Here is a 72,089-nt window from a genome sequence, read left to right on the forward strand (position 1 = left end):
GTATACATAGAAGTGGCGGCTCGGTGGGATTCGTCGGCAGATATGGAGAGTGAGTCGGAGAGACTGAAAGAATGCAGGCTTCGTCGTCGGAACGAAACCAAGAGGAGGCAGCGAGCCGAGGAGACGGAGGAAGAACGAGCCGCACGCCTCGAGAAGCGTCGTAAGTACGAAGCGGCCAGGCGAGTGGATTCAGATGAGAATAGCAGCCAAAACGTGTTCAAGTCACTGGACGACAACCCCTTATCCTCCCGCCTCACTGACCATCGGCCGTCTTTTTGGCAATTGAGAAACGACAAGATGAAGACTTTCAAAATAAATGCGTTACAGTTTAAAAATGTCTAGTCTTTAATGTAACCATAACTTAACGAGAGGTAACAACCAAACCTAAACACTAAGACGTACGAAGCTAAACGATAAAGATGTAACCGTAGATAGAACCAAGCTAACAATAAGATTAACCGTACCTCTCGCTGCGTACACCCAGGCATAACTCAGTTAAGCCACAGCCAATTTTTTTGAATCCCAGGTAAGGCGTGCCGTACGTCACCCTATACTGGTAATCAGGGCCTGCACTATCCTGAGCGTTATCTTGCTCCTTAAGGCCGTGTCTGCGGTTCGCGATCCTCTGTATTAGTTGGACGACCTGCGCAATGGCTTGTTGAGCTGGCTGATGGTAGCCATTCCCGCGCCGTCCTTTTGCAAAGTGAGCCCCAGGACTCGAAGCGTGTCCACCTTGGATATTCTTACGCCCTTCAGCGTCAGTTCGGGGTCCTGCGTCTCCAGTGGAGGACGCCCTCTCGTCCTCCACCTCAACTCAAGCAGCTTGGACTTCTCCGGGGCGCACGCGACGTCGCACTCACGCAGGTAGCCCTCGGTCTTATCGACCGCCTTCTGCAGCGCGTCTTGCTGCTCTCTCGGGGAAAGGCCCGGCTTGGCCCAGATGGTTATATCGTCCGCGTATAACGCATGCACGATGCCCTTGATTTCCCTCGGAGCAGCGGCAAGCCCCTCATCGCAAGGTTGAATAACAGCGCGGAGATTACGGAGCCCTGATGGGTACCTTTCTGGGGGACTCTGAGCTTGCCGTTATCACGGGCCAGTCCCACCGTGGCCGTCCCGTCCGTCAGGAAGTCCTGGACATAGTTGTAAGTTTTCTGGCCGCAGTCTGTCTTGTCCAGGCTGTAGAGGACAACACAGTGGGAGACGTTGTCGAACGCTCTCTTGACATCCAGGGCCAGGATCGCGCTCTTTTATTTCATGCTCAGGTTGTTTATCACGCATTCCTTTAGTTGTAGGAGAACGTCCTGTGTCGACAGATAGGGTCGAAAGCCGTACATGGTGCTTGTCATGAATCCCTCTTCCTTCTGATACGGGGAAAGTCGGTTGTTAACTATGTGTTCGAATAGCCTGCCTGCGCACGACGTGAGGGAGATCGGGTGCAGGTTTTGTAGATTGGTTGTTTGTTAGGCTGCAGAATCATGGTCACGTCCACATGTTTACACGCGGCAGGAATCTTGCCGCTTTCTCAGCATTCCTTTACGTACTTTGGGAGTTGTTTCGTGGCCTCGGCGTCCAGGTTACGGATCATCTTATTATTTAGTCTGTCTCTCCTGGGCGTCGTGTTCCTAGTCAATTTCCCCAGCGCGGCTAGGATTTCCACCTCGGTGAAAGGGTGGTGCAGCTCCGGGTTGGGTTGACCCGTGTGCTCTGGAAGAGTGACCGGGGGCTGTTGTTGTTGAGTGCCCAGGTATTTTTCGGTGACGGCTTCCAGGACGTCTTGCTCCGTCCCCTGGAAGTTGTGAATCAACCGCTGGATGTGTTGTCCCGTGACGGCCTACGATTCCGTTTTGGCTATACTCGCGGACAACTTTCTGTGGCAATGAAGGGAAAGCTACGGAGACAAAGCGCTCACAAGTGAGAGCGCTTCTGAAAAGAGTCCCGTGTTCAAATTTACGTTAGTATAGACTGGAGAAGAGAAAACATAAACACCTTATTAGAAACAGTTAAATAATACAGAACACACCACTGAGTGTAAAAGATTGCTTATTTTGCAGTTTTCCCCTTCTGCGTCTCGGCAAGCGCGAAACCGTCGCACGTGGAAGCTGCGTCGATTCAGCGTCTGTTCCGAGCAACCAAAAGCACTGTCAGACGCTGCCGGACTACTTGGCGCGGTAACACATGTGCAGCAGCCACGCGGCCGTAGCTTTCCCTTAATTGCCACAGAAAGTTGTCCGCGAGTATAGCAGCATCTTTAGGATCGCCCACGTCCGGCGATTGCTCAAGGTGCCCTGGAGCCGGTCGCACACCAAGTTCCGGTTTTGTGTGGCCAGGTCCTCGGCGTACTCCTCCGCTTGCCTCGTGACGGCGGCGATGCGGAGCCTGAGTTAGCGATTTCTTTTCTGCCGCTTCCATCTCCTGAGCAGGCCCCGCCTTGCCTCCCACACGTTTTTCAAGGTTTCAACCTGGAATTGATACGAGCAAAAGATAGTTTTCCTGCCCTCACGTGACGCGGACCGATGTATCTGTGATGTCTTTAATATTACACAAGAAATTTGATACACTACGACCCGATGCGTGCGCGCGCAGGCGTATTGTGATTTGTTTTCGATTGCCCACAGTGTCCAATTCATTGAAAGCAGATTTAATTTCATTTCGTTGCACGGGAAGCTGCCTTGCGCCTACGTTCATCTCGTGCTTTGAGGTTGAAGGACCACTGAGGCAGCAATAACTTGAGATCTCGCAACGCGTCCCAGGTCTGGGTGACAGGTGTTGCCCTTCCAAACGTTGTTTAAATTTGTTCTGTTCTGTTATGTTCTGTACAGCCTGCAACCAAGCTCTAACGAAGCGCCCATGCAGATTCCTTTATTTCAACGACCTGAAACTTAGACGCTGTCACGTTTTTACAGCAAAGCTATGCGACTATATATATATATAACTTACAAAAACGTTATGTATGCCTGTTCTCAGAATCTTCTTGAAAAAAAGATGCTCACTTACGAAGTTTATATCTTGAGAAAATGTGGGATATTTCGGGGTGATATGCGGATAAATTTTGGAGCCTCTGGGTTATTTAGGCAGTGAATAAGAATAGCTAAAACTTCGTTTTCGGCCGGCTTAAAAGCGGTGTATATGAAACGCTTACAAAGGTTCCCGCTTTCTTGGAAGGACCAATGACGGCAGCAAGTTCATACTTGGAGAAAACAAGGGCCATGCTATGTGCGTTGTTTGAAGAGCGTAGCATAATTATGTACCTTGAAAATAATTACTGAACACATATTCTCTCACAATTGTCATGCGGTGTACGAGGTGTGTAGTTCGTTTTCCCGGTATTTTCGGTGAACTATGCCAGACACGTTGATTATTTTAATTACATTTCGTTGAAGTAGGAATCTCGTTGTGAGTTACGTACAACAAATACAATAGGTTAAATACAATCTGCGTACGTTAATTACAGTCTTTGTAGAAGATAACTTGCGTAAGATTTCCAGAGTGGCATAGTGCCGTTATTCACAATGTTTCCCAGAGTCCTAAGAGAACTATATATGACACCGATCGAGTTCAAATTCGGTAAAAATGAAGGAGGAGGGGGTATTTTAAGCGTAATGTGTGGCAAAACTTTAACGTTACTGGCTTACTTAGCATTGCAAATAATTACTGAACCTTCGTTTTATTGGTACTTTCGTGCTTTATACGAGGTTAGATCGCAGTTGGTTTCCCCCGTGTCCTCGATGAATTAAACGCGCCATCTGTTTATATTTGGTAAAAATACGGGGAACGTTATGGGTAATGTGTAGGCAAAGTTCAGTATGTCTGCGTTTATTGCGGCCTTTGCATTAACTTCCGAATTCAAGTACTGCGGAACGTTATAAAAAGGTATGCTTTACGTGGGGCTCAAAATTAGGCCCACTGCTGGCATAATTACAGATACTACCGGGATCAAACTTAGCAAAAGTGGGGCAGCCATGCACTATAGCAAAACAGTATACAGGAAGTTAAATATCTGTGCATCATATGCAGTTTTGGCAAAATATATGTTACCGTAGTGTTTGGAGATTCCATACGATCTTTATTAGCAATGTTACTCAATGTCCCCGTCTCCCGGTATGCCCACGAAGACACCCAGACGCGTCATATACCTTTGTCGAGGACGGACGCTGCCAGGGAACTTCATCTGCTTCCACGCAAAAAGTCACAAGCTTTCTGGAGTTCGAGTTCCTTCATTGTCGATTGCATAAGCTGGACCCCTTGCTACGGATACAACTGCCATCTAGTCTTTCGCGCGGCGAAACAGCCTTGCTGTGCCGCTTGAGGCTGGGAGTGGCGCTCGCGAAAGCTTATACATAGTATGGGAATGGCCGAGAGCCCGATGTGCAACTCCTGTAGGTGCGAGGAAACTATCGAGCACCTATTGTGCATCTGTACTTGCTACGACGTACAACGCATCTCTCTACCGGACAACTTTAAACCGACTGCGCTCGAGACCGTTTCTGAGCCAAAGATACCCGGACCGCGGCTACACCCGTCACTGGCACAAAATGCAATTCGTGCACTAGTGCAGTACCATGGAGTACATCGGTTTAAAGGGTCCCTGAAACGGTTCGGACAAATTTTGTAGACGTGTAGGATACAGCTACAGTAAAACATTCGCGTCACAATTTAAGAGAAGCGTCTCACATTAAGAGAGCTACGGACGATTACAAGTTGCCCTCCTTTCTAGCCATGCATTTCCTCCTCAACTCGTTCGCCGAGTGATCGGGGCTAAGCTCCGCCTTCGCTGGCTCTACGTCATGTTGTGACGTACGTTGTCGTCTACTTCCGGTTGTTTTGGAGCCAGCGCGCGAAGATTCTCCAACCTCTCCGCTAGTCACCCGGCCGTCGAACCCCTGCGAGAGCGATCAAGCAGCGTGCGTTGTGAGCGTTCTGTCGCAGCGCCGAGCGTGTCCGGTATTCCAGTAACAACAGGCGGGCTGGGTGTTTTGACGGATAGCCTGAGACGTAAACTAAAGCCGCTCCATACCGCTGTGATGAAGGAGCTTCGTAGACGTACGTGAGCGGCCTGATCGGCATGCATGGTCCAGCCAGCTGGTGGCGCAGAGCTTAAACAGCCAAATACAGATCTAATATCCCTGTAACCAAGTGTAAAACATTTGAAACATATAAAAAGACGTGTTCAAGATTACGCTCCTGCCAAAAATTTCAGCCACCAGCAAAGTAGAAAAAAAAAATAGCAGTGGCTTAGCTCGGCTATGCCAGGATACACGTAGCGTGAGCTAAGTCGGCCACATCGTTCAGAACCGGTAGACCTGGTGGCATGGGCGGGTAAAGATACTCATTGGTAACGCTAAAGAGTGGAATCTTGTGCTCAACGAGAAAGTTCTTGCACGTTGTACAAACCAGCGCCACGGTTTCACCCCATTCAGGCGGCGCCGCTAAACTCAACGTTTCAAGCATGGCAATACTTACCGACGTCAAGCCTTTCATGTGCCACAGTCTTTCACACACGTCGCACACATATTCAAACGAATTGTTTACGAAGTCCGTCTCGAAGGTCCGAGTCACACTGGCGCTTTCGCTAAGTTTCACCGTATAGTCAGTCAATCGGCGAGCCTTGACGTCATCGACGGCGTCTTGTTGTTGCTACTGGTGAGATGGCCGCGCACGTTGCTGAGCCTCCTGGCGACGCCGCTTTGCTCCGGTGTCTGCGCAGCACGTTTAGCCTTCTTCTGTTCGTTCCTCCTACGCTCAACCGCTAATTGCCAGGTAACTGCTTCGGGATCCGATGAGTTAAGCTCCGCCCTACTGCGCCGCTGAGCAGCAATTTCGCTCTCCTTCTCCATGGCTATACCACACTGGCAAACGCCCAGCGCAAACCATCAAACGCCCAGCGCAAACGCCGTGCAAAAGCCCGGAGCGCCAGCTGTGCGCGCGCCGGCGCCAGTGCGTCTACCACGGCTACGACGTCACTCCTCTGGAATGCGCAGACCGGCGGCGGTGAGTCGCGCGCGGCGGCGGCGGAGTGCGCGAGAGGTGCTGGCTCCGGTGCGCAAGCCGTGTGACATCACTGATCCTTGCGCATGCGCAGCACGGCTCTTGATGTGCCGCGCGAAACGGGCTTGGCTAGGCCAGTGTAGCTAACGCTACAAAACTTGGTTACTGCTATATTAGCTGTGTGTTGTGCTTTGTGCCGCCAGGTGGCTGCACCGTGCAAGCAGTTCACGTTTGCCCCTCCGTTCATCACCTAAAATGTGGTAAAACGGCCAGTACACTTACGCTTGCGTTCACCTGAATACCGGACAAGCTAAATTCTATTGTGGCAATCCTTCGACGTGAAGTGACGGCCGCAAACGCGTAGATGGTGGCGCCGTTTGAATATTTATTTATTCAAAAAAAAAAAAACCCTAAGGGACCTAGCTCTTACGAGGGTATTACATAGGGGGGCGGGTACATTAGAAAAAGAAGCGGAAAAAAAGAAATACAACTGTGGAACATATATAAAAGCTGGTATTAATACATCATTATAGCAGGAACATTATGTATAACACAAATTTGAAAGCGTTGACATTTTGTGATTAGAAAACATATAAACATAGTAACAGTCCATGGTTGATGCAGCATTATATTCACACTGATGCTAAATGTATTGCTGCGTACATAACGAAAACAGGTATTGCTATCAGTCTAAGTAAACTTTTCTCGTAAGAAAGCCTGAAAAGATGATAAATTAGATTCAGTCGCTATGTATGACGCTAGGTTATTCCATTCAATGATTGTGCGTGGTATAAATGATTTAGCGTAAAGAGATGAGCGGCAAGTTATGCGTGCTACTTTGTTATCATGGTCACGGCGCGGGAAGACAACGTGAGGTGAAGAAAAGAAGTCATTATGAAGCGTGCGATGATAGTACAGTTTATGAAATAGGGTTAGCCGAGCAAAGTGACGTCGACGTGATAGTGGTTCCAACTCGGCTCGTTGCTATAATGCTGTGACACTCGTGAAGCGGGAGTAATCGGAGTAGATGAAGCGAGCAGCACTGGTTTTGCAAGGATTCAATGTTGTTGATGATATATGTTTGATCAGGATCCCATATTGCAGAAGCATATTCAATATTGGCGGATGAGTGTTATGTAAGCTAGCTTTTTTAGGTGGGATGGGCATGCTTGAGGTTACGCTTGAGTCCGTCAGTCCGATGCGCTGCAGCGACTCCACTCGTCTGCTGCCTTGCAGCGGAGCACGATGTCGCAGCGTGACATGTCGCCGATCGCTACGTTTGCAGCCCACAACGCAAGGGCGAACCATGGTGCTTGCGTAAAGAGAGAACGAGACCAACACTTACCGCGCAGCTCTCGTCAACACGGAGCACGTTGTAACACAAGCAGACGACACTTGCTGTGGGCCGGAAGTGCTTTTTGTGTAGTGATGCATGTCCTTGTACATTCTCTCTGTTACTTTCTTTTTATAGGAACAAATTAACTAACATCTAAACTATTACGAACAACATTTCTTCAACATAATGTTGGAAAAATTATCGATGACGCGCCCTGGGCAGCCAATCGGATAGCTGCCCCAGTGACGTATTCTGGGCAAATCACGTCATCTGGGCAAACAAATCAGCCGCTTGGCGTGCTGCAATCGGTAGCGATGTACATTTTAAAACCTTATAATAAATTACACGCTTTACGTGGAGCGCTTAGATGCATCAATTAATGATCAGAAGGACCTACTCTAACGACTCAGTACGTTTGTACACAATCGTCAAAATCGTTTCAGGGTCCCTTAAGGGACCCTGAAACGAAAAGAACCCCAGGTGGTCAAAATTAATCCAGAACCCTTCCACTACGGCGAGCCTCATAATCAGAACTGGTTTTGGCACGTAAAACCCCAGAAAGAAGAAAAAAGTGCCATTAAAGTTTTTCTAGTTTTCGGCAGTCCCATTACCTGTCTTGAAGACAACAGTCTGCGTTCATTGCATGTCCTCACTAAGATGCTCCGCTTGTTTCTCCGGGGTTGTAACTGAGGGAAGGTGTTTGGAGCCCGGCGAAAACGAAAATCGCACGACATCATCGTCCAGCGGATCGGGCAGCTCTCTGCCTCTAAACATCAGCTTTTGGCGATACCGATCTTTTGCTTCTGTGCTAAGCGCCTTAAAGTAGTCGCTCGTCATCTCGACCATATTCACGATGTAGAATCAGCTCATCACAGATTCCACCAAGCAGTGCAAACATCGACACGCTGGCCTCACGTCGCGTATGCCCTGCAAACAACATAGCCGGAAGTACTTCTAGCTCTCCTGCCGGAAGTTCCGATGGGGCAACCAATCAGCGGCAAGCGAGGTTTGTTTGTAAACACTGAAACCGTCTATAGTGTCCCTGTTCATTATCCCACATGCCCTCAGTGCTCCCTCTCTCCCTCTTTTTATTGCCCTTTCTCTTACGCCCAGTGTAGGGTAGCAAACCGGATGCTCGCTTTGTTTTTCCTCTCCTTGCTTTCTGTACTCAATGTCCCGATCGTCCTGTACTCGGTACTAAGTTTATATTTTGTGGCGATGGGAAGCATAGTCAGTGTAGTATGTAGTGATATTTTAAGCGTGGCAAATAATTACTGAAGCCTGAGTTGTTTTTCCGGTATTCCAGTGAATGCCACATCAAGCTTGCCTAGTTAACAAGCACTTTCGCCGAAGTAACAGCATAGCCAAACTATGGTTTTTCATGTTCACATTGTTGCTTTTATGGTATTTATTATTTTTACCACATTGTAGAATATGTAAATAGTTTCCTTCGTCCTATTCCGTCCTCTCTTCCTATACTCTGGCCCTGTACTTTCCCCTCTACCCCACTTACACTTCTGACCGTCGTTCATGTGTCAGATGTCGCTAGACAGTTACATCGCTTTCCGGCATGTTATTTCCCTTACTTTCCTTCTCTTCCTATTGTTTAAAGTAAACAATAAATTACTATACCAAGCGTACAGTTGGTGGGAAAAAGAGGAAGATCGTGTGTGTAGGGCCAGGCAAAGTAAGAAGTGTGCTGGTTAATTGCGGTTCTTGCAATAAATTCTGTATTCAAGCGCTCCGGACAGTACGTTATAATTGTGTTTTGCGAATGGAGCAGAATTTACGCCACTGCCTTGAGAGAACAATACCGGTGTTTCAGCGAACACTTTCACAAATGTTTAAAGGCTGCCTGTGGCAGGTAGCACAATTCTTGTTCATGAGCGGTCTACTCGAAGAGGCGGACATTACTTGCACAAGAAATTGAAATGCATAAACGACTAATTAACAAAAAATCCCTAATTACGTTAATTAATTACCCTATGGTCCGTATTGCAATTTACAAATTCTAGCCATGGAGTTCGCAAGGCAGATCCACTTGGAACGAATTCTCAGGATGACACCAGTTTCGAGATATTAATTCCTGAACTTTGCAGGGATGACTTTGTAGTGTTAAAGGGCACCGGCGTTCCAGTTACTTTTGTGCTTCAGTGCATAAAACAGTGTTTTGTTAAGAAAGTAAGTGGATTTTCATCCCTTATACGAGGTTCGTACTCGGCGTTTTTGTTCTTTTCGGTGAACTCAATGAGTCACCTTGTTCATGTTTCTTGTTAGGTTATGGATGGTCGTGAATAGGCGTTTTACTCACCGGCGACAAAACGTCACTATGAGACCATGACGTCACCACCCCTCGCTCGGGCGGGTGATTTGAATGGCGCTAGAGGTATGCGGACACTTCAGACCCAATTTTCTCATAAAATAAGTCTCTTTTTGCCGCGAAACAACCGTGTCGAGGTTTCTGTGATCGTATTTTAACATTCCACGTTGACTTAATATTTGCCTTTAGTGTCCCTTTAAGATTTCTCAGGAAACCTTATCAATTCCTCACTGGCACCACTTGCGTCAACTAAATCTTACTTACATATATAGCCCCTGACATGTATCTCTCATAGTGAAGTGGTGAATTGTGGGTATGTGATTGAAGAGAACTGCCATAGTTCGTTCATGCATGAATAAGCTTTTAAAAAGGAGTTTCAGCTATATTCCTGTCAAATCAAAGTTAGGGCCCGTCTAAGTTTTTAACAGCGGTGCTGTTTAAGCCGGCCGTTAGTCCGTGATTCGGGAACAGAAAATGTGGGCCGATCCTGGCTGTAGTGCAGAAAAAGTCAAAGTGCTATGGCGCATACCCCTGTGAACTAGTCACAGTGTACTTGAGAGGTAATCTAGTAACAGTTGGTTGTCAACGGCATAAAATCAATGTTTTTTCTAAAAGTCAAATAGAACTGGTCAAGTAGCATTTTCTTTCGTCTTATAATACAATACAATGACGTTTTTTATAACAAGTGGTTGAATACTAGTGACATAATTTAAATGAGTGCCTCTGTCATCGCTTGAATGTCCCGGGGGAGTCTCTAGTCGTGTCCCTGCACTTACATCAATTTCTCTATTACTAAGGCTCTCTACACGATAATATTCATGCCTTAGAGATACTCGAGCACTAATCCATCCCTTAACCTTGACTTAGTATTTGCCTTTAGTGTCCCTTTAAGCCTAGCCCAAATACATTGCCAATACCTTGCGATAGCCAATCAATAATCAACAAATCATTCTTAAATTCCAGGAAATGCTAGGCGTGACTTGGTAGTGCTTAGCCTAGCCCAAATACGTGGCCAATACCTTGCGATAGCCAATCCATCAATAAATTCCGGAAAATGCTGGGGATAACGTGGTAGTGCTTAGCCTAGCCCAAAAGCCAGGACTAGCTAGGTGTCCATCAGCTCCGCTGTCTCTTTAGCATTGCGCATCAAGTGCAAGCTACACTAGTTTTCTCCCCCCTTTCCTTTGTCGTTCAAGTTGGTCCCAACGAGTCCGACTGAGAGACCAGTTGGGTCCACTTTTGTTGCAACAACTAATTGGACCTGCTGGATTTTTCAAATGGGTGTCCCAAAACAGGAGGAGTATGTTGTAGGCATATCTAGCCTTGTAAGGCATACCAGCTGTTTGATTTCGTTAAATAATGCATACGCCTGCCAGAACCAGAGGACAAGTCCGAATGATCCGATTTTTTTAATTAACGAAGTTGTACTAGTTGGTGTTCGGTTGCACGAGAGCACACGCCCTTTGCATTGATGGTGGAAGTCTCACCATCAATCGCCGCCGAGGAAAATGAGCAAGAGAAAGCTCTTCATTTTGAAATCAAGCCCCACAATCGGTTCCGCCAATATATCACCTCTCTGGCCTAGGCAATCGTTTCAATAAAAGGACGTGTCCACATCACAGCAACTTCAGCGACATACGTCCCTTTCCAACCACTGTTGGTCATGTCTATGGTCTTGTGATTCTGTCTTCTCTGGTCTAAGTGGGTCCTTAAATTATATATAGTGGGCTGTCCATGTTATCCCTGTGGGTCCGTGAATTATATGTTATCCCTAGTTGCATTGAAGTGATGTCGACCGATCGGTATTCCCACTAGCTTTAGCAGGATTTTTGCAGCAATAAATATGCTTTTGCAGGCAGCGTTTTTTTTTTCTGTTTTCAAGTTGGCTTCTTTTTCAGATTAGGAACTAGGGGTGTTTGAATAGCAAAACTTCCATATGAATTACGAATATTCTAGAAATACAACATTTGAATACCGAATATATATATTTTCTAAACAATCTGAAATATAAAGTTTGTGTTGAGTCCATCTGTTATAAAAACTATTTACATTATTTGGTACATGCAGGTTTACAAATGGACATCCAGTCAACTCAGGAGCTTGTAAATAAAAGTGCAGTGATTCAGTTCTTGCAACATTTGAACTACCCAGAGCCTTTGAGTACGAACTGCATAATAGGCATGATTTACTTTTCTCATTATACCTGCTTAAAAATGATGAGAACCTCTGCTGGTCATCACATCTTTATTCTGCAGAAACAGGGGGGGGGGGGGGGAAATCCATCACGTGCCAGCGCAATGATTTGAGACTAGCACCACAGCCATACAAGTTATGACAAGTGCAATCTCAAGACACAACCCAGTGCAGACGTGAAGGCATCCTTTCTTGCTTTGAGCAATGCTTAACTCCTGCTTGCATTTCACATATATGAGATGGCTGCAACAGAAAAACAACAAGCGGCGCAATATTTCTTTTATTTACAAATGGTTCCCTCAGAAACAAAACAGCAGGGATAATACAAAACACTGTGCAAGAATGGTGCACGACTTGTGTAAATATTTTTCCTACAAAAAGCTCCAGCATCATGGCACCAGCCAGAACCCTCTATATAAAAAGCACATTGGCACACACACTCTGAACACCTTAAAAAATAGCGCCTCCGATTACACGCAGGCATACAAAGTTCAATGGACGGATGGGAGAGTGAGGCACAACTCCTGTGGAAATTGTTTGATCAATATTTTTTTCTGTGAAACAATAAAAAATCTACCCTTCTCAATAAAAAGAAGTCACCTACTACGTTTTACTTCTCAAAGTAGGTATATTCTAAAAGCTTCAGGAAAACACAGGCAACACACAAGCACTAAGTTTTTTGAAAAGGCAAAGGTGGAATGACATGAACATTAAATACCAGTCACAACGAACAAGGGTGGAACAATCAGGCTGAGATTCATATAATAAAATCACATAATTCATTCCAGTAAGATGAAATACAAATTAAAAATGCAGCAAAAGTGTGTGAGGGCATCTTGACAAGGCATCAGATGGCACACTACTTAGAGATTCACATCAAGAATGAAACGTCATACCGGAATCTAGTCTACAAGGTTCAAAGTGCAAGACTTTTAGCTATACTGAAGAACAGAGAACAAGTTATGTCCACTGAAACAGCTTGTAGTTGGAATGTAAAGAATGGAATGTAGGGATGCTAGCCAAGTAGTGAAGGGCACTACCTTTTCTGCCAGTAAACATGAAGGCATCCTTCTGTAATAAATCAAATCTGCATGTCATTATACTTTGATGGATGGAATGCTGGCCAGAAAATTCAGTTGTGCATGCCGATTACAACTGCATATTAAGCATTTTTACAGACTCTTAGACTACTCAACAGCAAAGCAGTGTTAAACTCGCACAGCTTCATGAGGATGCTATTTTGAAAGCATTTCTGATCACATGACACAAAAAAATATGGCCAACTAGTCACATGTCTGCTTCTATTTTCTGTGTATCATGTCAGATTGCAATATTCATTCACATGGAACATTGTTGTAGATGTAGGTTAAGCAACGCACAAACAACTAAACGAATTTATTTCATGTGCTGCATTACTAGACCATTGCCATTTCTTTACAGGCAGAAGTATGAAGATTGCCTGAGAACTTGTAGCATTGTATTGTCTTTGAAGACTTTACTCATTAACCGACTACCTGAACACTACTGCTCCCAGAAGCAATTAGACTTCGAAGCTAGAAAGTCGATGCACAACGTGGCAAACTGCTCCCTAGTTTCACAAAAAACGTTTGTTTCAAGTAAACACCAGCCACAGAGGCACGATACTGCTTGTTAAAAGTGCTCAGATGAAAGAATTGCAGCCTGGAAAAATGTAATGAGTTCCCTTTAGACATACTTCGTATATGTCTCCATGACATACCATACAAACATGACAAATCAATGTTCGGTCATTTGTGTAAAATGTCTGACACACAATAAATGCCTTTGACTTATGATGCCTTAACATAAAGTCAGATCACAAAACAGGATCCAGTCTCGCCTGCATCACTGTTCCTGAAGACGAGTGCCCCCTTTTGGAATGATGCTAGCCTCAAGTTATTAAATGATCACTGTAGCTTTCCAACTTGAAAACATGTCACATTAATTATTATTTTATAGTTACAGTGGTGCATTGGTTATGTTGACACAATTAAGCTCCGTCTCATATAACGTGTCTAAAAAGGTTTCTGCAGGCCTCTTGCAAGTCTCAAAAACATCACTCTTCTTCAGCTCGTTCCTATAACTGACAGAATTTAGGAGATTAACAGCAGATAACTATGCTCCATTCATAGCAATCATCAGGGAAGAACCACCAAGTTTATTAGCTTGCTGTAAAAAGTGCCACAAATAAGCACACTAAATATGCACCCCAAATTTCTCTGCTCTTCCACTGCTAAAGTCCATACTAATTGAAAGGTGGATTCTGCAAATTTGCTTGAGGCAAGTTTACATGGGACTACGTTTTACTGTGGTTCTCACATGCGCAACAGCTTCACACAACACCTCAGGTTATCCAAGTGGCGCTAAACTTGTACATTACTCAGTGTTGCACATTTTGGATGGTTTAAGCATTCCATAATTGTTTCAATGACGACAGATTGAATATCCTATTGCTCCTGAGATAGACGTGCATATCTTTAGCTGCTTAAACCAAAGGCTAGGTTTTAGAAAGACTTGTTAAGAGTGAAATATTTCAGAGTAGGCCGTTATTCAATCCAGTAGCAAAAAGTGGTACATCTCCCTAGCCCTTCATAAGGTGCAAGTTGGGCGCTGTCGTTAACTACTGCGAACAAGACAAGATGAAGTTATGTGGCCCAACTTACTCCCCTACTACATATGCCTGCTGTGTTATGTAAATGAAATAACACAGATGGTGAGAGGATTGCACTGAGCTGAAGAATCGAGGAATCCAGTTGGAGATTGCCTGGATTAGTTCAGCTACAGGGGCACAAGGTAGAGGCCTTGGAGACAACTGATCAGATGTCTTCATTGGCTGTCTCAAAGGATGTCGGTAGAGAGGTAAAGAATGCAACTTCACCATCTTGCCAGGCTCTGTTCTCTTTCCACTCACATGATTCTATGCGAGCAAAGTCATGGAATGCACTGACTTCAGGCACGGGTCTGGGGTGGCACACCCATGGTGTGCGTTGGATTCATGCCGAAAGCTTGTTGCTGGTGCTCTTGTTCGTCCAGTTTGCGTGCCATGCGTCGACTGTCCACTGCAAACAGCACTGCGGCAACGTAGGTGCAGAAAGCCCCGATTACACCCAGGGCAAAGGACCACGACAGGAAGTTGTGGTCAGGGTCTGGCATCCAGTCACGGCCATCACCACGGGCGCCAAACGTTATGACTGCTATCGTGTTGCATACCGCTGTAAAAGAAATGAGTCACAAGGTTAGCTTTGTGGCCCCACCAGCTACGCTACGCTCACGGCGCGCACGCTCCGATATCGCGCGCGCGCCAAACGACCACCGTGGGTTCGAGCACTCCGAGCCGCGATGCGTACATGTAGGGCGCCGCGCCCACTCCGTGTGCCAATGCGCCGCTGCGCGCGCTCGCGCCCAGCCGGTCTCATGCCGCTAGGGGAAGGCAAGCCAGCGCGTGCAGCAAGGGAGACTCTAGGCGAAGCTCTCGAGAAGGAACAGACAACATTTATTAAGCTGGGGTTCAATACAACATAAGTTTAAACAACACATCTGAATCTATGCTTAATCACAACACAAAACATAGCCAAATGGTTGTCGATGGCCACTAACTGCGCACCGCGACGGAGAAAACAAAGAACCCAACAGAGAGGGAGGCCACCTATCCTTCAGCCAGCGCGTGCCATCGCGCACCCCACAGCAAAGAAAATGGAAACAGAAAGAAACAGAAGAACAGACGGGAGCACGATCGCAAGGTGCTGTCTCAGGACATCGAGACGACGGAAGAGTGCCCGCGCCCGCTGAGGCTGGGACCCCGACAAGCCGAAGTAATCATCGGTCGACGGCGGACAAAGGGGGCCGCCGCCGGCAGATAGAAACACGTACGCACCTTCCGACGCCTGGATGAGGTCTCCTCGGGCCCCGTCTTGCGCCCGCTTCTCCGGAGCGCACGCAAGCAGGGCCCGAATCCCGCCAAAAAGTCGGCCAATGGGGGAAGCCCGTTGACCTTGCCGTGGGCGGGATGACAGCCGAGTGACAGTGTTTTATGACCCGCTGCCACCCCGTCCAGGCAGAGAGGCAAGGGACATGGAGCTCTCGGTAAGGCAACGCAATGGAACGGCATCGCCAAAACCACTGCAAGCGCCCGAAACCCCACAACCTTCAATGCTAGGCACGGTAATATCCAGTTTTACTCGTAAACTATCGTTTGATGTGAAGCGCCTGCATGGCCACAAAGCCAGAAAATGCTTGCGTTTAGGGTCGGTGCATCCATTCATGAGCAACCACTCTGTATGGATTACACAAGAGTTTTCCACTGTTCAAAACTGTCGGCCTAGTCTCCCGAGCTGGTCAACAAAGTCCCCGTCAGATACGGCATATTTAAGATTAGCAGCTGAACACTATTCCTGCTCTTGTGCAGCTTGTATGAGTGTTCTCTGCTGTCTCTCGAGAACGCATGCCCTTGTGTATGGGTGTGCAAATAGTGATTTTTGGGACCGAATCGAATAGTGCCAGAAGTGAATCGAATATCGAATAGTTTTTGAATAATGAATAGTCATTATCACAATTAATATAAAATGATGTTCACATCCTACTATTTTTCAAGTTAGCAAGTTTCTGCCATTACATAGTTCGTTATGAAGCGCTGTTTATTAAAAGCACAAATGGAGCCTTAGCAGTAAACAAGTAGTTTCTTCGCATGCACAGGGCTCTCGAGAGTGTGCAAATGTTCGCTGTATAGCCTGTAAAGTATGGTACCTAATTGACGTAGCCTGCTCCACTACACAAGTTATCTTTTACGTCTATACTATGCCGGCTGTGGTGAAAATTTACCATAGTTTGGTCCAATTTTACGCTTATTTGGGCCCAGTTGACCTACTGAAAGATTCAAAAAGTATTTAAAAAATATTTGCATTTAAAAATAGTGACTATTTGCTTCGTTATTAGAAAGTTTCAAATATTTGCACACTTTATAATTGAGTTTCTTTTTATTGCATTTTGCCTAGTGTGGTGTGGCTGGGTCGCCATGCCACCCATGAGAACTCTCTTTGAAAGCATCTTGTAGCATCTAGTTTGTGCCAAAATCTTCTTCATCCATGATCACCATAGTTTTTCTCCTTAGTGCGTTTGCTTTCCATGCCAGTCATTTTTTGCCGGCTGCACCCCACTTCAGGATTTCGAGAGCTGACATTCTGATTTGCAACTGCACTTGTCTGCCTGGGGTTCATGCTAGGCGCTTGCCTTGGAGTTCATCCCAGTCCCCCTACTGCTGCTACCTAGTATGTAGCTAGTAGAATGGCATGTGGGTGATATTTCAGTTGGTAGCTACTAGCTCCCAAATGATCAGCAAATTGCCGTTCTTGTACCCATAATGGTGGTGCTACCACATTATTGCTGCCTCTAGTACTAAGGGTCTAGTGCCTCGCAACCCATGGTCTAGTCCTGTAGTTCTGCAGAGAATGTACACTTTCACCTTTATTGCCTTGAATGCAGCGATTATTTAGGCAAAATAGCACTTTTGCTATGCATTCATTTTAGTAACAACCGTTGTCAATAAAGCTCAGTTGGCAACAGGCATGACTCTCGCTGTGAGTGCAGACTGGTTTTGTCTTGAAAAAGGCAGCTTTGCTTCTAAATCATGTGAAAATTCTCAAGCACAGACTCCCTGTGCCCTTCACTTAATGTACCAGTCTTTTTGCTACAATGTGTATTTGTGACTTGGTTCATTGTGTGAACCCTGCCTAAATGGTGCAGGGAAATGTTTTGATGGACGGCAGCAAACAAAGTTTTTGATAGCTGGCACTTGTCATTACGGGCAGCTCTCAGCATTACATATCTTAACAGCAGTGGTTTAGTTCACTGTTCACAAAGTGAAAGGTACAGAGCCAATCTTTACAACTTTTCAGTAATGCTGTGAGGAATGTTGATCTTGTTGACAGGAACAGCAGTAAAAAAAACACACACACACAGGAGGTAGTGGGAGAGTCCAGGGGCTGTATTTTGTGACCATCCATTTCATCTCATTCACCATTATTTCCTCCCCTCATCATTTGCTTGGAGGCACTGTTCTTGCCAAAACAGTGCTTGGTAACAGTGCTTGCATGTTTTTAACACAATGCATGGAAGCGCTTGTCTTTCATTTCCCTTCCTCTGTGGATTGTCTTTTTGTTGCGCTAATTTTCCTCATCAATATTGCATGGAAGTGAACATTCCACATGCCACATCAATTTTTGCATCATTTGCTTGGCTCTTCAAGCAAATCTGAGTCAACACTTAACTTGAATGGCTTCACAGTACTGGTATCTTGTATTCTGCTATTTAAAAAGTGGAAAATTGCATTGCTGTCACTATAATCTTCAAGGTCATACAAATACACTCAGTTTTTCATTGTTGCTGGGGCCCTCTTGGGCATGGCAGCAACTGAGCACATGGGAAATGTTGCATTCACCATGTACAACACAAATCAAATGCGTGGTTTCGTTTAGCTACCCACGATAAACAATGTTATACCCCACCACAGATGCATTTCGTGATAATCAGAATGTGACTCGATGTGTGTGACCTAAATGAAAGACACGATTCTAGCCACTCAAGAATGTTACCTGATGCCAGAAGCAAGGCAATGACGACCTTGAGCAACTGAAGAGTTCTTGCTGAAGGCAGGCAAATGTGCATGGCCAGCAGCAGGACACAGGCGAGCAGCAGCAACGTGAAGCCAATGGTGAAGAACACTTGAACTGCCACGAAGAATGCTGCACAGAAAAGAAAGAGGCACAGCTTCGACAAAAATGCTTTTTTTTAACATAAAATCCACTTTAACCATATTGTGTTCAATAATATAGCACAATAGAGGATATGCAAGATCCTGCAAGCAGACTTTCCCACACATCAAGTTGCCCTGACCAACTATAGGACATATTCAAAAGCTAGGATGAAGCAAGGAAAGGGTGGCAGCAGGGATGGTGTCACCAGCACTGCCTCATTTTCAGTTCTTGAACGTCTGCACTCTCTGTTAGGCATGACAAGATTTGGGGAGAGGCACGCAGCACTTGAAGTATTGCATATGCTCTAATGGCCACATAATTGGATGGTAACAAGAGTGCAGCAAAACTGCAGGAAGGGTTTGCGAAGGCAGCACAGAACGTTTATTCTGAGAGACCTCCAAATTTATCATTAATGAGTTATCACAAGTTGCATTTGTGTCCATGACTACAATGCAACAAAACTCTTCTGTCTTCTTGTTGCACCTGCGCTTTTACTAACATTGTATCTCCGACCTTTTTTATAGAGCTTTCCACAAAGCCTCGTCCCGACTATGCATTGAATTCTGACAGTCTTTACATTACAGTTTTCACCCAAAGTCACTTGCTAGTGTTAGTAGCAGGCTTGCACGTAATGGATTACTTGTAATGAAATAATTTTGTTGCTTGTTTGTAATGATCGATTACTGTTTACTCGATATAGCTCATAGTAATTCAACTACCTTTTTTAGTAACCAATTACATGTAACCAGTACGCAAAGCAGCTTCAAGAACTTGACTTTAGTGACAACTACAGCAGAACTCAATGGTAATGGTGCGCGAAGCATGCTGATAAGCAACATGCTGAGCCGTTTGCCCACTGTCACTGCCAGTTATTCAACACAGTAGGTCACGGAATTAGCAGGACTTTTGCAAGTTTCTACGCTGACGAAAACTCCCGGGCACAAACGTGCAACAGGTGTGGTGTAATGATGGGATGTCTTTCCATGTGTTACGCTCGCATTCTTATTTAGAAAAAGTACAACTATTCATGCAAAGCGTAGTTATAGTCGGAAAGTGCAAGGCAAACACAAACTATCGGCAGAACGATATACGACGAATAGTACATTTAAGTGTGTAATCGCGCATGTTGGCTTCCATTCGCCGACGTTCCACCACAGGAGCGTATAGCAACTCCAACTATACTAAACATCAGTCGAGAATCAACCAAGAACCAATCCCTACTCGTCGGTCCTTTTGCTAACGGTTACGGTACGCATACAAAAGTTGTGACCATCGTACTGCTTGCTTGCGCTTGTAGGCTCGGTCGGTCTGAAAGGAATCGACGTGCGTCAGTAGAATGTCGTCAACTGATATTATTACATCAGTACGGATGAGTTGGCGAATTCCGTTCTTCCCATTAGCGGGAAAGCAACGCCTTCGGTTATTCACACGACACGTGACCCCTTTGAAGAAGGCGGGGCAAGCGCGGCAGACGCGGCGAGGAAACGCGCGATACGGCACAGCGGCGCACGGTGTCAACACAACTCACGGATCTCGATGAAGTCGCGCAGCGTGTTGTACTCGTACGCGAAAATCCAGCGGCAGCCGACGTAGTACTTCTCCATGTTCAGGTCCCTGGGGTCGGCGAAGCTGCGGAAGCATGTCTCCCAGAGGCCGAGCTGCAGGAGTTGCGCGCTGTACACGCGCGGGTCTGAGGCGAGCCAGTAAGGCGTCGTGAAGGCGATGAAGACGAGCAGAAGGCTGATGGCCGCGAACAGGTAGGCAGCCTTGCGGCCCAGAGACAGCTCCGAGCGGCCCATGGTGACCACCGGCAACCGACCGTCGAAGCGCACACTTCTTTCAAATCGGCCGCAAACGCGCCGAACGTCACCGATGCCGCCGACGTACCAACATGGCGCCGGGAGCCGCTCTCTCAACGGGCGTAGCCGCGCCGCAACCGAAACACACACAGGTGCGCCGTTGATCGCTTGGTTGTGCCGGGCGGGCATTCCAGTCCTCGCCGCAGTTGCCAAGAGAGAGAGGGAGCGGATCCTCTCACCTGCGCAATTCCTCCTCACCGCGCGCGCGCGCGTCTCGAAGGGCAGTTTAGTAAAACGCAAAACCGAAAGGTCGCTGGTTCTGCCGCCGCCATGTGTTGTGGCGTACGCGATGCATGAATCACACGTGCGACATTCGTGCCGCCTCGCGCAGGAATCTCTCGCGTGCTTGGGGTCTTCGTTGTTCGAAGTACGACGTATGGTGTACTCGCGGATATATTCCGAGGGTGCCCAAATGAACGAACTATCATTCCGCATGTATACATTTTCACTGGCGTCGTAATGCAAGGCCGCTGATTAATTTCTACGCTAGTGTATACATCAAAGTTTCAGTGAGAGAACGCTTTTTGTGATTCTACTTGCTACGACGGCAAAACACGCTGAGGAATGGAGGTTGTGATCCACTCTTGTGGGCCGGTGTACGGTTTAATTCCAATGTTATTCCTTTTGCCTCTTCGCCAGCGAATCGAGCGGCGATCCGCCAAGCCTGCCTTGACATGATAAGCATTCTATTAGAATACAGCGAAAGGAACTCTCACATTATACCGGCCGTGATTGTTGAGACAGCGACGAGTTTGAACAGCACACCGATCGCCCTGACCGTAAGTTCACATTCTGTACGGCAGAGCAGCAGAGATGCGAAGACACCACTCAACATTCCACTGACTACAAAAGCAGAGTTGTACTTCGAAACACGTAACAGTGACCGCTCCGTGGTAGTGACTCAAACGGCGTGATTATGCAAGCGCACGTCCGTCGTCAGCATTCAGACGAAGCCAGCAACTGAGACGAAAATTCCGAGCGCTTCTGAGCTCTGTGGACAAGAAAGACAGGCACATCATTGCTGCAGGCAAAGCGTCACGCTACGTGCACTCATCCCCAGGGCCAACTACGAGGACGTAGGCTGAATGGGCGGTGACTGGACGCGGCCGAAGGCCACGGCGTGAGCTGCGCCAGTGATGTCATGCGGTTTGAGGGAAGAGGTGCGCGCTGCGTCGGCAACAACCGCGACGTCGCCGCGGGCGAGAATTTTGCGCAGAGGCGACGGTCGGTCAACGCGGCCACAGGAAACAACCAAAGAGTACTATATATAACTCGCGGACAACTTTCTGTGGCTATGAAGGGAAAGCTACGGGCGCGTGGCTGCTGCACATGTGTTAGCGCACCGAGTAGTCCGGCAGCGTTTGACAGAGCCTTTGGTTCCTCGGAACAGACGCTGGATCGACCAGCTTCCACGTGCGACGGTTTCGCGTTTGCGCAGACGCGGAAGGAAAAAGCGGCAAAACGAGTAAACTTTTACACTGCGTGGTGTGTTCTGTTTTATTTAACTGTTCCTAATAAGGTGTTTACGTTTCCTCTTCCCCAGCCTAAAGTAACGTGGATTAAAACGCGGGGCTCTTTTCAGAAGCACTCTCACTTGTGCGCGATTTGCCTCCGTAGCTTTCCCTTCGTAGCCGCAGAAAGTTGTCCGCGAGTTACAGGGACGAGAAAGGCCAGGTGAATAGTAGCATGAAACTGGGCTAACTGGTAGACCATTCTGAGGAAGCGTCGTCATCGTGGAATGTTGCATGCACGCGTATTATTTAACGCCAGCAAACAATGCACGGCGCTACACCCGATTTGTAATGCCCAATTTAGCCGGGGAGGAACGCAATAGTGAGAAAACGCGCGCAGCATAACCCAATACGGCGGCGCCCATGGAGCGAAACTGCTGCGATCTACACGGAGAATGTAGCCGGAGGAGGCGACGGAGGGAAGCAGACGAAGAATCCATCAATATCACAGGAGGGACGACGTGATTGATGGACGACGCAATAAATCCGGGAGGCTGGAAGTGGGACCAGTATGAGATGAGTGGGAGAAGCGTTTCTTCCTTTTTTTTTTTTTTCTGACAATGATGATAAAAAAATGTGGTTGATCCCTCTTATATAGGAATCGGTATAGAACACGAAAGTGAAACGTGTCTTCACAGAAGTAGTGTAATGTTTATTGCACATTGATATATAATGTCTATTGGTGTTTTGTGGCTAAAGCGCCCTTAGGCGTTGATGCACCCACGCTGACGCCTGGTGGCACGTCTCCTCCATCACGACTACCAACGTCGATGACCATGAGCAACCGTCGTGCATATGGAAGCTGCACTACGCTGCACACGCTAGCACAACGCGAAAGACGAAGCACGTAACTGACACACTAATACAACGCGCAAGACAAAGCACGTAACTGAATCGTCACCGAGTCAAATCAGCGCGTACAGCGCGTCGTAATTGCAGCCTCCGCGATCAACTTCAGAAACATTTTCAGAGCTAATTGCGGAGGCCACGCTCCGCTGTGCTGAGTACGGTGAACGCCACCTAGGTGGCGTTGGTAGTGCTTCTTGATGCCAGCGTCCCTTCGAATGCTGGCATCGAGGCGTCGTAGTGCTGAGACCACCGAAGCGTTCACTGTCGGTGCGCGTTAGTGTCATAATGCAGTACTTCTCTTTTCTGCTCGTAGGCGGCGGCACCGCCCCGAGCAAGAGCGCGGGTACACGGAGGAGTGTTAGATATATAAGGCGCGTCTGTGTAGCTCTCTGCAAATGCGTTTGTGGCGCAATGGGTTAAACGCTCGGCGATCTATCGTCGCGGACCGAGAGGTCGTGGGTTCGATTTCCAAATTTTGCATGTTTGTGGAACTTTTTCTTCTGGTTTATTTCTTTGTATTATGTTCGTCTATGTTCGTGTGACGTATTTCCGTCACGGAAATACGTCAGTGAAGTCTTGGTGGACCCCGGAATAAAACACTTTCGTGTTAAAAGTCTCAGTTTCGCCCGAAAGGCGAAGCATCGATTGCAATAGCAAATTAGTCGAGAGCTATACGAAGCAAGGATAGTAGTTTAATTGGCCGTATAAAGTTCTAAACATTCGCTTGCACCCTGTTACGGCGACCGCTGGGGAGCATGTGCAACCAAGTATAGGCCAGACCACCTCTGCTCATGCATCTCGCTTTTCTTGGCTCTGCATATCAGCCTATACAATCAGCGGGACCTTCGCTATCGCCAGTCAACGAAATGAAGGCGGCTGTTGGCGCACGCTTACCGCTCCAACCGTCACCAATGGTTGAGGATTTGACTCCCACCAACGGTCGTGGGTCCGCGTGCCATGAATAACTATATCCTAATTAACGGTGTCTTAATTAACTTTGCCTTAAGTTACACCAAAGGTCGTGGGTTCGAGTAACTCTATGTTAATTAAGGTAGAGTTAACTAAGGCACTCGAAAACACGACCTTTGTTGGTGGCTCCATGAATTTAGGTGCCGTAACACTGGACATCGGATTTTTCGGCCCATGAGCCATCTACGGTTTTCGCCCTAATAAATTGTTTTCAATTTGACTTGTGTTGTTCTCGTCTTTCGCGTTTTATAGCCTTAAAAACGACGAGCTTTCACTGAAGTACTTCGGTATCTTGCTTTTAAAAAACGCGTATCCTGGCATTGAGTGTTCTCGAAAAAGCGAGTAGTTCTAGGTTTCAATATTTTCGGCGGTATCAGATACTTATGTTCCCTGACCCACCGTAAACACGTAATCTTATATAGAACTGAATTAAAAAGAACTGAACCCGATTAATCTTCACAGCTGAATGGATAAGAGTCCCGCATACCACTAGCTAGATTGAGGCATCTCAGTCACATCTCTGGCGGGTGGAATCGCTCTAGTGGTTGAAACGATACTCTAGTTGCACAATCTAAATAACGTTTGCTCACAATCTCGGAAATAACTCCCCTTACACAGAATTAACTGTGTAAATTGCGTTTACGCAACGCGCAGGCTCCGTAACCATGATGCGACCGGGCCAACGTAAAGTCCCTATATAAGAAAAGTACCGCCATCCTTTGATAAACGCCGCTTCTCTCTCTCCTGTATCTTCGATTGGACGATGATAGCGCGCGCTTTTCACTTCTTTATATTTTCTTTTTTTCCGCCTCAGAGCCATGTCGAAAGTCCTCTGCGTAGCCGCAGTCGCCGGCGGCGGCAGCGGCGCGCGCCCGGCCTGAAAGCTTCAACGTGGACTTTCTAGGTGCGCCACCGTCGACTTCGCTTTCGCAAGCAAAAAGTAAAGAAAAAAGCAAGCGCTTTAGGAGAGGAGGCGGCGGAGGAAAGAGTAGATGGCGGTACTTTTCTTACATAGGGACTTTAGGCTGATGATGATGATGATGATGATCTATTGGCATCCCCTTTGAAACGGGGCGGCGACAAATAGTCACCTAGCCTGCTTGATTTAATCAGGTATACTATACATGTTCTTTATCTTGCATTTTTGTATACCTATCATTATTTTTCTTTTTCAAAAATTTACCTTGTACCGCTGCCTATGATTTTAAGAGATCAGGTCGCATCCATCTTTTCCCTACTTTTTTTCCACCAGTACTCTAATCGTCTCTTGCTGATCTCTACGGCTGATCTGTTTATGTTTCCTTCCACTTTAAACCCAAGCGCTTCTGGGAGTTGCACGTTACCTACGGTTCCCGCTGGGTGTCGGGAGCGCCACCTCGCGACGGCCAACGGCGTCGGGAGCGCCACCTCGCGAGCGGGAACCGAAAGGGGCCACGTTTTGCCGCTGCATCCCGGCGGAGTTTGCAAACTGGCAAAGCAATTCAGTAACGGTGGCTAGAACTGTCCTAACAATGGCCTCACAGCCAGCCATCCCGAAACAGGTGGCCGTGGTAAATGAGCGTGGGGGGCGTGTCCCCGCGATGAACGGCATGCAAGGTCGCAAGCGGGCGTGAGTGCGACGCTAGGCTAATGTGTGTGTGCCCCCCCCCCCCCACCCCCCGAACCCCCCCGAAGTTCGCCGCGACCCTTGTGGCGTGGCGCGGGTCACCGCGAACACCAGGAAGGTACAGGTGCTGTCGCAGCTTCAGTCCGTGGCAAAGAAAAACAGAAGAAAAAAAAGTACGGTAAAAACTAGGCAAGACGACAGGCGTAGTGCTGCGCATATCCTTTGCTGCGATTCCTGAAGGAGACACGTCACGGAGGCTCGGTGGATATCGCGTCCAGTAGAAGGTCGCGGGTTCGGTAACCGGCCGCGGCCGCCGCGTTGTGATGCGTACGAAAAGCAGAAACCCCCGTGTACCGTGCTTTGGGTTTACGCAAAGAAACCCAGATGGCCAACACTATGTAATCCGGACCCATCCAGTGCACGGTGCGTCTCAGAACCCCCGTGCTGCAGAGCAAGTTGAACCTCCGATCTATCGCCATCGATAGAAGGCATTAATTACGCTCTTATGTACAGCGCAAAGTGGAAGCACGCAACGCGAAGGCCACACACGCGCTCGGTATGCGATGCTACATTCAAGCGTTGCATCTGCCCGCAGAGCTGGGATTTTGACATCGTACGCTAGCGCCCGCAAGGTCACGCGGCAAAAGCGCCTTCGAGATGTCAGAATCATTGCATCTGCACTGCCTGCAGCTCGTAGTCCATTGTGAATGATGATTTGATGACGCTGTGTGGAAGTATGGCCAGCGTGACAAGTGACGAGTGATTTAATTTAAATTGGCTCGATTCCGATACTTCAGTAATTTGTCCTGACGAATGACGGTATGCTTCGTGAAGGTATTGCAAGGCGCATCGCCAATACGCCCTAATATTAGTTATACACGGCGTTGACACGACCGGAGGGAGGTTTCAAGATTAAGCACTCGATCGCATGGCTCTCGAAGATGCCACTTGGCGGTCCGGTATTCTGCGGACAGCAGCTATATATAGTCCCTGGCAGTCAATGAATCGTAAATGACAACTCGATCCAGATCTAACCGAACAAAAGACCACCAGAGGAACGCACGGTATAGTTTCGTGCACTAACTTGCCTAAACTGCATGGTGCCTAACATGGGCCGGCTTTAGTAACAACAATATGACTAGTATGTTTTACCGTGGTCTCATATGTTGTCGATGTTTTTACCCGTAGACGTATACACGTTTTTTCGCACTGCGTCAAGCATTCGTCGAGTCGTTTACCCGCACGTAGGGGGGTGCGAATAGTGATCTTTGAGACCGAATCGAATACGAATCAAATGGCACCAGAAGCAAATTGAATCGAATAATATTATAATACTTTTCAAATATAGAATAGCCGTAACCAAAATTAATATAAAACGATGTTCCCATTCCAGGTTTCTTAAGGTTAGCAAGTTTGTCATTACGTAGTACGCGATGATGTGTTCTTTATTGAAAGCACCAATGGAGCAAAAGGAGCAAATAAGTAGTTTCTTCGCATGCACAGGACTCTTCAGAGCGCGCGAATGATCCCTCTATACAGGGTATAAAGTATGGCTACCTAAGTGACGTAGCCTGCCTAAGTGACGTAGCCTGCTCCGCTACGCAAATTCTCATGCTTTATGTCTGTATAGTATGCCCGCGTTATTGGAGAAAAACTTACCGTGTTTTTCCTCCAATATAATGTTTATCTGGGCGCAGTTGACGTTTAGTAATATTCGAAAAGCATTAAAAAAATATCACAGTTTCGCCCTAAGGGCGAAGCAATGAATGCGATAGCAACCCAGCAATGTCATACGAAGTAAGGTGAGCGGCTTTGGTAGCAATATGAATTGTAGTAAACATGAGCTGATTAAGTAAGCAGGTGTGCTGCGGCGTAAGTAGACCGACATGAAGAGAGACTCGATGACCACGAGGAGGCGCCTGTGAAACGGTGGTGCTGATGAGAAGCGCTTCCCGTGGGCAGCGCGTGCGAAGGGACACACCTGTAGCGCTGCACTGCCGACCCGGGCAGCATTGCATGTGTAGCGTGCGTTGGAAAATGTGGCCCGACTATTACTAACTGAATGAACAAGCGTGGTGTGAGCGCGCACAAACAAACATGAATAGATCACACTGAATGACTGCAGACAACGACCGTCAAAACTCTGGCAGCAAGCGGATACGCTGCAACGGCGAAGGTACGTGCGGTCTATCGCTTCAACGGAAACTGAGCGGCGAATGCACAGCGCATACAAAGGTCAGAGCCGTGTGGAGATAAGAGACGGTGCGGGCGAGCGACGAGCGCGGTGGTTCGCAGAGTACAAGTGCCCCCCCCCCCCCCCCCGCTCTCTCCGGCGCTGGCTTCCCGCTTCCTTGCTTGCGCGTGGGAGATTGAGTGCGTTCGCTCGCCGTGATAGCGCGCGTCCCCGCACGCTTCCGCTCGGGCATACGGCACGCGGCGAAGATTTTATCTATAGGGAACCTCACGACGACGGCGACGCCGACGGCAGAATTCCGGTTGAAGTGTCCATATAATTGCTATCGCAATAAAATATTCGCATTTACGAATAGTGATCACTATTCGATTCGTTATTCGAAACACACGTTTACATGAGGGCGTTCGTGATCACCAGCAGTGCTCCTCGGTTGAGAGTGAACCGTTCGTGCATCCGTGAGTAATACCTGCGTTATTCAGAATAGAACTAAAGAATTTTTATAAACCATAATTTTATTGTACCCACCATCACGTACCCGCACTCCGCACCCGAGGAGAGGTTTCCTCCTCGCCGTCTTCGCGATAGAAGAGCAGACGCGAGAGCGGGCACCCACCAGAGCACGAAGTGCGTGCAACGAAGACGAGTTCCGTCGTGGTTCCGCATGCGAACAATCGCGGCGTCGACGACCGGCGACGCTCGGGCGAGCGCATCTCCGGCGTCGAGGGAAGGCGACCGCCTATAAGCCCCACGACCCGAACACATGACGCGCAGTATGCGTCCGCCCACAGCCATGGGTCCTTCGCTACTGGACACGGCGGAAAGGCGCACGAGCAGAGGCAGCCACGCTTTGCAAGCTCCTCTGCAGGCGATGCGCGCTTGCAGTGCGCGGACGAGGGGCACACTCCTTCGTGCATCAAACACATTCGACATTGCCGATATTTATCATCGAATTTCAATGGTAAATCCAGGCAATATCGAAACCGAGCGCCGCGGGAGCGCAGGAAAGGCGGACCCGCTACCGTATCAGACGGAAACGCCCCGTGACGACAAGCGCGAGGAAGGTTGAAACGGAACGTCTCGGCCAGTCGCGGCAGCTGCTGATACGCCACGCTTTGCCCGACAAGCACGTGCCTCTGTGTGTCGGTTCAGGATTTGCCGCGGCATGCTATCGCTCAAACTTCGCCCCGCGCTTCTTCACGGGGCGTGGCCGTCTGGCGCGCAGCGGGATGCGCTTGGTGCAGCCCGGATTTCGCCTTCGATTTCTATGATGAATATCTCGAGTTACGCGCGAATGTTTGGATTTCTATAAATGGTGCCGCCATAAATTGCGACGCCGTACAAGTTTTCCATATAAACAACTACCCTCGAATTAATAATAAAAATATAAAAAAAATCAGAGCAACTTAATCAGCGGCAAAATATTTCCGCCTCGCCGTAGAACTCGTATGCGAAGACAGCAGGTGTCTCACGGTCAAACCTTCTTTTTTATATAAATGAACAACTGTATTGCCTAGAAAAAAAAAACACACAAAAGCACCCTGCATATGAAACGAAGCTTTCCTGAAGCAGTAATTAAATGCCAAGCAACTGTTCAGCATCTGTACACCCTTTTCCAGCATAGCGATTACGTATATACATGCCAGGCAAGAGGGCCATCCAAGGCAAGAGACCCTCACCAAGCGACCGCGCATTACAGGGTCTTCGGGAACGGCCACGGAAATATCGACCCAATTCACCACGACACTGTCGGCCCGCTTCACTACTGCACTGTCTCCAGGACCGGTCTACATTATTCGGCGAGAAACCAAGCGAGCCCGAGAATACCAGGAAATATGGCGTAGGGCTAGAGCCAAGAAAATCTTAGAGCAGGTACAATCAAACTCTGAATCGTCGACCTTCACGGACGCTGTGCGCACGGATAGGAATCGTTATGTGGCCGTTGCGGTCTCTGAGCGAGGTACATTAATGTAGGCATGCTCTGTCGAGGCAGCCTCCCCGGCCATAGCTGACCAGGTATCCATCGCACTAGGGCTTTTGAACTCCCTCCATTATCGTACCTATTCTGATTCACGTTGGGCGGTTATCGCCTTTGCCTCTGGCAGGGCCTCCCCGCTTCATGCTAGGATTCTCAGAGGTAGGACCGTCACTCCACACGAGATTATTTGGTTCCCGGCCCATACGGGCTCCACGATCGGCGGCATTACCAACTCCAATGAATTGGCCCACGCCCGGGCGCGAAGACTTGTCTTCCGCGCGGGGCTTCACGGCCCTGGGTCGTTGGACCGCTCCGCCACGCCCGGGGCCAAGCCTCTGGATGGGGATGCGGCTGATCGAGAGTCGCGGGACATTCTAGCTACATTCAACGAAGTCACTTCGCGAGATCGCTTGGGTCGTAGGGTCTTTTCTCCACCCCATTCGCATCACACTTTACGCTCAGACTGCTACAGACAGGGGTTTACTCCTGTCCAGCTAGCGTGTCGGTATACGGATATATCTCCTGACGGCCCGGACTGTGAGCGTGTGTGTACTTTGAACACATGATGTGGGACTGCTCCCACATACCCAATGAGCTCAAGGCGAAAATCATTTCAAGACAAGGCTTTTATTCCGCCATCAAAAGCACGGATCCTCACCGTCAGCTTCGGGCATTCTAAGGAGCCCATGATGCGGCGGGCAGGGGGGTCGGTGTAAAACCCGGCTCTCGTCCCTCGGTGTTCAAAAAAGTTATTTATTTATTATTATGGCATATGAAGCTTTGTTTGAACAAAGGAATTATGCGCTTCAAGGCGTGTATTCGCTGCAGCGATGATATTTAATTACAGTTTCTTCTTTCGCTGCGTAATTCCGTGGAGAACAAAGCCGCCAACGAGCACATCTGTAGAGGAAGTACAGGTGGGCTACACTTAAGCCGATTCGTTACGAGTGCTATCCTCTGTCTAAGCTAGACAGCTGCAGCTCCGGTCAGCAAGTCCCTGGAGAGTTCGCAAATAGACTTTCGCTTTAAGAAGCCCGATTCGTCCATCGAACCACGAACGAAAAGCATTGCTGGATCCGGCTGTTCTTCCGCGTTCACAGACAGCTTGCGTCAGTGACAAGCAGGAAAGCGAACGTGCATAGCGGAGAAGACTGGCACTCAGGCGAACGAAAGGAAACAAATAAACGGATGACGCTTAAGCTTCGGCTTTGAGTGGAACGCGATAGCGCTATCGGGACCCATTCGCATCGCATTATTCTTTATGAGTAGGCTTCACTGTAACCCACAACGTGCTAAAGCCAGCTTACAAAGACCAAGCTTACACCGATCCCCTTAAAATCGGCTTCACTTTTAAACACACATGCATTGCTGGGAAGACATTTTTACAAGGGGCAATACAAGCCGTCTTATATCACAATGTGAAGGCCCTAGGACTTTTTTGTATTATTTTATTGATTGTTTGCTATTGCCCCGAGGCGCGCGCGTGTCCAAAATTTAGAAAGGATCGGTTTTCAACACTCCCTTCAATGTTGCCTAGAACCAAAGTACAGCGAAACACCATCAGAATTGGAGGAGACTTAAGCTTCGCCTTTAAGAGTGGAACGCGATAGCATTCAAAGATCCCTGGCTGCTTATCATGATTTTTCCTCGTATATTCAAATTACAATCCGCCGCTATCACGTCTGTACGTTGTGGTTAAGTTGTACTTTACGATTTTATTGCGATAGCAATTATATGGACACTCCAAAGCAAATTTCTGCCGTCGGCGTCGCCGTTGCCGTTGCCGTGAGGTTCCGTATGACGTCAGAGGAGATGAAATCGTCGCCGCACGCCGAACGCTGTATGTGCGAGTGAAAGGGCGCGAGGGACGCGCGCTTTCACGGGGAGTGAACGCACGGCGAAGAAAAAACGCGCGTTCTGCGCCATGCTCCCTTAAGGGCTGCAGAAGTAGGCGTCTCTTTCCTCCTTTACAATCACCATATATGTAGAACAAACGCGCCTTCTTCCGACGCGCGAAAGGCCGTGGCGGAAAGGGGGGGAGGCGAAGTTTAGCTGCGGCATCAAGTGCCCATTTATGGCGCTGAGCCGTGCTCCCTCAAGGGCTGCAGAAGATAGCGCCAACCTTTCCCTTTCCCTCAAGAACCACTTATCATCAGTGCCCATTTATATCAGAGGCTCCGGCAACAGTCACCAACGCCGCACGCATTTTGTGCGAACGCGGGCAAAACGCCGACGGCGTCGACAACCGTTCTGCGTGTTGCCGGTGCTGCTGCATGTCCAAGTTTATACAGCTGATAAAGCTACTATCATTACTCCGTATAGCTCTCTACAAATTTGCTATCGCAATTGATGCTTCGCCTTTCAGGTGAAACTGCGACAACTTTTTCTGACGGATTTTACTTTGAGAAATTCAATTTTTGTTCACTAACGCCTTGCATCCGCGCGGAGGGCCTGTGTGGTCGGGGTGGTTCGGGATGATGTGGTTCGGCATGATTATTTCCGCTAGACGCCGATGCTTAACGCCGACAGAGACGCCGACGCCGGACTTTCTGCGACACGGTAGGTAAGTGGTTCTTGAGGGAAAGGGAAAGGTTGGCGCTATCTTCTGCAGCCCTTGAGGGAGCACGGCTCAGCGCCAAAGGGGCCCTTAACGCTATCGCGCTAAAAAGAGAGAGAGAGAGAGAACAGCCATCACGTGCACGCAGAGCTTCCTGCGAACGTTACGAGAGACGCAGGTCACGTAGTGAGTGCCTTTCAGGAATGGCCTTCGCGCGCACTGCACCAGCCGCTCTCCATTAGCCGGAACGGCATGTTTAGCTAGCGATGTGTAGAGCCGTCTATTTTGGCAACGCAGGTTTCTAGCACATAAATTGCGCAGCTCGGAATTCATCGTCTGCTGTCGCGTTCACAACAATGCGATATAATGTGCAGGGTGTCTCAACTATCATGCACCGAGATGTGCATGACAGTGCTTTGGAGGATTCCGCTGCCGCTGTTGTCTGACTCGCTAATGTGCTTAATGGAACGTCGGGAAGCTGGTCGAAACAGGAATGTCTAACTAAATAGAGAACACCGAATGAGACGTGCAATCGACATCAAGACGAAAAAAAAAAAATCGGTTTCTCGTGACTTTCTCTCCCGCGCAGCTTCTTTTCTTTACAGACAATAAAGGCATTTTATGCGATGTTAAAGGACTTTTCGGAACGTGGGATGGTGCATAAGCGCTCGACATCATCCCTGGAATGTGCACACGTTTACAAATAAGAGCGACAAGAGTGAACGATACCGAGGGGGTTCGATGTTTAGTAACAGGCAGCCGAAGCTATAAGGAAAGCATTAGAGAAATCAGCTATTGTGGAGCATAATTTATTATATAGCTGAGGGCTATATTTGAGGTTCATCTCACATTATGGACCATACCCGCCGCGGTAGCCCGGGGCGTTACGCTGCTGAGCACGTGACCGCGGGTTCGACCCTGGCCGCGGCAGCCGGATTTCGATCGGGGGACACATGCAAGAACGATTAGGTTTAGGTGCACGTTAAAGAGCCCCTCCCCAGGTGGTCAAACTTAATGCTGCGCCGTACCTCATATGATATCGCGATTTTGGCAAGTGTAAGTGCACAATTATTTTTTTAAACCATGCGCAATTATTTTTTAAAAACCTAGTTATGATTAATTACTCAGTTCAATAATTCAAATCTCAATTTTCCCTTGGCTTCCCTCCTGTGGAACCACGACTATTGAGGATGACTGCATCCCCTCGAGCAATGTGGATACCCAAACTGCTTTCGAAATTCCGCAGTTGCTAAACAGAGATGCCCCGCCGGAAAGTAGTGACACCAAATGTCCGACGGGAAAGACGCTGGTTACACATATTCGAATGTAGACGTCACGAGTAACCGCTGCCTGAAAACGGGTGTTCGCTCTCGCTGCTCACCCCATTGGGGCTACGACGGACGCGGAAGTACCGAGCGCCGGAGCAATTCGAACGTGCAGCTCAGAGTGCATCCAACAGAGGGCGTGTTTCAATTTGGCGCGCACTGAGATGCGGTCGCCGCTGCTGGGAATCGAACGCCAGGAAGAGACGGCAGGCTGTTCATGATTTCATGCCACGCAGCGCGATCATTCCACAGCTCTCAACAGCCGTATGGAAGCGAGTCGCACACACGTCGTGCATACCATCTCTGTCAGACATCTGCTATAAGATGGAACACACTTTTTCTGAGCTGGTTTCAGTCTCCCAGAGGTCCTTCAAAAGCACGCACAATCCCAAGCGCTTCGGCTGCACCGCTCGAACGACTTGTCTTTTAAAGCTGTAGCGCAATCTTGTCGGTGGGCCAGGATGCTAAAATGATTGCGAAGTAATACATTCCACGAAAAAAAGAAAGAGAAAACAAAGAAAAACAAAGGCTCGACATCGAATGATAACAGCGCGCTAAATGAAGCCGCGAAGAAGCAAGCCGTCTCGGTCTGAGGAGAGTGGTCTTCAGTAGAGACGCGAGGCTCCGATGGATTCTAGTTTCCACGCGATCGACAGCACTGGCGCGAGAGTCTATAGCATTCAAGCGTTTTCGTGTAATCGCTTGCTTGCTAATTTTTAAAAAAATTATTACTTCGGACACGCTTACACTTTGGTTGTGGCCGCATGACTTAAAGGGAAGCGGGTATGTTGTAAGGTTTATCGGTCCGCTTTCTCTGCGCCTTTGAAATCGCGTCGCACCAGTTTCCAAGAACGTCGGCGAGTTGGCGACAATGAGCCACAAACGTGGCAGCAGGGCCCTTCTGTTATTGCAATGGCCATCAACGCGCCCCAGTGACAGTAGCAGGGCGACGACGCGATCCGTCAACAGAACTCGACAGCGTCGGAAGAAACAATGTGTAGCTGAAGAATGCGCGCAAAGAAAGGCGTGTCATACAATGGAATTCGGGAGTGGAAGTTGAGGAAGGCAACAACAGCAAGCTATAGTTCAAGCTACAAGTCACAGAACATTTGTGTGCTCTGGTATGACGAACGAAATAGACTAAAATTGAAACGTATGTCAAACTGTCTTTATTGGATAAAGCTACCAACGAACGTATGCAGACGGAAGAAGCGCGCGAGTTGTCGTAGGCATTTCACTGATTAAGTGGATGCTTCGCTTCCTGAGACCGTACAGTGTCCACTGCGGGAAAGAAGGCAGAGTTGTTAGAGAATGCTGTTCAGCACTGTGAATGACAGCATGCGGCACTGCCCGCTTAATCCGCGAGCATGTTGATTTTTTTTTTTTTAATTCTAAACATTCTTTGCTTCATTCTTGGCACATTGCGCTAGGTACGTGTAGGTTCCTCTCCCGCCTTGCCTTCATAGAAAGAAAATATTGTATGCCCGATGGTGGAATCGAACCTATACCGCCGAGCATTGCAGCTGTTGCTGCTCTAACCATGAGGCCACCATCACACGTATACCTTTTCTGCTTTCATAGCCAGCCAGCTTCTTGAAACACTCGACGAATACGTCCCGTGAAATTTCTTCTCGTTACCTCGTGACAGCTTGCACTTGGAGGCAGCCGTGTTAGACTGAGCTATCTCCAAGACCAACCCACTTTCACCAGCACTTTCCTCCTAACAGCTAACGCTACGTAGAAGCTGGGCGACGTTGATCGTCACGATCGCCAAAGTTATTCATTCCTGCGCCGGAGTACAAGTGTCATCATAGTTTTAACATACACCCTATGACATAGACATAGGTACGCACGATCGTCTAATATGCTTAGTTGCAGATCGCGTAATATTCCGTGTTTCTATCGCTAACGCCCCGTCAGTTGAGCCCACCCTACTGTTGAAACCAAATATCGGCATGTATAAATTCGCGTGGAACAGCTAGCCGCAGAAGAAATAACGCCTCTGCCGCCATATGATTGTCTTCTACGTGGATGGGCTTCTGTAGTCACACACACACAAATACTCGATTTACGCAGACACGTTGGTCCACCTGGTATCGCTTTGCGCAACCCTTAACAATGCGCGATAGCCTGGTACCTGAACTACGCTTCGCATAACACCGATTACCCCAGTGTGTGGGAATATGCGCCTTTTTTTTTCTTTCCTTTTCTTGCTTTTAAATAGGCGCAACGACAGAGACAGGAGGGTAGAACACGTAAAAACAGGACCACGTAGAGAGAGCAAACGTGTGGACGAAGGGGCTTCCGCTCACCGGTGGCGCCACACCGGCAACATGATGCCGCTGTATTTAGGAGGAGTTTCACGTTGCCGTTGGTAGAGGGCAATGACCGACCACCGGCGCCTCCGACATAACCAAAACCCGATGTATCGCGGAGGACTCACCCTCTGCGTTTTGTTGGTTGTGTTTTTACTTCTGTAAAAGTGCACCTTGCTGCAAGCTTACATCTCCTGTGAAACAAACATCTGATCTTGAAGCGAACCCCGACGACTACGCATCGTTTCTGCGAGGCTCCTTCGTGCCCGGCTAGGCCACCCAAAACAGAGTAGCGTAGTTGTTAGACTACGCGACTCTGTCTGTGACTACGCGATTACGGGACAATCACCGCGTTTGCGAAGTGTGCATCGTTATAATATATTATATAACGCTATTATAAAAGAAAAACTATTATATAGCTTTTCCCCACAAGTAAACATTACTCGAGAGTGCTGTGCCGTGCGCTAGTCAATATTAGGGAATTTCAATGGCTGCGAACGATAATCAGCAGGCCGGGTACAGACCAGTGGAGATACTGCAGACGTTTATACTACATGGCCAACTCGGCGCGTACTGACTATGTTACAGGCGCTGGAACAGCAGATTAGCGTAACTCAACGAAGGAAACTCACGTCTATACCAAGGGGGCGCTCAAATTAGCAAGCGTTTGCACTAAGCAGTGGATCTCGTAACGAGGTGCGGCAGCTTCCAAATATGTCGTGGTTCCTTACGCAGTTTACCTGGTACGTCTAACCCACACACGGCGGAGGGCGGCGAACAGGCGTGTGGGCAAACAGTGGAGATCGTGCAGGTAAATACCATGTGCCGACGGCATCGTCGCGGCATGGCGCCACATCCGCCGCATTTCCAAGCTCGCGCGACCGCGGTATAAACTACACGGGGCTCAGCTCGAAGCGGCCGCGAGTCCGGAAAATGCGCAGCATACCCTGACGGCAGCGAGGCGCGACCGCCGACGCTGCGCCGGCTACGGTTCGCCGCTTTAATCCGCCCTGCAGTCAGATGCCGCATCGATGGCGGATTCTTTTGTTTATTTTCCCGGCAGAACGCGCCATCGGGCGTACGACTCGCTGCTGGGACGCCAAAGCGCCAGCAGCAGCTGACGACTGCTCGCATCCGCAGTTTCCTATAAGTCCCGAGCAACACTCATAGTTCGAATATTTAGAGAGAAACTCGACAGAAAGTATTTTCATAACACCCTTGTCCTCCTCGTCGCCTTCTGCCGCCTTGTTCCGTGGTCCTCCATGAGGTCAAGGGCTGAGGCTTATAGACTGGCTATATAACGAAGCTATGTTTACCGGTCAGGGGTCGGTCAACCATTCCTGCAATATCTGCGGTTTATTGCTCAGACTGTTGAACATTGGTGTCAGTACTGGTACACGTGACCAAGGCATTGCCAGAGTTTGCGTCAAGTGGCCATACTGGCAGCACTGAGGCGTGGTGCTCTTTGCTGCCAGTGATGTACTGTAGAAAATCTTCGGTAGGTAAGATGCGTAGGTCTGCATGGGCTTAACGCCACGCACGCATCCGTTACACATGCACGCACACGTGACGGATGCCAATGAGACAGGCGCTGGAATCTGCGTCACGTGCTTCTCAGCCCGCGACGCAGAGTTCGGTTGACGGTAACTCTGCTACAGAACAACAGGTTATCGCTCAGTATTTTGGCCCTTATTTTACTGGTGTGTGTTTTCTGAAGCAAGTACACGCGTGAATCTGCGTCATGGGGCATTTTTAGAATCCGAAGTTGATTTTCTTTCATAGCCATCATCATCACTGGCCATCATGGTCAACATCACTGCAGTCGTCTGTGAGGAAATGCTCAAACTAAATGCCAGCATGTTCCATCTTTATTTCGTTGTTGCTTCCAAAGGACATTGTGAGGCAGACGGTCGTGCCCGGTGGAATATGTTTCACGTGATCGACACGTTCCTGTTTCTTGCCTTGATCAGTTCTGGGTTCCATGTCTCCGGCGATGGACAAGAATTTAGCGTGCGCAGTGCCAGCGCAACTGGAGATGCAGTATAGCCGCGCTAGTGTTAGGACTGTGCCCGATTAAGTGCCATCGGCATTCGTAAGACCTTTTAAAGTCACGCCGCTTTGACTTCGTTGTGGAGGTCGAGCAAGTTGGCCAGGTCGGGTGATATGTGCGTTTCAGCGTGGCAGCGTATTATTGGAGACCCATGGTGATTTTCGAAAGCTGTCGGTAACTTTCGCTCACTGTTTTCCTAAGCTTCATCTAAGGCATGTAGTAAAGAATGCCAGGCTATCCAATCCTTGGAAGTGGGTGCCGGCCCTTGCATGTCCGTGTTTCTGCGTGCGATGCGGCGACGGAGGAGCTTTGAAACGAAGCTTTATAGGCTCACAAGTGTCAGCGGTGGTGGTGGAGGCGGCGGTGTCACACTGAAAAGTGGGCCCATCGTAGCGACAGTGCAGAAAGGGTCCAAGCTCAGTGGCACATACCAGGGACAAAAAAGAAAGAGAGGGAGAAAGAAAGAAGAAGAAAGAGAGAACGAGAAAGAAAGAGAGAGAGAGGGAAGGAGAGCGAGAAAAAGAATAAATAGAGAGAGAGAAACAAAGAAAGAAAATCATCACGAAGGCCAGACACACAAACGGTTTGCAAGCTTCGCTTACCCCCATTTCCTCGACAGGGGAAGGGCTGGTGATTTTTTTATCTGAACGTGTCCGTATGATCTGATCCACCAAACTGTCCGCCTTTCCGCAATCCCAGATGTGAAACCCAAGCTTTTTGTCTCGAGAATGGATATCCGTCAGCGTATGCAAAGTCTGATAATGTTGCGGCAATAGTCAGCGACTTTGGTCTTTTGATAAGTAATCGCAACATGTTGTGAGCCACCAGAAGGAATGTGCTTCATCACAGGATATCTTCAAACAGCCGTTCAAGTTATACTCCCCGACGTTTCAAAGGATAAAGTGAAATGAACAGGTAGTTGCAATGCTACTGACTATCACGAAACCTGGCGGTCTAGATATGTACAACACTACATATTTCGGCGAGTCGAGTACCCAGCAGTGGCTCAAGAAAAAAGCCTTAGCAAGCGGAACCTTTGGACAGCTTCCTCGCGGTTTTGAAAGAGAAAGCCAAGGACTGCAACTTTAAAGATCAGCGAGACAATATGATACGCGGCCAAGTCATCTTAGGCATCAACAATGACGAAGCACGCATGCATCTGCTGAAGCTGGATGACCTAACGCTAGAAATCTTTTCGAAAGCTTGCACGGTGCACGAAACATCAAAGAAACAGTTCAATCAGACGCCTGACCAAGCCTGACACCGCACGCCAGTACACGTACGGACGTTCTGCGTGTCCTGGGAATGACGAGAGAGAAAGAGAGAGAGAGATCCAGGAATGACAACGCGAGCGAAAGATGTAGGTGTTATGGAAATTCTCACACTTTTACCAAGACCGCAGAAAATTATTTTGCCCAGTCAGTGCAAAAAGCAACATTCGTACAAGCAATACATACATTTTCGACAAGTAAGGAAAATGTCATCGCCCTGAGTATTGCGGAAAAAGATCAAATATTTGTCGCTATTAAAAAGAGAGAAACCAAGAACAACTTCAGATTCGACCAGAGTGGCAAGATGGGCTTGTTGGTTCATCATGAAGGCTGTATTTCAGCGCTTAGTAAGGACGAGGACAAAGAAGGAGACGTACGGACACACATGCGCTTGTGTGTCCATGCGCTGGAGCGCATGTGTGACATGCGCTTGAGCGCATGTGTGTCCGTACGTCTCCTTCTTTGTCCTCGTCCTTACTAAGCGCTGAAATACAGCCTTCAGATTCGAAGTTGACAGTGAGGCATCTGTGAATGTGATCCCATGAAGTACATAAACGGCGTCGAGTGGATGTATCAATTATCTACTCCCATAGCCAGAAGGCGCTGCACTTCAAAGACTCCTTGGCGTAAAACAAAGTACTCTGTGTAACTTGTGGTTGTAGATGAATGTCTATTAACTTTGCTAGTAAGATACATAGGACAGAATATGGGACTGATTGTAGTCAGCTACAGCCTGCATGGTGTTGGCAATCGGGAGAAGCCCGACACCTGCGGTGATTAAGATCAACAAGAGGTTCCCGAAATATTTCTCAGGAACTGTGGAGCTGAGTGTGGCTACAACACCTTAAGTGTGTAGGACATGTCGAGTGCCACGAAAATCAAATGTCAGCTACAAAGGACTATCTACAAGACATAAGAAATATCACAGAAGTAGACACAGCAACATATGGTGCGCAGCATATACCAGTTACCATGATTAGGTTGAGTGCGCCCTCTACTGGACAGTCACGTCCCGCTGCTGTCCAATTACTCACGCTCACCAACCACACCAAAAACCTGCTGGCTTTCTAAACTCACCCTTCAGTTGGAACCGTAAAGAGGGCAAGTTTCAACGGTAACATGTACAAACAAAAATTTACAGGAAAAACGTTTGTCCCACCAAGTTTTTTTTTTTTTTTTTTTTTTTTTTTTTTTTGTCCTAAGTTTCCGCGTGCACTGAAATATATGGTGCCTCATTTCAGCTTATTCTCCATGATCACCACGTGCACTTCCTCTGCTCTGGTGTCCAACCTGTCGCTCTCATGTATACGTCACCGGCTGTCAACCTGCGCACTACACAGTCCCTTGTAGCAGATTTATTCCGATTAAGATTCAGCAACGATTGCCAACCTCACTGCGCAAGTCGCGCAGTGTTTCGCAGAATTACCGCCGCTGGCAGTGTGCTGCGCCTTTTCCACTGAAAGTGCGGCAACACCTGCTGGGTGCAGTGATATGGCCGGCGTCCTACCTTGGATGGTGTAAATGAAGTAGAAGAATGCATAATCAGTGATGTTATGGCCGTGGCACTGAAGGCGACGACGCTCAGCGTTCGCACGTTTGATGATTTTATTAGCAGAGCTGTGCTGTAAGATGGTGGTTTCACTTCATGGTTGCGCATGACCTATCGGCCTGGATGGGTTCGGGTATCAGCTGTGGAGGAAAGTCACGGGACGGTCACACTATGCGCACCATCGATGCCCGATTTCGTAGCGAAGGCGTGGGTCGATCGGTGCAATAAAAACAAGACAGTTGAGCGTCGACAACAAGAGCTTTCATAATGCGCTTTTCGTGAGCTTCGGGCAATAGGAAGTGCAACTCACGGCACGCCGTCAGAAAGATGCTGTTTTCCGGTCTCCCCGGCGTTACGACGCAAGCGGAGAAGATTGCGCGGACAATGGGGAGCACGGAGACTGTCGCTTCCGTTGTCACGCCGTCCGTTGTTCCCGCAGCAGAACGCCATTTCCGTTTCTACACGTATCCAGCCTCCGTGCACGCGTATACACGGGCGGCGCATTCGCCAACGTCCGCGTCTTCTTTGTCCGTCGGCACCGGTTGCTGGTGCGGTCTGTGGCGGTATAGAGGGAGCTCGTGCCAACCAACCGCTCATTCTCGAAACTCGTTCAAGAAAACTTCCACAGTGAACGCGTTGAGGCTGCTGCGCACCAGACGTTTCCCAATTGAGGCAAGACCCTCAATGCACCACTCGTAGCTATTAGGCGAGTGACATACAGACGCAGCGCCTTCATTCTGCGTCAATTTTGTTGCCTTGGCTCTGTCCACTGTCTTTTGCTCCCGCGCCATGGGGTATTCCAATTCCTTCTAAAATTGCGCGCTTATCCATCCTCGCCCCTTTCTCCTCTCAGCTGCTTTCATTCACATCAATAAAGTTGTTTCTCTCTTTCATTCACATCTTTTGCTTCCGTATCCCACAGAGCCAAATAGCAAATCGAGGACAACCGCGATTTTGTTCCACGACTTTTACTGATGTGAAAGCGTCGTGCTCGTTGTAACAGTTTTGTGAGCGCAGAATACCTGCGAAATCATGATCAGCGCACCAAAGACAAAGACAGGATAGAAGACGACAGGATAAGTTGCTTGTCCTGACGTCTTATTTCTGTGTTTGTCTTTCTTGCGCTGTCATGCCAATCGCGCATTCGTGCAAACTCGCCCAACGTTCAGTTCTTGCGAGATCGCCGCAGGACAGGCGCGCCCTGGTTGGGCAGAAGGACTCGACGTACTGAGTGCGAGTGAAATTGCCGAGACGTCGTGTATAGCGCTGCTGACGCCGATCTCTCTCTCTGCGCCTCATCCGAGCTGTGTTTACAGACGTCGGGACACGGTGCGGCCTTCTGCGTAGCCACAACACTCGCTACAATGCCGCCTCTACACGCAGGAGAAAGCACGCGCCGAGTAAAACGCCTCGCTCGTACCATCTGGGCGTATACGAGCACCGTTCGTCTCGACTCCCTCCCTTCCTGCATGAGGGGGCGGCGGCGGACCCCGTGGTTCACCTTGAATCGGAGCCGACGCAGCGCTCCCTCTCGCATTGCGGCACGGCCGCCGCTAAGAAAGCACGTTCCACGGAGGAGCGAAAATTCTCTGGCGGAGTTTTTTCTTCTCGCTTCCACTTTCGGAAACAGGAAACATCGCATGCCCCGGCGAAATGCAGTCAGCGGGCAGAACGCGAGCAGCGTAAATACGTACTACGTCGAAGTGTGACAGTGTCTCTGTCGCTTGCTAACTCCAACTGATTGAAACATCAGCGCCATTAAAACGTAATGCGATTTCAGAGAATCGCATCGCCGTTTCCGTCACTCTCAATTCACCGGCAACTCCGTGCGCGAACCACAAAGCCCTTCCTCGCTGACCGCTATTCACTGCTACCAACGAAAGCCCGGAAATTCGGTCCTGGATTGGCTTTAGCTTCTATTCAACTCAGTACGTTTGGGCTGAGCCACGCTGTTTAGTCGGCTAACTTCGAGGTCGCCACGATGCCGCATTTCTTGCTTAAGTGCTCTCGATCCGCAATATATATATATATATATATATATATATATATATATATATATTAATATTAACGAATGCTCTAGCATATTTTTCATATCGCGGCAATGATCACGATTCAAAAGTTCATATTCCGCAAATGTATTAACCAGTGCATTAATAAATTTGCGCCGAAGTCGGCGTCGGACTGCGGAACCGTGTCCTATCGCTTCAATCGATCCATCATGGATCCTCTACATTTCAAAAATAAAGATTGTTTTAAAAATTGGAAACAACGTTTACAATTTCGTTCTTATATGTACATACACTCTCTCAGTAACGCCCCCTCGATCTACCATGAGAGTAGTAACGAGAAATAAAGTTAGGCCACTGTCCACCTTCGATGGATAGTGGCCACGTAAAATCCTGTTGCCGCCCAGGAGTAGACGGCAACAGCTTGGAGATGACGACATCAAAATTACAACAACCATTGCTATCCAAGCGAGCGTATACAACAAAGACGGCTGGTGCGACGGAAAGCAGCGCGGTGGAGAGCTCTGTTTGTCGAAGCAGCATCATTTTCAAAGGTGGTCACATTCAAATCCTAAGCGTGAGTGCTGTAACTTTAGACGACGGTCACCTTATATTTGCGCTGAGAAAGCGGGCGCATCGCACAGGTTTCGAAAAGCGATAAGTGCGCCAATCGTTACGCTGCACTCTGCGAATTATGAGCCGCCATATGGAGTAGCATAGCACACAATGAAAAGGAACGGGGAAAAAAAATGCGTGAGCCTGAAGTTTCTAAAAGATTTTTCTTTTGTTCGAAATCAGCATTTGGATTACTATGGTCAACAGTCTGACACCAGGTGTTGTTCCAAAAACGTGGAGGTAGCTTAATACGCGATAGCAAGGATCCCTGACTGTTTCTCACGCTTCCCGGCAGCTGCATCTTATGTAACCGCAATGTTTACCGGGAAACGCTGGCGGCGAACGCTATGCACGAAAGCGAGATTTCTGGTAGAAACGCGGCCTCTTGCGTGTGCCGATCTTCTGTTATTGGTTAGCACTTTTAATATTACAGTGTGACAAAATTTAAGATAAAAGGCATGCGCTGACGGTATTTTGTTTCATGACATTTGTTTGCGGGCTGTCATTCTCAAAATTATGGGGAATACCTTTGTAAACAATGTAAGACAAGGTCAACTTAAGTGGTAGAAGAACTTTAGTTCCGTATAGAAGATATACGGCAATTTTCGCTCACGGGACACCAACGCCAGCCACGGCGCCGACACGGAATTTTCTGCGACACGGAGCCCTTAAGAGGAAGCTTTAGCTCGGGTGCTATTTAAATACATGTAAGAGGAGAATTCGTTTTATTGCGATAGCAATTATATGGAAACTCAAAGCGGATTACTGCCGTCACCGTCGCCGTGAGGTTCCGTATGACGTCAAACGGCGATGAAATCGTCGCCGCGCGCCGTATGCTGTATGTGAGAGTGAAAGCGCGCTTTCACGGGGAGCGAACGCACGGCGGAGAGCAAACGCGCGTTCTGCGCCATGCTCCCTGAAGGGCTGCAGAATTAAGCGTCTTTTCCTCCTTTGCAATCACCCTATATAATAGAGCAAACGCGACTTCTTCCGTCGGCGGAAGGCCGTGGGGGACGGGAGGGAGGGAAGGGAGGCGACGTGCAGTTTCGGCAACAAATGCGTATTTATATTGCCGTTTTTGTGCAACAATATAAAAACGTTGCGAGGCGAGAAGGTGGTAAAGACTACCGACACTGACTGCTCCGTCGCAGACTTCTCACGAGTGTCCCGTTCTGATCTCGTCGTTGGCACCGGAAACAGTCACCAACGCCGCGCGCGTTCGGTGCGAACGCGGTCAAAACGCCGACGGCGTCGACAACAGTTCTGCAGCGTTGCTGGTGCTGCTGCATGCCCAAGTTTATACAGCTGATAAAACTACTATCTTTACTCCGTATAGCTCTCTACTAATTTGCTATCGCAATTGATGCTTCGCCTTTCGGGTTAAACTGCGACATTTTTCTCAGCCACCACTGCACCAAGTTTGACCAGGTTTGTTGCATTTAAAAGAAAACTTTAAATCTAGTGACTGTTGGTTTAGAATTTTTGATTTTGGCCGTCAATTTTTATTAAAAATTGGCAAAATTTTCAGAAAATGAAACTATCAAGCTTACAGCTCTGTAACTCAACAATGAAAAATGATATCACAATTATGAGAATTTCATCTAATAGTACATCTAAAGCGAATGAAAATTGATATGTTACTCACGAATCTGAAAAAAATTAGTAATATGGAAATACAGCTTTTGCAGAACCCTCGTACTCAACGTAACGAATTCACGTATAATATATAAACTGACATAACGAATTTGTCCGCTTTGAATGATCTAATGGATGCCGTTTACTGAACCGCGATATGTTCTTGATTTGAAAACTTCGTGCTTCTATTTTAACAGCGGAGCTGTTTAAGCTATTCGTTTCCCCGCGTAGTGTTCGCAAAAACTCGCCTAGCGAAGACGTCACTGCGCGTTGCCTATAGCAACCACCTGCCACAGCTGCGCCTCGCTTCTCCAAGCTCCGGCAACGCTCCTCCGCCACCGCGCCAGCGATGACGTCACTTGCAACGCCGACACCGCGTTCCACCGCATTGCAATGCCGACAACGCGTTCCAGCAGACCCGCTCCGTCAATGCGGTCGCCTGGCAATCACTTACCCAGATTCGCCCAGCCATGCCATTGCTTCGCGCCGCAATGCTTGCTTTGCTTAGTCATGACAACACTTTGTGAAGCTTGGCCATGACGTCACACTGATTATAAAGATCATGTCGCCGCGACGGCGACACACACAACTCTCGTAGACTTTGCACTGAGTAAATGTAACATGGGACAGCCGAAGAAGTAGAAGACTCCCGAAGAAGAAGCCGCTCAGCTGGAAGCTCGTCGTGCCGCCAGCCGAGAACGAATGCGGCGATTGCGTGCTCATCCGGAGTATCATCCGGAGCCTAGCGAAACTTGGCCGAACGTAGCAAAACTTAGCCGAGCCGAGCGAAACTGGAAAAAGCTAGGTGATCACCAGCTCCGCTTTTTCTCCAGCCTTGCACAACTTAGTGCAAGCTGCGCAAATATGTATTTTTTTTTCGAACTTTGAAATTTTTGAAATTTAACAAAATTCAGGCCCTAAATCGAAATTCCGCTTGCAACAGTCACTAGAATTTAACTTTCTGTCTCACATGCAACAAATGTTATTAAAATCGTTCCAGGGGTTATCTCAGTAAAGCGTTTCTGCGTTTTGCATGTATTTGAATAGGTCACGCCGGAGCTGGGCGCGAGCTAAATCTTCCTCTTAACGCTGTCGCGTTAAAATGCAGACAAATAGCGGTCCCCCACAAGCTTCGCTCCGCGAACGAGTGGAAGCCACTCTCCGTTGCCATGGCAACAAGACTGTGTTCCTGGCACTTGTGCACGGAAACCTGCACGTGCGTGCGAAGCAAGGGCGAAACCACCTTCGCGTCGGCGTGGGAATGAAATCCCAGCGGATCACGCGCGCGCCCAGCGATACTCTCGCCATTTCCGGTCTGCAAAAGCAGGATGGCGGAATCCACGGGGGACGACAGCTCATCCGTGGAAATTGTTCGCAGCACATAAACAGACGCCGAAACTTGGTTATTGGCATTTTGGACCGACGATGTGGTCGCATATAGTGTAGTTTGTTGCATATGTTAGCACTTTAACCTGAAGAAGCAGATAAAGAGATGCGACTGTGCCGGGCTTTCATTTTCCCCAGGAATGAAATATATAAGAGCGAGACGCGAAGTTCGGCGGCGTGTAGTGGCAACGTAAATAATCAAATACAGGCGAACGGTAAGTTTTTACAATTTGTACCGACGCGAATCATGTTCTTTCTTGTGAGTTCATTCTTTGTCCTCAAAGCATGCAGTGGAAGCCTGATAAGAAAAACTACCACAGTAAGATTACCGGAAGGCAACTGCAGCGGAGATGTCGCAATGCATGCTGGAGAACACGAGGCCTTTTTATCTGACGCGTATTGTTATAGCTGCAGTTTTGCGGAAGTGTCAGTGTGAGAATACTCATACAAACTTTGAATAGAGAATCGAACGTGCTACGAGCCATTCGACTCAATCATATTTGCTGCTATTCGAAATTTCCAATTTCTTTAAATACTTTTACAATTGCCGCAGTGAAGTGCGAATGAAATGTCCACGAGCGGATTTCAAACAAGTAAGAATCGGTTCCCTGCCGAATTATTCACGAATAAGTGAACAAGAAATACAAATGTTACCAGTAACCAGTAAAAAATATAACCAGTGTAACCTTTAATATCCGGAACGTTTGCTACGTACGCGGCAAGCACCAATCCTTTTTCTTTTTTTTTCGGAATACATATTACAGTTGCATTCATTCATGCTCATGTTGCATTCGTGTTTGATTCGGTGTCTTCACATTTCTCGGTTCATATTCGCTTCAGAGGTATCACCGTCCCGTTCGTATTTCACTCGGTTTCAAAAACTGGCACGACCCTGTGTATACAAGTGTCGCAGCAGTTCCATGCCATAACGAAGTCTGGCACTGCCGTCCTGGTGCTGGCTGGTGACTATACGGCGCTCGTGGGCTCCGCGGAAGGCATCCCGGACGCAACTACACAAAAGGCGAGGAAATCACACGCCAACAATCTCACGAACAACTAAGTTCACGAAACCGCTTTTATCTCCTTTTTCTTTTCACCCAACGAACCAACTACCATTCAAGACAACGCGCCAGAAGGTCCGCTTGGGCTAAAAGCCGTGAAAACGACTTGACAGGGCCCAGGTGACCATTACATGGCAGCAGCTGTACAAGATGCACAGGTTTCCTTAGAGGTACTCATCGTACTACGCGCTTCTAAAATCGAGATAAAAGGAAACAGAGGGATTCAGCTTCGATCCCGGTCTATCTCTTTAAAATAGCTTTATTCTCTTGTGACATTCATCCCACGTTTCTACCGACTGGCTACTTGAATGAAGATGTTAGCGATGCGGGCGCTGCTGAAGATTCAGTGCCGGACATAAGCTGCATTGTTAGATGACATCGGCTTCCTAATGTCGGTTGCCATGGCAACGAGACTGTGCGCTGTGGACGGAAGCGTGCACGGAAGCCTACACGTGCGTGCGACGCCACTCCTTTAAGCAAGTGCGAAGCCACCACGTGGGAGTGGAAAGCCAACGGATCACGTATGCACCGAGCGAAACTCTCACCACTGCTGCCATTTCCGGTCTGCAAGCGCGCTGGCAGAAAGGCGGACGAGCCCACGCAATAAATGTATCTGCAGACTAAGAGCGTTACCTTGTAGCCTCCCGATTGCAATATACTCAAGTTGTGCCCATTTTGACAGAAGGAAGGTTTTGCCGGTCGGACGACTTTGTACATGTCGCAAGGCAACGCGACATTGACACAGCATATGAAGACGGGAATATTCGATATAGCTGCTCTGGGCGACTTTACTTGCACTTAATTCTTTCTCTTTTCTCTTTCTATTTTTTTTTTAATTTTAAACCGAAGCAGTGTTCGAAGAGTTCATGGGAGCAATCTTAAGTCGGCAATAATCTTAAACTGTTTCCCAAGCATCAGCAGACTAGTTCCTGGCTAATAACGAGCGAACTGCGCGCAATGCCGCATAAGGACCTAAGAACGAAGAACACGGTGCTCGTCTCCTGTCGCGCCGTACCACACGCAATGGAACATCACGTAGTCTGCTCCCATACACGGCTTGTTAATCACAGCGTAACGAACGGACGTTCAAGATGGGATCGGATGAAGTAGCAGAAATACAGCGACAGAGCGCAACTGCTGCATCTCGAGCGACGAGAAAGTACGGAAACATAGCTAGGCGAGCAAGTCACAAACAACAGAGCGCTCGCTTACAGAGGAATTTCTCTTGCGAGCTTATCCCGTCCCGCTATCCGTCGGCCAATTAGAGCCGCTGAGTTCGGCGGCAGCTGCAGTGCGAGCGTTCTTCTCGGTTTGGCGCGCTAAAATAGCACCGCGGGAGGCACCTTCTCTGGTGGTGGTGACACAAACAACAGCTTCGTGTCGTGTTGCCGGCTCGTCTTTTTTCGAGCGTTGCATGCGTCGCTCGCGTGTCGGTGATTCACGCTTCCCGGCCGCGCATGCCGCGGCTATTATTCCGGCGGCGCCAGCGTCACCGGTCTCTCATCGAATTGCAATGCGGGGCGCGCTCTCGCCGGGCGGAGACTGCGACGAAAGCAGGGTACACAGCAAGAGGGAGGGTCGAACAACTTCGATTCCGGCGCGCAAATTGTCACGAGACAATCAGCGATGATTGTTGCTCGGGACAAAGCAAAGACGCGACACGGAGCACCATGTCGCGACTTCGATCGTTCGAGGCCTTCGCCGACTGCGCTTTCAGTTGAGAAGCTTGTAACCGCCGGCGACTCACATATATGACAGTGGCTCCAAAGAGCCGCATCGCTGAACGGGTACCGCGAAGGCGCGACATGCAGGCATCGCGGGTGCGGTTCGATTCGCATACACAATGCTAAGGCAGCCTCGTAGCAGTGGGAAATTGTCCGTGACTCGCGCTGACAGTCGACACTCGATCTCGGCTCGCGTGGCGACAAGAGCAGGTCGTCAGCCCCTCGCGCTGCGGCCGTTGCTCGCACCACGGCGAAAGGAATGCACTGTCGAACCGGTCGACGCCGGATGCATCCTCCTGAATACGCTCCACGACTGCGATGGCCGCCGGTGAGCGATATTAATGTGTTCGCAGACCCCCGTTGCTCTCACAAAACACCCAAGGTGTGGCGAATGTTGAGCCTTCGGTGTAAACTCGTTCGCGTCAACGGGGCGCAGTTTTACGCATATGAACCCGTGTAGACTGCGCAACGGAGAGAGCTGCGATCCAGCAAAGATAGCGCACGTGATTTGGGTTGCTCGCCTTACGTTTCACGACTAATTAATGAACGAACAAACGAATGATGAAAACTGAAATAATGACACAAGCTAAGCTGTACAGATAATTATGTTGTCAGAGATTAACAGCGCAAGTGCAAGAGAAGGACAAAGAAAGCGCTGTTACCATACGTGAGTTACGAACCATGTGGACCAAAACAACACCTTCATCATGTGGTCATTACGTAGTGTAGCGTTGCACCTTCCCGAGGTGACGGTGGCTGTATATATATTTGCGTCTGGTAACGACTTAAACGAATAAACACGCAGAGAACGAGAAATATATGCCGGATTGCCCGCACGCCTTTGAAACGCATGCATTTTCACACATTGACACACATCTTTCACCAGAAGTTTTTTGAAAACTTTTGAATACTTCTTTTTGTCCTGTATTAACTACGGCAATGCTAGTTGAAAGTCTGACTAGTAAAAGCTCTACTGTCCCCAAATCGTAGCTAGGAACAGACGGCTATAGGCAACAGAAAGATACGGAGCATAGCGCCATCTTGGCACTTGAGTTTCACTAATGAACAGGCGGAAGCGCTTGCAAAATAGATCAGAATTAGCAATACGCTAAACAGTAATGAAAAAATAAGATGATCTCCCTCCCGATAACAATACTGCATTGGGCGCTGGCAAAGGCGACCATTTCCTGTAGCGCTCTTTTCGTGCCCATTTCTTGCATCGTGCGCGCCACCTGGTCATGCACAGCACAACCAGGAGCTGTGTGTACAGCGTTGGGAAAAAGTAGCAGACCGTATAAAGCAATTCTCAAAAGGCGATAAGGGCGTCACTTGACGGAGCCGTCACAGTTCGGCGGGAAGGGGGGCACACCGAGGACTAGCCGCACATTACTGTCTCCTTTGGAAACGCAGCTGCTTCGGGAGGTCGCGTCGTATAACCGTGATATGTATTTTACGACATTCGCGTATGCACGAGTGTGTTAAATATTCTTACGCCTCTTATTTTAATTTCCTCCCCGTCTTCTGCCTCCTACATCCCACAGTGTATTTATCATTGCCGGAGTAGCGCACACCTAAGTGCCCACTTTCATCACTTGACCAAGAACATCTTGACCTTGAAATGTTGCTTTGTTCCGAGAGTTTACCGCCGACTGCTAGTTATACAAACGAACGACGCAACATTCATCAGAATGATGGCTGTCAGAAACCGCCGTATATGCCTGCTCGGCTACTGACATGTATTGGGAGCCGATGGGAGCGAATAATCGCCATCACGTTGAGGCGACGGCGCGTGATTCGAGGGGGTCACGCATTGACGGCAGCCGCCGGCGTACGCGTGATGCCAACGGCGTCCTTCGCGGCCTTTCCACGCTTTCGGCGGCACGCCACGCGTTCGTGCGACGGGGTCCCGCCAGGGTTAATTCAGCGCAATCATCAGCGCACGAAGCCGACAACCGGAGGCTAGCAGAATGACCGCAACCATTTGCCTCCACGAGAACGCTGCGAAACGGCCTTAACAAGGTCGGCATTTGCAACAACACGGACACACGAGCCACAACGCTTCGCGACAATGGGCCAAGGAGCGACTAAAGGAAACGGAGGCCGTCGTTCCCGCTGGATACACCGCTCACGTGCACCGAGCAGCCGCAGAAGGGGCGCCACTGCCGCGGATCTCGTTCTACGCAACACGACGGGGCGGTTGCGGCGCACACTTTCACGTCGGAGTACATCCAACACGAAGCGCAAGACTTTTCCCTCTCGCTCACGCACAGAAATGGCGCGTTGAAGATCTCATCGAAAAAGGAACGCCTGGTCTGCGAATGATCACGCAGTCAAGTGACGACCCTACTAACAAGACCAGGCTTGCTGAAGATTACCACTGATAACTCACATTCCAATATGTCATAGTACGAATCCGCCCTCTCTGCGCCCATCAAGTACACTGTGAGCAAATAATGCATCGTTAAGAGTGACCTACTGTAATATGAGACAGAACGATCCCTGCAGAGGCCGCACGCCCTTCCCGCGACAGCCGACCAAATCTTCCAGACTCGTCCACTGCACGCCGCAGGACCACGAGCGCCTGATACTGGCGGACGCAGTTGGGCAGCGCAGGTGCGTCAAGTGCGCTGCCGCACCAGTCTTGAAAACAAAATAAGTGCTTAGCTAATGAGCATCTCTCACGGTACTGCCGACCAAGAAAATAAGAAAGAAGGAGTTCTTAGATGAAGGAGGCCCTATTGAAGAAGGGAGCCAGCGCGCCGGGCGCAGTAGTGAAACCGCCAGGCGCCACACCCGTGCTTCGTGGCTTCTGATGGGCCAGAGCGACCTTCCGGAGGTGCAGTGTCACCACGTTGTCCCGATCGTCCGGAAAGATGCATGGTGCTGAGCGACGGGGCGGGAATGAAGCCAGCGCCATCAGCGTACCGCGGGAGAAGAGGTGAAGCCATCGGACTCGGTTGGCATCGCTGCTTCGAGACCTCTACTGGGGTCCAGGACTTTGCTCGCGACGTCACGGCCACATTTCCTCCTGGGTCCTTGGAATCCTGACGCTCGCCTCCTCCGACCGTGTGAAGTCTCGCGACCACTCCAGGCGCTGCCTCCTTCGCTACACCGTTGCTCACTCAGTCATTCCACTGTTCCCACAGACTGAAGGTCACGTCTGAGTTTCATCTTTTGATTCTAGACTGAATCAATGAATTTTGATTCTAGCCTGTTGCTAAAGTGTGTAGAATTTCTGTCTGTTCTCATTGTGGCGCATGTTGTCGAATGAATGGCGTACGGTTTGGTCACGAACGCCTTCGTTGCTTCGTGCACTATAAGGTTCTGCCTCGGGAGCAATTAATCTTTTGAAGAACGTGATGAGAAGGTGTCGCCTGTGCCCGAGGACAGCGCTCTGCTGTGCCCCATTCGTGTCGCCTACCAACAGAGCTTGTGTGGCAATGTGAGCCGAGGAGCGAAGGAGGTGCCGCTGCAAGCCATGTAGCTCGAGCTTTGCGTACCCAGGCCGCTGCGCGCATCTTTCAGACGACCCGGGAGGTCATGGTCGATGATGATAATTATTGGCACCTCCTTTGAAACGAGGCGGCGACAAACAGTCACTTTGCCTGCTTGACCTAATCAGGTATTACTATAGATATAAATCTATCGCAGTCTAGCATATTGCCTATCCTTGATATTTTATTTCCCCATTAAAACCTACCTATGACTGTAACTACTTCGGTTCTGTCAATCTGTTCCCATTTTTTTCCCTACCAATACTCAAAATGTATTTCGCTTATCTCGACTGCTGACCACTTAATAACTTCCCTGTGCTTTCATTCCCAGGGCTTCTGGGATTCGAAAGCACAGGGTATTTCCTACGGGTGTTGTGGGATGAATATTTTGGTATTCCATTAGGACATGCTGAGTTGTTTCCAGACTTTTGCTGCGGTTTTCTTTGGTTTTTTTTTCTTTCTTTCTTTTTTTTTTCTTTTTTTTTTTGTCCTCAGGCAGCCAGCTCGGGCCTCAAATGGCAAGGCACTGCCCTTTGTATTATGGTTCAGATTTTGCCCCCCCGAATTGTTTCTCACCACATTTTTAAATCTCCATGGTGTTTTTGTCTCCATCCTTTGCATCCAATTTACCATCACCGTTTCTTTCACTTTCTTTTCGACGACTCCAGGTCGTACGTTTACTGTTTCAATTACGCCGTACTTGGCCGACCACTTTCTCGACCTCTTCCTCCATCCCGCGCTCACGCTTTCGAAGGTACAGATATTCGCGCACTTTAGCCGCCCATCTTTTCTTTTATTCCTCGTCGAGTAGCATTCCGTGAGGACCACCTTCGGAATCGAGAGAGAAATCCCCCTTTTGTCTTCGTGGCTGCAGCCGGCAGCCGATTGGGCCCCGTTACACGAGACCAGGAAATCCTCGTCACACAGGGAAGCGTCACCGCGGAGTCGAAGCGGCAAAGCAGGGCTCGTGACAACGTGTGCCACCGTCAGCGGTGGGACCGAATCGCGCGTCCGGTACGAATAAAACACGCCGCGGCGTTTGCCGCAGGCACCTCGAAACCAGGTCGCCGCCGCAACGGGGGCGCGGAAGGCGTCGCGCCGCGGCGAACAAACGACGCGGCGAGAGTCCGCCATGGGAGACAGAGCGACGCGGTCGAAGACCTCGATCACGTGCGCCACCGCGGGAACGGCTCTGCACGGGGAGATAGATGCGTAACGCCCTGGCACGTCTCTGGGTTCGAGGCCCGAGTTAAAGTAAACGCCACAGTGACCCTCTTTGGACAAAGCGCTCGGGCCGAAATAGTTCGGACAAGCCCGTTTCGGGGCACTTGAAAACAAGCTCGTCGTCAAAGTGGGTGACCGGAGCCCGAACGAAGGGCAGGGAGAGAGGCAAGCGTCTGGGCGTGGCTGAAGACGAGGAGAATCACGTGGGTGGCAGTAATGCCACCCACGTGATTGCTGCTATGCTGCGTGACTGCTGCTATGCTGCTTAATCTTCGTCACACTCGTCGTCGTCGTCAGCAGCAGCAGGAGGAGGAGGAGCCTGTTTTATGTGCACTGCATTACGAAGGCGACTACCAGCGGTCTCCAATTACGCCAATAAACAGGGTGAAAGGAGCACGAAAAAAAAGAACGACAGTACGAGCTCCACTCGATTAAAAATGGAAGAGATTCGTTGTGACGATATTGATAAGACGCGGACAGAGGAAGGATACGAGACATGCGCCGACTTCCCACAAACTGTCTTATTCGAAATGGGAAATGAATGTACACACAGAGATGACTATCGAAAGCATAGCTGCCATGCGCACTTAATAGACATTGAAAAATGGAAACTTTTCTTTTTCTAGATAAATATAGGGAACAGAGTACCCACTGAGTACCCACAGTATTAATCTTTAATAATCAACTTGGTAAGACACGACGGAGCTTTTCGGAAACGGCTGTCGACAACCACCCGTACTGCTATACAAAGCAAGTATCTCCTCCCGACAACTATTAACATTGCCGTTATGCTCTCCTGAGGTCAGAGTGCTATTTTGCCCTACATTACACTTGATACAGGCAAGTTAATTTTGGTAGACTACACTTTATCTGCAGCATACAAGGAAGTGTTGTGCCGTTCTATGCAACCTCACTCAGAATCTTTGTCCAAAAGACCTGTCGTTTTATTGCGATAGCAATTATATGGACACTCAAAAGCAGATTTCTGCCGTCGGCGTCGCCGTGAGGTTCCGTATGACGTCAATGGAGATGAAATCGTCGCCGCGCGCCGCCGAACGCCGTATGTGCGAGTGAAAGTGCGCGAGGGACGCGCGCTTTCACGGGGAGTGAACGCACGGCGGAGAACAAACGCTCGTTCTGCGCTGTGCTCCCTTAAGGGCTGCAGAAGTAGGCGTCTCTTTCCTCCTCTACAATCACCATATATGTAGAGTAAACGTACCTTCTTCCGACGCGCGAAAGGCTGTGGGGGAGGGGGGGGAGGGGCAGGAAAGGGAGGCGACGTTTAGCTGCGGCACCAAGTGCCTATTTATATCAGAGGCTCCGGCAACAGTCACCAACGCCGCACGCATTTTCAGCGAACGCGGGCAAAACGCCGACGGCGTCGACAACAGTTCTGCGTGTTGCCGGTGCTGCTGCATGTCCAAGTTTATACAGCTGATAAAGCTAATACCATTACTCCATATAGCTCTCTACAAATTTGCTATCGCAATTGATGCTTCGCCTTTCAGGTGAAACTGCGACAACTTTTTTTTTTCCCCGCAGCCTCATTTTTCCCTGTAAGCGTTTATTTAGCGTTTTATTGCGATAGCAATTATATGGACACTCAAAGCGGATTTCTGCCGTCGGAGTGGCTGTCGCCGTGAGGTTCCGTATGACGTCAACGGCGATTAAATCGTCGCCGCGCGCCGTATGCTGTATGTGCGAGTGAAAGCGCGCGAGGGACGCGCACTTTCACGGGGAGCGAACGCACGGCGGAGAGCAAACGCGCGTTGTGCGCCGTGCTCCCTGAAGGGCTGCATAATTAAACGTCTTTTTCGTCCTTTACAATCACCATATATAGAGAGCAAACGCGACTTCTTCCGCCGCGCGAAAGGCCGTGGCGGGACGGGAGGGAGGGAGGGGAGGCGACGTTTAGCTGCGGCACCAAACGCGTAATTATATAAAACGTTGCGAGGCGAGAACGTGGTAAAGACTTCCGACGCTGCTCGATGAGTGTCCCGTTCTGATCTCGTCGAAAACCTCCGAGCCGCCCCCAGAGGCACCGGCAACAGTCACCAACGCCGCGCGCGTTCGGTGCGAACGCCGGCACGCGTTCGATGCGAACGCGGGCAAAATGCCGACGGCGTCGACAACAGTTCTGCGCGCTGCTGGTGCTGCTGCATGTCCAAGTTTATAGAGCTGATACAACTACTATCCTTACTCCGTATAGCTCTCTACTAATTTGCTATCGCAATTGATGCTTCGCCTTTCGGGTGAAACTGCGACATTTTTTGTAGAGGTTCATTTCATACAGCCGCCAATCGTTCTGGGAAAGCTTGTCTGCAACGAGGCTCTAAAAATATTGAGATGCCGTTCTTGCAGTTATTAATATGAATTAGTAATCTTGTGTTGAAAAATGATACGTTGTCCCTGATAGCTATCAGTACTGCTATGAGTACTGCATGACGTGGTACCTATAATTATGCGGAAATATTCCTGCTGTAAATACGTATATGCGTCTGCATTTTACTATTCAATGTGCGATTTGATATTCGATGCTTACTATTAATATACAATTGGTATTCGAAAAATGAGATATTCGCCCACCTCCAAATAAAAGCATTCGTTGAAGTAAGAAAAAATGTGTCGCGTTCTGTCGCTGTTTTGTTTTCGCCCTTGCTTGCACTATGTGACAAGACCGAATCTTGGCCATTCATCAGGTAATACCGTACCTGCACGATTCTACCGCACACCTTTTTTGAATAAAAGATGCGTTCAAATTTGCAAGCGCGTTAAATCGTAACTAATTCTACTAAAATCGAGAACGAAACCGGTTCTTACTGGGAACAAAAAATGTCACAGTTTCGCCCTAAGGGCGAAGCAATGAATGCGATAGCAACACAGCAATGTCATACGAAGTAAGGTGAGCGGCTTTGGTAGCAACAACACGCAGAACTGTTGTCGACGCCATCGGCGTTTTGCCCGCGTTAGCTCAAAATGCGTGCGGCGTTGGTGACTGTTGCTGGAGCCTCTCATATAAATAGGCACTTGGTGCCGCAGCTAAACGTCGCGTCCCTTCCTTCCCCCTCCCCCACGGCCTCTCGCGCGTCTGAAGAAGGCGCGTTTGCTCTACATATATGGTGATTGTAAAGGAGAAACGAGACGCCTAATTCTGCAGCCCTTAAGCGAGCACGGCGCAGAACGCGCGTTTGTTCTCCGCCGTGCGTTCACTCCCCGTGAAAGACGCGCCCCTCGCGCCCTTTCACTCGCACATACAGCGTTCGGCGCGCGGCGACGATTTCATCTCCAAATGACGTCATACGGAACCTCACGGCGACGGCGACGCCGACGGCAGAAATTTGCTTTTGAGTGTCCATATAATTGCTATCGCAATAAAAGTTCGATGCAAGTAGCTAGCCACACTGCCATCGAATGTCTGAAGAAAGCGACGCTCGCAGACATCGCAAGGTGGTTGCGTGCAGTGCCCTCCTCCCGCAGACGATGGCAAGTTGCACGAACTCTTTACGAAGAGTGGCATTTTGTGATGCATCAGGTGGAACTGAAGATGACTGTCTGTGGTCGGCAGACAGCGAGAAGCAGGTGTCGTCGGGACTATATAGCCGCTAAGGTTCAGCTGTGCCTTTGTATGTTGTTCCATAAGATCGCTTCAACACGGCACGCGCCGACTCAGGTTTCGTTACTTGATGTGCGCGGTAGAATCAGCACCGAATTATTATTATTATTATGTACACTTGGGCGGTAATGTAACTGCGCGCTACAATCGGTGGCGCGGTAGAATCATGCAAATACGGTAGACTCGACAACCCCTGCCAGGCGGCTGAGAACGCCCCGCCCCCTTCGTGAAAAAATTCGCCTCGGCGGTCGAAGCGTCGTATTCGTCGGCGGTTTGCTTGCACTGCGACTGCGTGCTCGCTCGCTCTTTGCGCGCGGGGCTCGCGCCGAATGAGGAAATCGCTGGTCTAGCTCGCCAGACACGTGGAGTCTGTCTTTGTTTTAAAAGCGCGTAAGAACGACACGAATGCGAAGAAAAGAAGAGAAAAAACGCATATTTGTTCTCTCAGGCAGTGTTGCCATTTTAGCGATCTTGCCGCTGGATTTAGCGACAAATTCTTCTCTTCAGCGATCGGCGAGTTCTTTTAGCGACGTGACGGAACGACTGGCGACATATCAGTTATTTCGAAGTTAAGACAGTTGCTTCGAAAATGGCTTTCGAGAACGTACTTTATTAATCAAAAGGCACAATATAAGCAGGCGGCCGAAATAGGCTGTACGGCGCGTCATGTCTCTGACCCCTTTGAAGAAACGGTGCATGATCCCCAATCACGGAGCCCATATGCTGCGAGTTACTCCACCGAAAGAAACAGGCTTCTTAAAGAAGTCTGCTCACACAATGCTGTGTGTGTGTTTCCACAGTTAACGTGCTACGGGGTCCGACAAGCACAATATACTTCAGGAGCGGAGATGATGCCCACAGCGAGTCTTGCTGAATTCCGAGTTTTCCTTCACTTTCTAGGAGCACTTAAATTGCAAATCGCACTGCGTTATGTGCACCTGCGAGCGCGACTCGCTTAGTAGGCAGTTTTGCAATCTCGTTCGAGTTCCAACTTCCAACACGCAAAGGAGCCTCCACTAATAGGAAGGAAGCAGTGTATGAAGCGTTGTGCCAATACTTGCGTCACATTAAACGCACTGCGAACCGTCGGCGCTATCTTCTAGAGGCTTCCACAACACATCGCCGCCAAATTCATGGCTGCATATATCAGCGCTCGTAGCGAAAGATGCAAAGGGAAGCAGTATAGAACGAGAGATGCTGCTAATGATTGATATTCTAAGCTACATTGGCGCTTGCCCGTCATGTTTCATATTGTCAGAACGCTTCGTTCACTTGAACGATACCGTTCGCAATACAGTGCGAGAACGACCAAATTAATTTCCATAAAGTACTGCTGTATAAATACAAGCGAACGCGGTTAGCGCGAACGCTACGATCACAGAACAGATTCAAGATAACCGCGGGGATATAGTTCCCAGTCAAACCTTTGAGGATTAAAATTCTATGTCGACGACATACCAAGTTACCACGTACAGCAGTATATCGGGCAGGCTGACAAAACGCCTGCCATTGGCACAGAGCCGCTTGCCCCGCTAAACGCCGTTCGAAAACATGGAACTCCAATCACGTGGTACCATTCGCTGTCCAATCCCTGCTGCAACATGCAGCGCGACAACGAGCGTGTTCGAGCTTCTGGCACCTCGAGCTGTTGAGCATCAGCTACTATCAAACGCGCGTAAATTCAAAGTGCGCGTCAGGGATCGGAATTGGTACTCACGGGGTTCGAGCAGGGGCCGCAAAATCCGGTACTCGCGGTCGAATATCCAGCGGCACCCTCGGAACTCGTAGTCGTAGCGGTAGTACTGCTCAAAAAAGTAGTCGAAGCACACCTCCCAGAGGCCAAGCCGGCGGAATTTGCGGATGCCTGGGTTCAGGCCGTCCGAGATGAGCCAGTAGGGCGTGCAGAAGGCCACCGTAACAAACACCACGGCCACCAGCGCGGCCGCACAGCCCGCGAGCGTGTACTGGGACCGAGCGTCGCGCAGCGACATGGCTGTCTCTCGCGGCACCAACCACACAACACGCCGACAACGGCCGACACTTGCACAGATGAGTCTCAGGCAACGTACTACCCCGAGCCCGCCGTCGCACTCGTAAGGTTCGTAGCTTTCGCAGCTCCTCCGCGCTCCGTCGAGCGACCGTTGAGGGAAAAACTCGTCGCACGCCGCTGGCTGGAAGGGAGAGAGCGCGGCTGCTGATCTCCCGCTGCCGCCCGGTTGCGGAGAAAGGGAAGAAGCGAGCCAACACAAGCGCGCCACTCCCCTCCTCCTCCTCGCGAAAACTTGCTGCGGCGTAGCGCGTTTGCTGCGGGCGGTCGTCGTTTGACCGAGTTTGAACGGGTCCACTTTGTTGTTGTTCGTCCGCTACGTGCCTTTTCTTGGCGCACACAAACGGCGCTGTCGACAGCGGGATGTCCAGCTCACACTCGAAGCGGGCGAAGTAGCGTTACGCTGCGCGAGTGCTTCATTGGTCGCGCCTCTGTCGCCCCACTATTTTTGGTGTCACACGCAGGCCAACTCGAGTCCAGTTTCTCCTTCTGAGCGGAAACGCGCCAGCCATGAATCCGCAACTTTTGTTACTGGAGCAGCGACACGTGATGCTCTGTCCTTGAAGATGTTACGAGGATATGGCTCTTGAGCCGGCCGAACAGGCAATACCGTCACGTCGTCTATTTCCTCGGTCGAGGAAGCAGTAAAGAGCCCGCCTGAATTGTTTATTATCTAAAAATACCTTACAGAGCCCAAGTGAGGCATAGAGTCACGGGGAGGGGGGGGGGGGGGGTAAGGGAAGGGGATGCATGAAATGTACGAGGGGAAGTCAACAACCAAAGAGACTTTTGAGTAAAGGTACAATTATTCTAATGATAGAAAACTGAAACATACATTATTTTTCTACATAACCTTCCTGCACTTTAACGCACTTTGCCCAAAGTTTCACAAGTTTATTTATTCCGTCGGGAAAAAAGTTTTTTGGTTGCACCTGTAACCAATTTTGCACCGCATCAATGACTTCTTCCCCTGAGCGCTTCCTTCAATAGTCCAAACATATGAAAATCGCTTGGAGCCAGGTCTGGACTGTACGGCAGGTGTTCCAGCAATTCGAATCCCAACTCCTTTATTGTTTCGCCGCCCGTTTGGCAGAATGTGGCCGAGCGTTATCTTGCTGCAGGATGACACCTTTTCGCAGTTTTCCAGGGCGTTTGGATCTGATTGCAGGTTCCAGTTTAGTTCGCAACACATCACAATAATTCGGACTGTTCACAGTTCCGCCTCTTGGGAAGGAAGGAAAGAGTGGAGGAGGAAAGACAGGGAGGGTAACCAGTTTAGCACAACCGATTCGCTACCCTACACATGGGAGTGGGATGGGGGAGAATGAAAGATGGGGAAGAGAGAGAGAGCACATAGCACAGCACACACATCGTCAGTCACAGTCCCTCACTCTTGCGTGGTACGTGACATCACTGTCACAGCCGCTTGTCCAAGCCCGTTTCTTTCAAAAACTTGGGGTGAAATGAACGGCTACTACACCTTCCATGTCCCAGAATAGTGTTAGCATAATCTTACCAGCTGATGGTTGACGTTAAAATTTCTCAACTTCTGTTGATGATGAGTGTTTGCAAACTACGCTCGCTGCCTTACTTTCGGGTTCGTGATGATGTACCTCAGTTTCCTCTACAGTAACAATTTGTTGTAACAATCCATCTCCCTCGCAACGATAACGGGCCAAGTGTTTACGAAAGATTTTCAACCTTTGTGCCTTAAGCTACGCTGACAATTTTTTCGGGAACCACCTTGCACACACTTTCCGAAAATTTAGCCTGTCGCGTAAGATGGAATACGCTGAACCATGAATGATATGTACAGTATTGGCGATTTCGTCCACTGTGATTCGTGTGTTTTCCATCACTATACCCTCAACGACTTTCAAATGGTCCTCAGTCGTTGACGTCGATGGCCTGCCCGATCTTTCCTCATCACAAAGAAGTTCTTCCCTGTTTGAAACGCTCTATCGATTCGTAGATCTTGCTTCGCGATGAACGACTGTCACCATACTGCGCTTGCATTCGCCGAATAACGTCGGCAGGTTTAACACCTTCCGCAAACAAAAAGCGAATCACTGCCCTCATTTCATCCTTGGTGCAGATCGACAATGGAGCTGCCATGTTTAACGGTCTGCTGCACTCTAACGACTAACGCGGGAATAAGAGTGACACGTTCCACAGAAGTGTTGCAGACGGCACTAATTCAGCGCTGGATACTAGCAGTGTTACCAAACCCTAGCACATGAAATTGCAAAAGTCCCTTTACTTTTTTGACTTCCCCTCGTATAAATAGCAACTGTGATTGAAAACACCTATATGTCAACAACATAAATAATGTAAGCGCAGTATCACCAATTGACGTAAAAGCAAACTACGTACACAAGTAAAAATACTAGTGTATACACTAGTATAATTACGGTTAAAATTAATACAGTGAACATAAAATAAAGCTACCATAACACTACAATCAAGCGTGTAATATAAACACGCACACACACAAACAGAAAGAATCACCTGGTGTAAAATACACAACGACATCAATGAGAGAATAAGCTTGCTAAAACACTCGCAAACAGCCTGAAAAAGAAAAACGCAGATAATTCATCAATGATAACAGTCAAACGTAAAAAGTGAGCCTGCGTTATATGAAAGTTCTGCTAGTACCATGAGAATAAAAGAGAAATTAATTAACAAAGAGAACTAATTTTTAGTTGAGAAATACATATTAAGGCGATCACGGGATTGAGGCATTGTGCTCATACACCATGTAATCTGGAAGGTCATTCCGTAATCGGATGGCTCGTGGTATGACCGATGAGTTAAAAGCATGCGTATTTCCCCAAATGCGCACGAGGCTGATGTGATTGTATAATCTGCGTGATGACCGATCGGAAGGTTTAAAATGATCCAACGATCCCCTAGTACCTAGTAATGTGACCAAATTTGTGAAATAGAAATAGTATCAGGATGGCCTGGTAATGAATAAAGTGAAAGATCCAGCTTAATTTATGTTATGCATAATTGAAAGCTGTAATTGCTTGAAATACTTCGACTGGCCCTGTTTTGGATAGTCTCTAGCATATCCATTAAATATTGATAATTAGGGCACCAGATGACACAAGGAAATTCAAGTTGTCATGAGAGCCTTGAACAGATACCTGGCGTACGTTTCAGTGTTTTTTTAGTTTTTTATTCGAACAAACTACAATTCGGTCTGCATTTTAACGGCTATGGATTCTAGCTATACCAGTTCCGCGGTCACACGAGGCTATTTCTGCGTTTAACACCTGCTTGAAGAGCGACGAGCAGAGCTGCCTCTTGAAAAGAAGCTCTTCCGAAACTCGAGAACCTGTGCAGGGCTGCCGCCCACACGACCAAGAAGAGGTTAAAAAATATTGCTGGAGTGGAGAGGACATTTTACCATCTTACCATAGGCACAAGGAAACGTTATAGCGAAAAGCGGGAAATTTACGAAGCGCTTTCTTCCCACTGCGTGCTACTTACGATGGTTTAATTTTGCCGATCAGATATTGTTTGACGCCTTTCTTTCTATCCCTGGTTTGAGAAGGAAGCCTAAACGTCTTGTCAAATTTTACGGTACATCATGATATCAATACGGAGCCAAAGGTACCATTTTAGCAAGAAAACATTCGATTTCACGCTCAAGTTGAAAAAAATCCTATAGCTGTTTTGTCCCGCTGCCTTCCCTGCCTGACCCGAACGAAAGCGCTACCAGTTGAACGTCAGCCTTGGTTTAGCGACCCCGTCCTTTGTTTTAACAAGGACTAGACATGCTTGAAGTACGCCCCGTGCTTAAAAGAGGGATTACTTCGGTTTGCGTCAGCCCATTCCAAACTATTGAGACCTGCAATTGCCTCTGCTGCGCTGAAGAGCGCCCTATGCAGGTCCCGCACGCACAAAGTCCAACCAAGCTTCGAATCGCAAGTTGGCCACCTGTTCTGCAAACTATTTCTCGATGACCTATTGAGGAGCCTGGCTGAAAAGTATGCTTCTCAATGTCTCTCGGACTCCTAGACGGCGACCTAGAAAACGGCACGCCCGAACAGCTGTCATTCCTTATGTCCAGGCACCGAGGTTTTGCCTTCAGCGCCTAATGCTCCCAGGCCCTGATGTAGACGCGTAAATAGTGATGAAGGTAGACCAGCCTGCAACGAAAACGGAGGAACCGCCTTGTGCCCTAGAAGAAGAAGGTCAGGAATAAACACGTTGCATGCAAATTGGACACTTCACAGACTAGACGAACGCGTCATAGCGCTTGTTGTGTTCGTCGTCTTCTCTGCGTGGCGTCCATTTTGCGCGCAACATGTTTATTTGTCAAGATTTCCAACTATAGCCCAACGCCGCCTCGCTTAAGATAAAAATATTGTTTATGAGATCCCCTTATGGAAAAACTTATGCAGGGCACACTGGAAGGTGTCTAAAGGACAGGTCCTGCGACCATTCCAACTCGTTAAAAGGAACAACAGGAAGCATCTTGATTTGGGGCCTTGTGACATGTGTGGGTTCTCAACTCTCTTTGATTGTGTCTGCGGAATACGCAAATACCGCGAGCAGCGAGCATGTAGCATTTCAGGAAGCGTATATCACTCAAGCGAGAGGCTCCGCTTGTTTTATGTCATGAAAAATATATTATAAATCTCTACAACTAACACCCCTTTGATTTTTCAAGCGCAGTGCCCCTCACTACGTTCTTTTCTCCCATTAATAGAGGCAATGATAGATGCAGTTTGTGGTAGTTTCCACCGTATTTGGTGCCTGATAACATGGAGCTTTTCTATTTCTCATCTTTCTTTTTTCGTTTTTGTAACGGCGGCAGTATTCCTTCCGTCTCGCCTTTCTTCTTGTGCAAATTTACAATCCTTGAATAAACGCAGTTGGTAGTCGGTATCCGTGTTGTCGCCCCCCCCTTTGTCCTGTTACTATCCGCGCTGTTTTGTTTTTGTTTTTTTTTTTGTTTTTAGAATGTCGATGTTCACCCAACTACAGCCCAAATTAGCACTATTGTACAGTATAATTAACTAGCTTTTATGGTTCTGCTTTAAATGCGAAATCTAAAAAAAATGAATGGCTAGAACCAATTGAGAAATATACTAATAATTTCTTCCTGTGGTTTTAATTTTTCAGGTCTGCAAGGAAAGCACGCAAAATTTGTAAAAGTGCGACGGCACTAGGCGTTTGCGCACAGCGACGTTAGTGCCAGAGTCTATTCAACGAATGTTCGAGAGTTAAATGTTTCTATACAGTTTGTGTTAACGCATGATAGTGATACTCGACCACTAGTGGGGTCTATTCATTGAAGCCTGACTGTATGCAAGCAATGAGCGTGCTAGACCTATCCATATCGCGCCGCTAGTTGAATAATTATTTAGGGAAGAGAGGCCTTAAATAACTAACAGTATCGACACGCATACTTCTTTATAATTATCCGCTGACCGCATTCCACCGGATAACAAATGTTAAAGGTTATCGCTCAGGGCAAGACGCGCTTTTATTTATGTGAAGTTTCTGGAATGTTATCGATGGTTCTATTTGCTGCCCATATTGTTACCGAGCCTCGTGTAATCAAATTATCCGTGCGATTGGAATGCAGGTGTACACTTTAAAACTTACGTGAAGACCAGCGATAGCGCTGGAAGGCTCATTGAGCCGTATATTGAGTTCATTGAGCCAGCGATTACGAAGGCTGCGTATATTCAGTTGGTGGGGGTCCTGTTTCACTCAGAATAACTTAGTCCGATGACAAGTTTCAGTGCTTTCAGACATGATGATTCACAACCAAAAATTCTTTAAAGAAAAAGATATGCATTGATGAACTTAGTGGAAGCAATTAAGACCCGCCGTGGTTGCATAGTGGTTATGGTGTTGGGCTGCTCAGCAGGAGGTCGCGAGATCGAATCCCGGCCACGGCGGCCGCATTTCGATGGGGGCGAAATGCAAAAACACCCGGGTACTTAGATTTAGGTGCACGTTAAAGAACCCCAGCTGGTCTAACTTATTCCTGAGTCCCCCACTACGGCGTGCCGCATAATCAGATCGTGGTTCTGGCACATAAAACCCATAATGTAATTAAAAAAAAGCAGTTAAGTAAATGTAGAAAGATCATCCCCGGAGGTTCTATAGAGACACGGCTGTCGTCAACCTTCCTAGCCTCAATGGTATATAACGGCGCCATAGGAACCTCAAGTCTTTTGCTTTCTTTAGTGCCAGTGCCTGCGCAAAGTGTCGCTTCTGTGGTGTGTGATCATCATTAACGAACATTTGGTTTTAGTGATTTTGCTTGAATACAATCGCAGTGCTGGTCAGTCACGATTTTCTGGCCTTGATCATAAATTCACCGTCTGGTAAATTTTTGGTGTGCATGACAAACGCGCGATAATGTTCAGTTCTTTCTTAGCTGGGACACGCGGTGGGCGGAGTCAGTGTCGGTGCTGCTGTGATTGTACAGCCTACTATCTCGACGTATTACAGCCTGTACACCTGTATTATAGCCTGTAGCGTATTATAGCTTTCACCTCCAGTGCTCGGAAGGCCTTTAATTTCAACATTATTCAATTACGAGTCCCGCGCATAGTTCCGCCGTGCGTTTCGACAACTGAACCTCTTCGTGTGACGCACGAACGTTGGCGTCCACGTTTGTGTTTGCTGGGTGCCTTGCCGGAAGCGTTTATGTCTTAATCACAACTAAACGAGACAGAAGTTCACAGGAAGATGGAGGTTGGAAGTTTCCAACAGGGCTCTAATAAAGAATGTCGCTGGAGTGAACGTTTCGAAAAGGAGCTTTGTCTTCGTCCAAACGTTGGCTTCAGTGACATTCCTTGTTATTCGACCGCTTTTGATCCCTTAATGAAGGATAGTTAATGAGATAACTTCTGACGAATTATTTATTTATTTATTTATTTATTTATTTATTTATTTATTTATTTATTTATTTATTTATTTATTTATTTATTTATTTATTTATTTATTTAATATACTCTCAATGCCTGATGGCGTTACAGAGAGGAGTGGTGAATCATTATATAATGTTAGAAACAGCAGTTTGAAAGGATGAATGAACCGGATTGCTGGCGACCGAGGCGGGGAGGTGCTTCCATTCGGATGCTGTCTTGGGCACGAATGAATTGAAGAAAAGGTTTGTGCGGCAAGTTGGTACTTTTACCTTGACGTTGTGGTCGATTCGCGATGAAATATAAGGGGGTGATATAAAAAGGTCAATTTTTATTTCTGGGTTAGTATAGTACATTTTATGAAAGAGTGATAACCGGGCGAGTTTCCTTCTTGATGATAGGTCTGGCAGATGAAGGCTAGTTTTGATGGCAGATACACTGGCACTGCGCGAATAATTGCATACAATGAAACGTGCAGAGCGGTTCTGAATGGCTTCAAGTAAGTATGTTAGCTGTGCTGTAGATGGATCCCAAATTGATGAAGCATACTCTAGTTTAGATCTTACTAGCGTTTTATATAATGTAAGTTTGAGGGAAGAGGGTGCGCGAGAAAAATTGCGACGTAAAAAACCTAGTGTTCGATTGGCGGAGTTTGTCACGTATTCAATGTGAGTTTGCCACGACAGGTTGTTAGTAATGTGAACACCTAAATATTTATAGGAAGTGACAGAGGACAGAATAGTGTTGTTAATTTTGTGTGAGGATGTAGAAACAGTACTACCACGAGAAAATTTCATCATTTTACATTTTTTACGTTTAATTTCATTAACCACTAGTTACACCACGAAGAAATGGTGTTAAGGTCAGATTGAAGTAAAAATGAATCATCTGGGTTAGTTATTTCACGATAAATAACACAATCGTCAGCATAAAGACGAATGTTAGACGTCAATTTCTTCGGCAAATCGTTAATGTAAATAAGAAATAAAAGAGGCCGAAGGACTGAGCCTTGGGGCACACCAGAAGTTACAAAACAGGTTGGTGAAACGGAATTGTTAGCAGATACGAATTGAGTTCGTTTGTCGAGAAAGCATTCAATCCACTTAAGTAAATAGGGGTCAATGTTAAGTCTGCTTAATTTCAGAAGAAGGAGACGATGGCATACTGTGTCAAAGGCTTTTTCAAACTCTAAAAAGATACAAGCAATGAAAGAATCTCGGTCTAGAGATGAGAACAGGTCATTAGTAAACATAACTAGTTGTGTCTCACATGAAAAATTTTTTCGGAAACCATGCTGATATTTACTAAAGAAGTTGTTAGATTCAAGGAATAGCACGAGATTAGAGAAAATGATGTGTTCCAGAAGTTTCCCGGGAATGCTGGTTAACGAAATGGGTCTGTAGTTGATAGCGCATGAAGGATTACCTTGTTTTGGAATAGGCACCACCTTCCCTGCCTTCCAGTCGTTTGGCAGCACACCGAATTCTAAGGACTGCTCAAAAAGTTTGCATAAAATGATAGATGAGTGGGTCACAGTGCCTTTCAAAAACTGAGCAGTTATTTCATCAGGGCCGGGTGCAGATACCTTTAGATTCCCGATGAGGTTTGTTATTCCAACCCAGGCAATGATTATGGGATCCATTGTGGGAAACAAGAGGTTATTAAATACGGGTGATAAAAAAGACTGATCATCAGAAAACGAACATTTAAATACGTTATGCAGAGCAATACAGCACATATATCAGATGGTATGACATTCCCCGTCTGATCAAATAATTGGATATCTTGTTTCGGTTTGCCGTTAACAACTTCCCAAAATTTACGCGGTTTATTTCGAAGCAGCGATGGAAGAGTGCTTGAAGCTTGGCCGCTTCAAGTTCACGCTTGTAATCAGAGACGCAGTTTTGATAAGCTGCCCAGCGGTCAGCTTTATCACTTGATACTGCTTTTCTGTAAATTCTTTTTTTCTTATTTCGTAGACGGCTGAGCAGCGGAGTGAACCAAGGAGAGCGAAACTTGGAATGAATTTTACGCAAAGGCACACATGACATGTTATTGGGAATCCAAGCGTGCCTCAATGTATCTCGGCTACGCCGTTATATGGAGGTCCCCGCCTTTCCGTGCTAATTACGAGTAAGAAGTTGAGAGGACATTTTTGTGGGTAAATGTAACGGGACATTCATTCAGGTATATTCACGTGGCGCCAGACCAACGTAGTTGCAAAAATAAAACGAAAGGGAGGTTGGCGCTAGGCACTGGCTGACGGCTGCATCAGATATATTTGTCTGCACCCTTAGCCCTGTAAGTACGTTCCTTCCATTCGGCACAACTTTAGCGGAGGTACGGAGTATTGAACATCCTGGACCACCTAGCTCTTCAAATCCTCAGAAAAAGGAGACGACCCTTGGCTAGACTGTCACCAAACCGAACACAGCAAAAATAGGGACGTGGACGACTGGCTCAAGCCCTATGAAAGGCTACGCCATTGCAGCGATTGGAGTAGGTCGGCGCCGCTCGTGAAATGGCTCTTTCCTTTTCTCGCTGAAACAGCTATTTTCTGGTTTGAAAATCATGAGAGTGCTCTGGCTACTTCGGAAAACTTGGTCAAAGAGCTTCGCCAAGTTGCTTTGGCGACTTAGAAAAAGTGTGAACGCACGGTTTACATACGGTTTCCCGCATGGGTTCCTGTGTGGTTTCCTGTGTGGTTTCCTGTGTGGTTTCCTATGTGGTATCCCGTGCGGTTTCCTTTGTTGAAGCTTTGTGGCATCGTAAACACGAATATGCCAGACCAGGACATGGTCGCGCATCCCCTAAAGGTAATCGCCAAAAACTTCTAAATATTTTCTGTCGGGGTTATTATCTTGCAAATGCCACTTTGTCCAAGATACTAAGACACCGTTGAAATCGAAATGTTGCAACCCCAAATCTGTCATCATTTCCTTGTGGGCAAGCAGCGTGCTTTCGGCCGTGCCGTGATAAGCTGTTCCAAGTGCATCATGTGGTCTGCTAGATTAGGACGTATCACGCACATAACGGGGTCGGTGAACGAGAGAAAGCAAGGAGATGAAAGGCAGAGAGGTCAATGAAACGAGAGCCCGGTTTGCTAACCTACACAGGACAGGGGTAAGGGAAAGTTGGAAAGAAAGAGGTGAAGTTCGTCAGATTCCCAATAAGATCAAAAGAGTGGGACAGACCTAGCCATCACCAGGCCGAGGTGTGCCATACTGCTTAGATCAGTAAGAAAGAAGTAAGACCATTAAGTAAGACGATCATTCCGATGTGATAACGAGAACTTGAGCACATGATGTGATTGAAGGAAGGCGAGAGACAACACTTCATTGTACAAAAATACTGGATCGTCGATGCTCTGACTTCAGGGTGGCGCTCGCGGCATTGTTCAGAACCAGAGCGGTGCAGTTCGCAAGGAACGTCTGGTAGGGGAGGGTGGCTGAAGCGGCCAACTATCCGGCGGCAGGGGGTGGTGGGAGTCTGAGGCGGGGCGAGTGTATGATAGAAAAAAAATTACTCCATCTCCCACTAAAGGGAACCATGTGTGGATGTGAAGCAGCGAGGAGATGGTTAGCTCGAGCGGGAGATTGTTTCGCGGCAGCGGCCTGAGCGCTCATCGCGGCGCTGCACAGGAGAGAGAATGAGGCGCGCGCACTCCGTCATTTTCATACCGTGGAACTACCGTGGCGCCCCCAGCGGAGTATGCAGCTGTCGCACCACCTGTCGAGCGCGCCGCTCCGGATTCCTGGAGGAGAGAAGGGGGGGGAACGTAGGGGAGGAGAAAGAGGGGGAGGGGACGCGCGCGTACTGTGGGGGTGTGGGACGCGGGCGCCGCTCCGGACAGGATTCCTAGAGGAGAGAAAGGGGGGATCGTAGGAGAGGAGAGGGGGAGACGACGTGCATGCGCTGTGGGGGTGCGGGATGCGGGACAACAGACAGAGCCGCCGGCAAGAAATGCTTCGCATTTAAAAGACGTTAGGTTCAGTAGAAATAGAGGTTCATCATCTTCATCAACATCATGCCCGCAGTCCTGAATGCGTGTCGTGGCCAGTAGAAAAAAAATTAAATTATGGGGTTTTACGTGCCAAAACCAGTTCTGATTATGAGGCACGCCGTAGTGGGGGACTCCGGAAATTTGGACCACCTGGGGTTCTTTAACGTGCACCTAAATCTAAGTACACGGGTGTTTTCGCATTTCGCCCCCATCGAAATGCGGCCGCCGTGGCCGGGATTCGATCCCGCGACCTCGTGCTCAGCAGCCCAACACCATAGCCACTGAGCAACCGCGGCGGGTCGTGGCCAGTAGAGAAAGCATACGCTAATACTTTAGAAAATATCCACTAAGATTTCACCGCTATTATAATTGATCACAAGAAAAGCTGGAAAACGATAGTTAAAAGGAGGCGCAGTAGGGTGGCAGTAAAGGAGGCACACATATTCGATGTTAACACTGCATGCATGCAAGTAGTATTCGAACTGTTAGATTTCTCAAAATTATTTGTAAAAGCTAGCGGAGAGTACCTCAGCAACCCTGCGGTTTTCGGATGAGTATCTTAAGTCCGCAAAATCAGATGGCTAGATTTTTCTTGGGCCTTGATAAGTTAGAGGCTCTAATCACATCATTGCCCTTCAAGACAATGTAAAGATTCTCAAACTCCATTGCAGCTTGAAGCGACAAATGGCCCATTCCCCTTAGCCGAGCTGCAAACGATCACAATTCATCCGTATTCACAGAGCAACCAGCCACACTCGTACCGTTAATTCTGTTCCTATAGATTGTGCCATATCTTGTCCATGCCTTAAAATGCACACCACATCGTCGCTATTATGGATAACATTTAAATGACCACATATGTCCTAATCATTCACGTACCCACGGACGTTCAAAACATTGCTTGAAAACTGCCTAACCTGACGTGAAAAGATCGCATATTGTAACGGTGCATTGATGTTGGAGAAGCAGGAACACTGCCAGAAAGAATGAATGAAAAAAAGTAAAGCTTTATTGGGTGAACTTATGCCTGAGAGAGCAAACCACTCGTTAGGAAAATGAAACCCTGTTTAGAAAAGCTAACCAATTTTAGTATATAAGGAAAAACTACAACGCCGCAGGACCGCACGTCTTTTTTGTCATGCCAACGTGTTGATGTCCACTGTGGCACCCTATTGCATTAAAAATCATCGAACGACCAAAAAGCCTACGGATCTTCAATTGAGTAATTAGATATTGTCTCGCAAGAAATTACCTGCTCCGGATGCCAGCTCAATCACTGGTGCTTCAGGCACGGAGCAGCGCCTCCTACCTTAGGATCATTAGAAAATGATGTTATTCTGATTTGACTAAGGGACATTTAAAGTGCATGGTCAACGAACAATCATACTTTCATCCGGTGTTGTCAAACAACAGCAGTTATCCCATAATTTGACCATATATTATAACGCGACATTTGAAATACTAGCTTATCGATTCGAAAAAGAATGCAATAAGAAAGACATCTGGTAGATTTTTAAATGTCCAGGGTTTGCGTACACCGAAAAAGAAAAAAATTAATCCCCGGATTCATTAGTACTCAAAAGGACGATGACACCACGGCATGGACACATTGCAACCGGTGGCTGGATGACTCGGAAACACAACTGTAGCACTAACTAACATAGAAAACGTTTGCCAATTTGGCAGCAGTTTGGGTGTGTCGTCCCAAGGTTCTTACGCTTGACGAAGCTCTGGGTGACACCAGT

The 72,089-nt window shown here is 48.2% G+C and overlaps 1 protein-coding gene across 2 annotated transcripts; it reads right to left on the minus strand.

The window, feature by feature from the left end:
- Positions 1–11,871: 11,871 nt before the first annotated feature.
- LOC119450929 (uncharacterized) lies at positions 11,872–59,547 on the minus strand. Of its 2 annotated transcripts, none has more exons than XM_037714392.2 (3): positions 59,110–59,547; positions 18,443–18,592; positions 11,872–15,067 (listed from the first exon to the last, which is right to left on the minus strand). In XM_037714392.2, exons 1-3 carry the CDS (start codon positions 59,381–59,383, stop codon positions 14,805–14,807), a joined length of 687 nt encoding a protein of 228 aa, XP_037570320.1. In that variant the 5' UTR covers positions 59,384–59,547; the 3' UTR covers positions 11,872–14,804. The 2 variants fall into 2 exon arrangements, with proteins under 2 accessions (XP_037570320.1, XP_037570319.1); XM_037714391.2 differs by lacking the exon at positions 59,110–59,547 and adding an exon at positions 20,133–20,707.
- Positions 59,548–72,089: the final 12,542 nt, after the last annotated feature.

This window comes from Dermacentor silvarum, chromosome 4 (genome assembly GCF_013339745.2).
Source record: "Dermacentor silvarum isolate Dsil-2018 chromosome 4, BIME_Dsil_1.4, whole genome shotgun sequence".
In the NCBI taxonomy this organism is placed as follows: Eukaryota; Metazoa; Arthropoda; class Arachnida; order Ixodida; family Ixodidae; genus Dermacentor; species Dermacentor silvarum.

What these genes read in the sequence shown, in the direction of transcription:
- LOC119450929 (XM_037714391.2), bottom strand. Translation starts at nt 20,592, where the DNA reads ATGCCCGCCCGGCACAACCAAGCGATCAACGGCGCACCTGTGTGTGTT. An exon ending in GCGCGACTTCATCGAGATCC is followed by an intron (nt 18,593 to 20,132) that starts GTGAGTTGTGTT and finishes TTTTCTGTGCAG; the next exon opens with CATTCTTCGTGGCAGTTCAA. An exon ending in TGCCTTGCTTCTGGCATCAG is followed by an intron (nt 15,068 to 18,442) that starts GTAACATTCTTG and finishes TTTCTTTTACAG; the next exon opens with CGGTATGCAACACGATAGCA.